Source organism: Uloborus diversus, unplaced genomic scaffold, assembly GCF_026930045.1.
Source record: "Uloborus diversus isolate 005 unplaced genomic scaffold, Udiv.v.3.1 scaffold_817, whole genome shotgun sequence".
Classification (NCBI taxonomy): domain Eukaryota; kingdom Metazoa; phylum Arthropoda; class Arachnida; order Araneae; family Uloboridae; genus Uloborus; species Uloborus diversus.
This window is the reverse complement of record NW_026559030.1, coordinates 57-72,145: the sequence shown is the minus strand read 5'-3', so window position 1 is coordinate 72,145 and position 72,089 is coordinate 57. Positions and strand designations below refer to the sequence as shown.

Below are 72,089 nucleotides of genomic sequence, written 5' to 3'. Positions count from 1 at the left end.
AATTGAGTTATTGAGTCAATTACAACTCCAGAATTAGCATAGTACTGCCTATAGAAGTGCTATTTTTGTAATCAACTGTACTTGAGTGTCATCACCAGAAAAATGAAACTTTTCTCTTAATCGAAAAGTTCTTCTAAGGGGGAAGGAGCTACACCGATGCGATTTCTCCAGATTGTTTGCTGTTGTGATTCAATGTGTGGGGTCGGTCTAGAAATTCTTTTCCAGACCACACTCATCGTGAGAAAAACATGTTACGCGGGTGTTTTATATCTGTCACCAGTATGGGAGCTGGATAAGTATAAGACCACACGTAAATACGGTTCTTGCTCCCCTTTTCTGAGAAATGTTCGAAATTAGATCTTCAGAATAGCTGAATTCTATCCGAAGCTGGACATTTGTTGTGCACATAAACTTTCTCCGTTTGGTGTGATATGATGTCTGTGACACTATAGGGAACATTTTTCAGCCATCTTGTCAACGCGGTTGAAAACCACAGACAGCAGGAGGAAAAGATCTTAACGCATTTTGTCAACACCGTTTGACTGTTGTAAACAGGGGTGCATTCCCCGCCAAACGAATCCCCGTATATAAGAGAAAGTAAATAGGTCAAAAGGGGGAGACACTCGTAGAGCAAAGATGCTGGTGAGTCGCGGAGTGGCTGACGCAGTTCAAAATATCTTTGTAATATTAAATAATCTGTAATTTGTAATATAGCTGTAAATATTGATATGTTGATTAAACGTCTCTAAAAGACCATGCATTCTCTTGTCGTCTTTACACAAGAGGTGGAAACGGTACAATATTCACTATCTGAAGGCAAATCTAATCTTTGCTTTTTTGTTTGATTCCAAGCCTTTTTCTTAATATTTTGATATTTTTATCTTTATCTTTTCCATACCGTGCACCTTCTCGGTTTTAGCTTTGACGGGGGTAAGTTTTTTATCAACTTTGACTTTTTCCAGGTCCTTATTTTATTGATTTTCATGTTATAAAATAAGAAGTACTTACGATACAATAAAATAAGATGAGCTAATAATTGAGGAAAGTCTTTACTTTCCTCAATGAGGAATTTCCCTCCATTTCACTTGAATTCCTGAATAACAAATTAAAACTAATTGCTTACAAATTAGAAAAGCAAATTCAGCGTGTTTATTTTGATCAGAATAATGCATAAACAGGAAGTGCTTAAATGAATATGTCTTGCTTTAGAGTCATTCCATTTCAAATCAGGCAGGCAGGTATGAAAAGTGTCATATGACCATCACCGATTTTTTTGAAAAAAATACAGTAGTTACAACTAAGGTACATATGAACTATCCCAAAAGGATTTTGCAAGAAAATTTTTTTTTTCTTCAGTTACAGCCCATTAAAATTCTGCACAAAATCCGCCATTTTGGAAAAAACCGGCAAAACACTCCATTTGAAATGGACACTATTTCAAAAGTATTTAACCTATTCGAATAATTCTTTTTTCTAAAAATAAATAAGGACCCATATATCCTCTAGACATCGTTTTTGAAAGTTTAGTTAGGTTTTTTGATAAAGAAAAAATTCATTTTTGCCGCCAAAAAACTGCATTTTTACCAATTTTATGATTTTTTTTCTCCATGAAAAAAAGTTTTTTTTACTAAACGGAGATGGCAGTCTAAAGCCCTTATATGATAGTTTCATAACATATTTTATTAGAATCCTTGAGTGCATACAGCCTCGTAAATAAAATGTGAAATTTTGAAAATTTTCAAAAATTAGCGATTTTTGAAGTGATTTTACTCAAAAAACCCATTTTTTTTAAATCTAAAAATTGGCTCATTTGAACCCCAGATAATGCTTAACTAGTGGATAGACACCGCATCCGGTATTTTTTCCCATAAAATGTTTTATGATTTTTTGAAAGTGACCTTATCGCCCATGGCATGCATGTAAAATAAAAATGTCTAATAATTTCAGTCACTGAAAATCTGATTATATTAATGCCTAATAGCTACAAAAACGGTGCACTTTATCAGGAATAACTAAAATTTTACTGACTTTTAATAATATATTAGTAACAAACTGCTTTTGATGATCCAGTCAATTCGTCTTTTTGTAAGACTCTGTGTGTAGTTTATAGATAGAAGAGCCTTTGGTGATTATATTAAAGACTAGCTATGATAATGATGTACTTTATCAGTAACAGTTAAAATCTTTCCTTTTTTTTAAAATAAATATTAGTTTATTTCGTCTCCAAAGCTATGCATTCACCGTTACTTTCATATGCAGCAACAAATCATATTTTTTCTCTTTCAATAGTCATTCTCTTCAACTCAATTACACGACAGGGGAAATCATCAAAGGGAAGAACAATACAATGCATTTAAAACGATTAATTTTAATTTCGTGCTTTGGTTGTCATTGGCGAATGTTGTCACATAATTTTTGGATCCTACCTCGTATGATTACTTTTATACGTAAGAATATTTATACTAAATTCAAACCGTAAAACTCACTTGTAGTTTAAGAATTTAAAAAGCCCACCTGTTTTATGAGAGAAGTAATCAATTGAACATGGTTGTAAGTTGAGGTAACCAAAAAGATCTCACTACCCTAGTGAAAATGAGCAGCTTTTACCGCCTTAAAGGCGGTTTTTGGACAGGCGGCAAAAGACGGTCAATGCCGGCTTTGACCGTCTTTATCTCAGATGGTAACGACCGGCTTTAACCGTCTTAAGACCAAGACGGTTGAGACCGGCTTCAGCCGGCTAAGGCAATGAAAGCCGGCATTGACCAACTGTTACCGCCTGCCCAAAAACCGCCAGCTTACTATACTAATGACAAGGATAAAGCTTATGCAAATAACACAAAAGGTTACAGTTTTAATGCATCTCACAAAACAATTCCTATTTTACCCTGCCTAAGTATATGATTTTTACTATTGTATTTTAAGATTTGAAGAAGATGGATTCAAATGCAAAGCGGTTATATAATCCCAAATATAATAAAAAACAAGGTGGTGCTTAGGGTAATCTCATACAATACTGAGATTACATACAACATTGTGACATTTAGCAACAATAGATTAAAAAGCAACAACTAAATGCAAACAGGACACTTAGCTCCCCCAATTGGGGGAAAATATACTTTAATTTTAAAAAGAATGTAAAAAAAAAATTATATTAAGTTTAAAGAATACAATAAATACAATTTCAAAGCAATCAGATTAATATTACTTTTATACCAATAATGAAAACACTAAAGAGTTTAGCTTGCTGTTGTAAGCCAACAGGAATGTGCAACAGTTATTTCAGGAACTTCTAACAACGGTCGGAAAAATATTAACAAGACAGATTTAGACACTGCTGGTCGGTTGGTCAGTCTTTGAATTTGCCTACAGAGCCGAGCTCTTTTACCCCAAAACTGAAGGAAGTAAATCTTTGTATAACGCACAACGCCGAAGCTACATTGCGTCCCCGTGAACGGGGCAGTAAGTTAGTGAGCATTTCTCACCGGAGGAGGGAGTCAAGCGCCCGAAGGGAGCAGCCAAGCTGCATCAGTACCAAGTCATTCTTAGGGATAGGGGAGCTTTTCTCCCCAGGGTTGCGTACGGAAGTCAGGCAGGAGCGCATCTTCATCTGGGGGCACCAAGGGCAGTCGAGAGTTCTGGCGGGATGAGCCAATCCGCAGTTGGTGCAGAAGGGACCTTTTTCTTTATTGGGGCAGTCTTGCAGTCGGTGAGGGCCGGCGCAGAAGACGCACCTTTCCGTGATGTAGGTGTAGGAGCAGTGCCCCTACCTTTGGCAACGGAAACATTGGAGTGGGCCACGACGGGTATGCAACTTCTCCAGATGGGCGATGAAATCCCCGACTTTCATTCTTTTCGTAAAAAAATGTCCTCTTCTCTGCTTTCGAGTTTCCTGAGATGTACGCAGAAGATGGGGAGAGGGCCTTTCCGGTTGATGAATTGGAGTACGTGAATCACGTCTTGCTGAAGTTGCCAGAATGCAGATTTGATATCCTCCTGGCCAATGTCAGATGGGAGTCCTTTAACTACGACACGGGTTGGAGGGATATAGGCGATGGTTGGGGTGTGGAAGTCGATAGCATGATCTTTAGCGTAGTTCTCCACTTCAACTTGGCCATTTTCGGAAGAGGGGGTAATGATCCTCCTCCCTGATGAAAATCCTCTTCAGGGTTCTTTTTCTTGATTTCCTCGATAACGGTCTTAGGATTGGCAGCGTTGATAAGCACGACCGGTTTTCTTTTCTTTTGGCTAGAGGCGCCGCTCAGCTTTTGGTGAAGGATCTTGTTTTCCTCTTCCAAATGGGCGACCTTCTTGAGCAGGATCTCTGCCTCCTGGTGCTGCTGTAGTAATATTTTCTGGGTTATGCATGTGTCTGAACATGACTCTCTTCAGTAGTACCGCATCTCCTTTGGCGATTTCCTCGTAAGAAACTTTTTATCCTATTTCCTGCAGTTACGAGTTTTTGTTTTAAGTCCTTCAAAAATTGCATATCATGACTTGTTAACAGTCTCACCTATTCCTGACCATGCGATGCCTAAATCCTTGTATGTGGCTTCGAGTGTTGGGTAGTCTTCCATCTCATCGTCGGAGTATGCTGATGTAAACGAGCAATGGCATTGCGAGTCATCATTCTTCGTCATGTCTTGGCTGGAATTACTGCCGGCGTGAAGGGGAAGGGACGCCGCGGTCACGGGGGAACTCCCGTTGGCCCCAAGCAGGGCCTTTTGGTTGTTCTGCCCCTTCGAGATTTTTCGTTTCGCCATCTCAGTAGAGCATGTCTTCCTCAGATCAATCCTGTCCTGAGTGTGTGTGTCGACTTCAAATGAATGGTGAGTAGACACTGCTGAGCACAGACCTTCTTTATGTACAATAGAGCTTGAAAATCCAAGGTAATTGGGGCTCATTCCACCTCGGGTTACCCGGAAAATTCCTTCAAATTAATTTTTTACCCTTTTCTGATGACATAAGGAGTAGCCACTTTTACTTCCTTATAGAAAGAAAAGCAGTATTTTTGTCGTGAAAAATTATCACTGAAATTTCAACATAAATTTTGTTTTTAATTACCTCTAATTGAATTTGGGGTTTTTCCCACAAAGTCTGTATGTATGTATTTACCCGAGCATATTGGTAGGCAACCAAACATATATTTTGACCGAATCCATTTCAATGAGTGTTGTCATAACGCTTGTATCTGTGTGCTTGTGAGCATATATATTTATAGACCGCAAACGTAACTGCACAGCATCAAATGTATCTGCGAACGGCGTGCGTCTATATTATTTAGCTATCATGCCTGTTTCCCATTGTAGAGATATGGGTGTGTAGAGATTGAATAAACACTAAAAAAATAACGATGTTCGATAACGATACAGTGAAAACAAGCCGTTCTGTGACTCACACAAGTTGGAAAGTCAAATCTCCATGCCGGCATGCCATAGACACAACATTCTATTTTTGCGGAAGAAGTAGGAGTAGGTAATTACCTGAAGGAGTACGAATACTCGGGAGAGTGTGGATACATCACCGCAAATCTATAAATTTTAAATTTGTAAGGCTCTTCAACAAAATTGTTTCAAAGAAATGCTAATGATTTTCATGGAAAATAATTAAAATTTAAGTAAGAATATGTTTAAGTTTGAACACAAAATAAAATGTTGCAAAAGTTTTTATTTCTTTCGCCATCTTTTAACTCAAGAAAAACTTAAATGGCATCAGTTTATTTATTAACGAATTTGTTTGTTTACGTTTGCTCTTCATGGTTGCTCGGCTCGTTTGTAGACAACAAGCAGCCCTGTAAAGAGAGCTGTGAAAATCATACTGCACTAATAACATTTAAAAATTAAAACTAAATGTTTTTTTGGTTTACCTTTGTCCTACAATAATTTACATTGTTTTAAAATATAAATAAAAGTGTTCAAATGCTAACAAGCCTCCGTTTGGTCTTGTAGCCCTTCACTGCACTATCATATTTGATGCATAATTTGTTTTCTCAGTATTTTGTCTTTTTCTAAATGCTGTGTTAAATTAGGAACATGAATGCATGCCTAAAAATCATTATTTGAACCACATTAAGTGTAGTTGACATCGATAGTCAGTTAATTCTTCCTGTTGCACATGTTGACACATTTACAAATTTTTTAGCATTTAGAGTCTTATCTCTTTAATGGTTTCATAAACTGCTTATATGATTACATATCATAAACCTCTTCGATGAAATATATTACTTACTTTATAAATGCAGTGAGTGATTTCAATTTCAGGTATCGAAAATGTGATAACATCCCTTCTTTAGAAAATGCTTTAAAAAAAAAATCCTACCCAAAAGAAACTAGACAATCACAATCTGACACTTTTTTGTTTATTTTGGGGAAAAAAAGTAATTTTATTTTTTATCCATTACTTATAATTGGCATCTTATTAGTTTAAATAATGTTTTATTATTATGTTTGCAGAATAGTGAAAAAACAAAGAAGTTATACGAACAAAAATTTTAATCTTATCGCTATCAATATTCTGCACGTATAATATCATAAAAAGTATGCAAGTATGCAATCAAAGTTTAGTTGCCGTGTGCCTTTTGACAAGAATTTCAATATTTTGTCTGATTTGATGGTACCGAATGGAATTTTTTTTTTTTTGTATCATTAACCAAATTAGTATTGCTTGCTTGATCTTTCAAATTGTCATCGGTACTTAACTGTAGATTTTCCTCTTTGGTACAATGTGGCATTGAGCAATGACAGCCTTCACCAATTGGGGTGAAAGTTGATACCGGCTTTGATCAAGGCAGTCAAAGGCTGTAAAGGTGATAGAACCATCTTGCCTGAAGCTAGTACTGCCTTTGACAGTCTTCAAGTTAGGTGGTCAAAGACGGTACCAGCTTCAAGCTGAAGGCAGTACCGGCTAGCAGCAAGACGGCTGAAGGCGGGGGTACCGGCTAGCAGCAAGACGGCTGAAGGCGGGTACCGGCTAGCAGCAAGACGGCTGAAGGCGGTACCGGCTTGCAGCAAGACGGCTGAAGGCGGTACTGGCTTGCAGCAAGACGGCTGAAGGCGGTACCGGCTTGCAGCAAGACGGCTGAAGGCGGGTACCGGCTTTTTTCTAAGGTGGCAGAAGCCGGTCATTTTTACTAGGGTAAAGGTGACTATTATAGCCAGGGATCCAATTTCTAACAAAAGAAGTGCAGGATCCCTATAGTCTTCAGAACTTGTTTTAATGCTTAAGTGGCCTGAATTCGGTCAAAAATACAAAAATTCGAGTAAAACAAATAAGGAAGTATGGGAGCTCAGCTCCCATAACAATTAGGCGCTGATCAACAGAAAAGTATATTTATATAACGAAATACAAAAAGGCGACTTGACTGGGTCATCAGATATTTTGAAAAAAACTGCTGGGTTTTATTCAGAATGGCATAGGAATGATGTGAAAAAAAATTGGACTTCATATTCGAATTCAGTTTTGCGTTATTTTGGTTTTACTACAAAATTTCAAGGTGTACGAACGCTTTTGGGAGCCACTGAATTAGTCATTAATATAATCACCAAAGGCTCTTCTATCTAAAGGCTACACACAGAGTCTTAAAAAAAGACAAATTGACTGGGTCATCAAAAGCGGTTTGATATTGCTATATTATTAAAAGTCAGTAAAATTTTATTTGTTGCTGATAAAGTGCACCATCATTGTAGCTATTAGGCATTAATCCATTAATATGATCAGATTTTCAGTGACTGAAATTATTAGAAATTTTTATTTTACATGCATGCCATGGGCGATAAGGTCACTTTCAAAAAATCATAAAACATTTTATGGGAAAAAATACTGGATGCGGTGTCTATCCACTTGTTAAGCATTATATAGGGTTCAAATGAGCCAATTTTTAGATTTTTAACAAATAGATATTGATCAAATCGTGTGCTTTCATTTTTTGAAAGCTGTAACTTCAAAGAAAAAAAGCTTTTTTTCTTAGTCCAAGTTCTTGAGAGGGGGTGGTTTGGCCCGGGTGACACGTTAATTTCAGAGTTTATAAAAAATAAATACTTTAATTCTGAAAATTTTCCCGAATATATTTTAAATTATATTTCATCAATAAAATTTCTGCAAGAATAGGGCACATATACGTCAGGAGCTAATTTTATACAAAATGCGGCAGTATACAAATTTGTACGAATAACTTTTACTATACCTATATTTCTTCGTTGCTAAATTTTTAATTTAAATTTTATTGGCTGCTTTAGAATTAACCTTAATATGAAGATTTTAAGATTAACTGCAATTATTGAGTGTTGTAATCAAGAAATTATTTACACTTATTTATTCCATACTTTTTAGTGAGAACCAAGCGGGTGGAAGAAGTGAGAAGTAGTCTTAATAAAGAAAAAAAAAACATTATTTCATCGCATCTTTTGGATTTGTGCTTTCTCCCCAGAGCTTAGTTGAATTTGCCGATCACCCTCAAAAGTTTCCACCTGAGCTACGGGCCTCGATTTACTAAATTGCTACGTTCCTTTTACTATTTTACAACTGAGGTCTAACAAAACACTATATTTGTATTTTTATTTGAAAGTGATTACTTGAAAATGTTAGGCAACAAAACCGTTTGCTGACAGTTGCTATTAGTTAATTAAAAAAGCAAGCAAACTGAGGGACGGCTACACAAAGTTCGGTAAGCGCTCGAGCTAGCTGATTGCCATAATGGCAGTTATTTTCTCATTAGTAGCTTTTTCTACATGTTTTGTTGCCTAACATTTCAATTGGTAGTCAGTTTCTAAAAAATGCAAGGAGAATCAGTGAAAATGAAAGAAAAAAAGAAACCTGGAGTCGGAGTCGACATGGTTTATAACGACTCCGACTCCTTTACCCCAAAATCAGTCCGACTCCACAGCCCTGCTTCTAATTAATGAGTACACTTTAAAACTGGAAGATAGATTTTATTTTAAGAAATTATTTGATTTTAAATGTAATTGATAAAATTGTTTGTTTCTTCTGAACGCTCGCCAATTCAAAATGAGATTGCTCAAACGATAGCTTTCCCGATACGAAAATAGTGCTCCATTAGGCTTAAAAATGATTTAAAAAAATTTCTGGTGATTTTACAGCTTTGTTTTTTTTTTTTTTGAAGGAATTAAATCAATTTCAGGGGTTTTTTTTCGCGGGCTTTCGAATGGCGCTTAAATTGAACTGATTGGACAATTATTTCGGGTATAAAGAGCCATTTAATACCATTTTCGGGCACTAAAACTAAAATTCGAGCAGTTCGGTTCTTTTTTGGCTTTCCAAACTTTCGTTACGTTCCTTCTCGGACGGCCAAGTACCTCCCTGCCGAATTTGTTTCAGATCGGACATAAACTGCGGATTTGTATAAAGAACACATATATTCTTTAAGAAATAAATAAATACCTTTGTGCCGAGTAAAACTAATCAGTTTTACTGTTTGTCTTTACGTCTAGAAGTTCACACCTCTGAATTGAAAAAAAGGTTCCTTGAAACCCCGAAACACGTGTATTCTGTAATCTGTTTATTTGTGCTAAAAAACATTGGATGTTTCCTGTTACATATATTCTTTGTTTTATTTATATAGATTGTGCTTTCTTCATCGTACATACACCTATTCTTTATGGATGTTAAGTTCTGTTGGGCAAAAAAACAAACCGTCTTACTGTGATACAGGGTGTTCTGTTTTAACCTGCAAAGCCTCTATTTTCGCAACCGTTAGTCCTAGATGTATATACTTCCAGTTGCAAAAATGTTCAAAATCAGAGGCAGAGTTAAGATCTTGAAAGTTTGAAGTGAGAATAAAAAATGAGTCAAAAAATACAAAATTTAACTTTTTATACAGGCCCTAGATCCCTTAATAATATTTAGAGAAATAATCTCCGTTAAAAACTATTACTGACACAAAAAACTTGACATTTGTGCCACCAAAACTCAAGGATATATTACAGTTCAAAGTTTTAAGGGACCACAGAGAAGACGAGATTGGAACTTATCGCTCATTCAGAAAAATGACAGGTCGTCAAAGTAAGAAAAACAAAGTATTTATATTTTTCATTGCCAATCAAAAATAAATGCTAATGTTATGCCGTGATTCACAAAACCTCGAACAATTTGAAACCACACTTTACACATATAAGTTTCATGTTTCATATCTCGGGGAATACTAGTCATAGTAATGTCAATTTTTTGTGTTTGAATTGTTTTTCAATGGAGATTATTTCCCTAAATATAAGTTAGGGGACCTGGGGCCCGTATAAAAAGTTAAATTTCGTATTTTTTGACTCATTTTTAATTTTACTTCAAATATTCACTGTGGTAATTTTGAATGTTTTTGAACATTTTTGCAATTGGAGTATACATCTAGTACTAACGGTTGCGAAAATAAAGGTCTTGCAGGTTAAAACGGAACACCCTTGTTTAAAGAAAGTATTATGCATCAATACAGCTAAGGTTTTGGGGGGGGGGGGGGACAATTTTACCTTATATGTTCCTCATTTGAGCCTTTCGTGTAGAAGTTTGATTTTCTGAACTTACCCGTTTAGTTTTCATGCAGTTTATGGGTTTTTTTTTTTTTTTGCGTTCTTGGGTTTATAAATTAAAAAAACGGAAAATCGTAGTTTTCGGACCCACTTTGGTAGTCATAATTTAAAGCCATAATCCGTAGAAACTACATTTTTTCGTAGCAGTTGGCAGTTCTGTATATATACATTGAGACGTTTGGAAAGGGCCTCTTGGAATCCTCCCAGAAATCGTTCCAAATTGTAATTACCAAAACATCATTTAAGGATACTTTTTTGTCAAATAAAGAAAAAAAATACTATCCTTCAGAAATTTTTTTAAATGGAAGTCTCAAAAATGCAATTTCAAATTATGTTTGGTGACTTTAGGGAGGAAAGTGAAAGTTAAGGCCCTCTTCTAGGGAGAAACAGTTGCCCCTTTCTGCCCCCTCTGGTTACGATCATGCTTAGTACTGATTTAAAAAAAAAATTTTCATTAGTTTTCTTTCAAAATACTCTAATTGGACCGTACTGTAGGTGGGAGAGCCCTGAATTAGAGAGAAATGCTTGGAGCTTAGGTAAAATTATATGTGCACAGTTTAATTAGCAAAAAAACAAAATCTTTCTATTTATTTCAGTGGGAAGGGAAATTTGCATTTGCTACAAGAGCTTCTTTTTAGACTTAATAGCACGAGCACAGCCTTGCTTGTACAGCTAGTCATTAAATAAAACTCTCCTTTTCCCATATATTTTAGGTAAGTTTTAATGACAATCTCATTATTTCTCTAAGTTGAACCTTCCATTTTGCTGAGAATTTTCAGCTTTTCATAAAGCTATATTTCAATATCTACACTCATTTTACCCATTCTTTTGCTAAACAGTATTGATAATTAGCAATGTCATCTTTTTCCAGAACCATTTTAAAAAGTATTGACATTGATAGTTTGATTTAATTCCCCCTTATAATATGTCTTCTTCCAGGTTTTCAAAGTGCACCCCTCCTCCCCCTCCCTCATAGGCTGTGGGCTTCACATTGGCATACACTGGTCTACATCTGTACTAATATTATAAAGAGAGGGTGGATTTTTGTGTGTTTATATGTTCAAGGCAATCTCCGGAACCACTGAACCTATTTGAAAAATTCCTTCACTATATGAAAGGTGCTTTCTTACTGAGTGACATAGGCAATAATTCGAAAAAATCCGATAAATAGCTCTTTTTTTTATTACAATTTAGGCCCAAATTTCACATAAATTCCCGAACATGGGAGTGAAAACTTGCTTGCACATATTAATATTATATATCTTTGAAAAGGGTAGAATTTTCCGCATTCTAAACAATGTTTCAATGCTCTAACTCAATTACGGCGGGAGTAATTTGCGTTTTTAGCTAGAACTTTTTTAGGCTTAGCTGAAATTTAGGCACTACTTTCTTCACTAAATCTATCAATAAAAAGTGAAGGAATTGTCCCACAGTTTTGTTTTTCACTGCATTGGAAAAAGCGAGATTTTTTACTCCTGATCTCTCTCGACTTTTCGTCGAAAAAATTAGCTTCTATCTTCAAAGGAAAAAAAGTAACAAGCGTTTTTAAATTAAGTTCGGAAAACGTCATTTTGAATCAGGTTGTCAACCATTTTATTTTCGCGTTTCCACGGTTAGGCTTTTTGAATCCATTGTTTCTTTCCTTATTTTGCATTTAATTTCTTAAACTTATTTTATTTTGTGTTTCCATGTTTAGGCTTTTAAAATCCATCTTTCGCATTTTAATTTCTTAAAAGTATTTTAATATCTGTCGTCATTGTTTGGAAGGATAATTTTGCATGGTGTTTTTTTCTTTTATTTAGGCCTGATTGTTGAATATATGTCACTTGACACAATTTTTAATCTCAAGGTAGACCAAGCAAAGACTCGCGCGCTGGGGGGGGGGGGGGGGCAACACAGCTCTTAATATATTTATATAAAGATTTGAAAGCTACTGTTACAAGGTTTGTACTTAATTTCAGAAATAAAATGAAGGAGTTAATTGAGATTTTGAAGGAGTACTAATGGGCTGTCATTAAATGATGTTGCACCTTTTTTCAACATATTTGACCACCTTACCCCTTTGTCACAAAGTGTCACACTTCACCTAACTCTTCCTGTCACATGTCATACTTTTCATAAACATTTTATTGCAATAACTGTTACTTTGTCACCCATTTTCTTTCCCTTGTCAATTTCATGAACTCATCTCCCCCTCAAGGCATAACATCACTTGACACAATCACTTAATATAGTACATCTACTTATGTATTTTTTAATATTTAAACAATAATTAGAAAATCTGACTTTTGCTGTTGAGAGGGTCATGGAAGGAAAAACAATAATGGTAAAACTTGAAAAAATAACAAAGCGACATTTAAGCATGTTTTACATCACTTATAAAATATCACCCAATAATATTCTCATCTTCAACTTTTATGATTTCTCTGATCAATGAATATATATCACATCTTTATGAAAACAAAAATATATACAAAATTACTACATTAAAATCACTCTTATACAACTGCCCTTGTGAGTAAGTTAAGTTGTCAATTGAAGTATTTAAGCTACCGTAATAGAGGAAGGTTATGTAGTCTTGAAAGAAAAAAGGAGTTTTGAAGGAGTTAAAACCAAAATGAAGGAGTATGAAGTGCCCTTCAAAAAAAATTCTTAAATGGAGTATTGGAGGAGTTTTGAAGGAGCGTACGAACCCTGTGTTAATGTGATTTTAGATTTTTTTTTGTTATTTTGGCGAAACATTTATTATTGTCAAAAAAAACTGCTTCACTCGCAAAAGGGCTGGGTTCCGGTAGCGTGGTCGCTTGGCACGTTAGGCGCTGAGCAGTTCAGTCTAGGATTTTTGTTTTAAAGCAACCGTAGATGTAATTCATTGTTTTGGCGATTTGTTTTGAAAGAAAAGAAACTTTTGATTTGTTTTTATCCTAGTGAAATGTGACATTTCTTTTTTTTCTGACACTGATTTTTTAACGTTTTGCGGGATGTTTTTTTTTTGTTAGACGGATGGATTATGATAGCATGGTTGCTGGGCGAGTTTGACGATAAACAATAGAGTTGTGGAATTATTTTTAAATTTGAAAGATATTATTTGATGTCTTTTTTTTTTGTTGTTTATTTGGCAAAATATTTTAAACTGCAGTAAAACCGCTGCAATCGCTAAATAGAGTTTTAAAGCAAATGTAAATCAAATTTAATGATTTGACAAAAAATTTTAAATTCCAAAGAAACTTTAATGGGGTTTTTTTTGAAAAGGTGTGTATGCATTTTATACAAAGAAAAATGATCACTTCACATCAGAGGGGGAGAGGGCGTCAATTGTTTTTATTCAACAGACTTCCATTAAATTTTTAGCACGGGCATTGCTGTATGGGTACTGCTAGTGATAAATGAAAAACCTTTTGAACCAGGGCTTACTTTCTACCAAAAGTGCAGGGGCCCTATAGCTGTGTTAAGAACAAACGCACTTTTTATCAAAATTGAGAAGTCACCAGGCGGTTCTTTGTAATATATTTACGTTTTGTGGTCATTTGCCAATGTGAAATATTTTTTAAAAAGTTCCATCTGAATCTGATACATCTCTATTGTTTCAATTTTAATACATGTACTGCCGAAGCGAGCACTTAAGAGACACAAAAATTTTAAATGGTGATTTCTCATTTTGAACTCGGCTGCGGATACAACTTTAGCACTTAGCATGGCAGTATAGTCCTTATAACTTATTTTTACTCATAAATAGCCTGGATTTTACCTAAACTGTTAAAATTAGCATTGATTGAAAAGAAGTGAAGGAGCTCAGCTCATGTAGAGCTCCCATAATGCAATGAATAACTTTTTGCTTCTTAGAAATGCTCACAGTAAGAAACAAAAAACAACTTGATGGTCTGGTCATCAAAAGGCACTATTACAACAAGACAGGAAAAAAGTATTCTTATTAATTTCTGTGAGGTTTTGAGCAAATTAGTTAAAAGAAATATGGTAGACTCAGTATGTCAATGAAAAACATTTTTAAAAATTACAGTATGAGAAGGATTACAAGCAAAGTATTAAATGTGTTTTTTTATTATTGCTGATTAATTGCACAAACAAAAATAACTTAAAAATTGATCTTGGTTTGCATCTTAACCACGAGCAACATTCATTGAGTTAATTTATACACAGGTTTAAAATATTACTTTTGTAGTAAACTCCTTTGGGAAAAAAAAAGCAAATTCAGCTTTCTGATGTCTAGTTCTAATATGTTCATGAAGGTCGTTCCATTTTGTAAAAACGTTTATTTTCAAAAAGAGAAAACTAAATGAGCAAAGACTCCCCCCCCCCACTTGTAAAACATTTTTATTTAATATTTTGTAAGCATTTTATTATATCAAGAAACAATATATATATATATATATATATATATATATATGTATGTATATATATATATATATTAGGGTGGTCCTTATTTTTGAAGTTGTAGATATTTTACACGACGCCCCCTCAATTTGTTCCATTATACAAATAAATGATCCATGCAAAATTTTAAGTCAATCCATTAATATTAACACGTGCCCCTAGGGCCCCCTTTTTTGAGTTTTAAAGAAAAAAAATGCGAATTTTCTCATTTTTATGTAAAAATATTCCTAGGCTTCATAATTAAAGTAATTTTGAACCTCAATAGATGTTGCTACTTCCAGACCAACCATTCTCTCACTTTCATTCTGTAAAATTTTACATATTACATAGGGTACATGTACACCAATGGCCTTGGGACAGGCATACCGTTATTCGCGCTCGTTTCAAACCAAGCGGCAGGGAAACATTTCTTTCCACCAAGATGGACACAAGGGATTCTAAAGGCCATTAATGAATCGCCTAGGCGTTTAATGAACGATTTTTGACAACAACAAATTGCCTCCTCCAGGCTTTGGGGGTGTTGATTTAGAAAATTTTCTGTGTATGTAATAGGTGTGGCAAATTGGGTCACTAGGTTTCCATGCTATAAATATTAGTAATGACAATTATATTTTAATTCGCTGTTCTTTAGTTATATACTTAAATGTTTATGCATTCTTATAATTTAAATTTTGAAAAATCCTCGATTACCCTACCAAAAAATAAACTCTATTTTCCATATCTATAACATAAATTTAAAAAAATTCCAGATCGGAATAATGAAAAAATCCATACTTTAAACTGTTTTCTATTTCAGTACATAGTCCTTTATTATCATCAAATTCCTCTTGCAATTCAAAAGATTTAGAAACCGAAATGGGTATCTATCCTAACCTGTTGAACCTTTTTTCTATATCTGGTCTACCAAAACGCAAAAAAGCTTTACAACTATTGAGATCTGCTCGCATTTCATCAATGTTAGACAAATGCCACATTAGGGAAAAAGATGCTGCTCATTTATTAACAGCCTATGTAGATGCAGTAAATTTAAATCCAAATAACCTTATGATCAATCGTACATCCCTTAAGAGAGCAAGAGAAAATCTTCGAGAGGTAAAATCAGATTTCATGAATTTAAATTTAGATTTTTTAGTTATTCACTGAGATACAAAGCTACATCCAGATGTAACTGGAAAAAAACGCCGATAGGCTTCCCATGATAGCTTCAGGTTCCAATGTTGAACAGCTACTCAGAATTTCTGAGATATTTCTTCAGTTGTATATGATATCTTAGATGATTGTTCTTTATTGCTAACTGTTCAAGCTGTAGTGTTTTATACAGCGGCTTACAATACCGGCCGTATAAATTGTTCATGTAATTTTTTAGAGCAAAAGTTGAACGACGATATATTGCATTTGTATTGCTATTATTATGCACTTGAAATCGTAATGCAGAGTGTCTTTAAAGAAGTTCTTGCCTTTCTTAGTTCTAGACTCAATATTCCATTATTTAAGCGCTTCAAAATTCAAAAATTACACATAACACATAAATTCTAAAAGAAGAATTTGATGACATATTATTGTTCATTGAAAGCGGAATTAAGAAATATTACAGAGAGTTCTCATAACGTGTAATAATATTTCTTGGTGAAGTCCTCCCTCCTATGTTTTCGGCAACCTGGAGCTTATCCCTGACCCAGAGGGGTGGCAAAAGGAATTTCTTGTTCGAAAATTTATATATTTAGGAAGCAATTTAAATTGACACTACATGAAGAGATTTCACGTAAATGCTGTTTTACAGTTAAATGTTGTATGAAAATATAGTTTTTCGCAGCAACCCATTCTAGGCCTTTTAAATTAATATAAAGTCTATTATCTAAAAAACCTGCAGCGTACAAAATGGTGACAAACATGCAGCAGAAGCAATGATTGAAAAATTCATCACTTATGATACTTAGGGGATGAACTAGTAGCTTTGTCCGTATTGGATGAAGGAATTAACTTTGAAGATAGGAAAAGACTACTTCAAAACATGCTTGCTGAATTGGAAGACGTATCTGATGACTGTATAAAACATTTCAAATAACAGTAGATGATTTGGAATACTTTCTTAGTAAAGATCTTCCTCTTTATAGAATCAATTACAAGTCAATAAAACTGTTTGATAAGTTACAAACACCGAAAGATGTTTTCCTATTTGATCCTGATTCATGGCAAAATGAAGGAAGCTATTTAAAGGGAAGAGATATCGTTAAAATGCTGAAATTTGTGAATGATACAACTGAAAGAGGAGCACAATTAATCGAAGAATTTCACAATCAATTTACCAAATATGAGTCACAAAAGCAATTTAGTATTTTACAGACTATCTCCAAGACTATCGGGAAAAAAAATGCACACGATTGATATACATTGAGAAAAGCGTACGATTAAGGTAAAGTTTCTAAAGCAATATTTCATTCTTATTCAATGTAAAATCTTTAGACGATATGAAGTAATTAAAAAGATTAATTTTAGTGCTACCTCGCTGTAAAAATATTTTGCAAACATAGGAGAAACGATGTACGGGGTCTGAAGTAAAAACCCGAAGATTTGTGCGAAAATTATCAAAAGTGTTATAAGTTCAACCTCCTAGGGGCACGTGTTATTATTGACCGATCGAGTTCAAATTTTGCACCGATTACTTTTTATTATAGTGTCACAAAACTAGAGGGCGTCACTTGTTGAATTCTGAAAAAAAAAAATTCCCATATAAATAAGGACCACCCTAATATATATATATATATATATATATATATATATATATATATATATATATATACATTGCATTTAATATTAAAAAAGAAAATTTGAAGTTTCAGAAAAACTTTTTAAATGCTCAAAGCTTAATTTTGTTCATAATCATGTATAGTAAAATGAAATATGTATGATATCACATTTTCACACAAATTATTCAAAGTTTAGGAAGTAAAATGTTGAGTATTTGTAAAAATGATTTAGAAGAAGATATGGGTGATGCAAAAATGCATACTGTTTGTTGTAATGGCAAATAAAAATGGATGTAAGATATATTTATGATGGTTAGTGTAATGAATATATATATATCGAAGCTCATTAAAGTGTTTCGATAACTTTTGATCAAACAATTTAATATACACTTCTTTAGATACAACATAAGCATTTTTGAATGTTTACACAAAACAAGCTTAAAAGCGCAACATTATATTCCAACTCTCTGAGTAACTATACGTAGTTATCTAATCAACTTAATTCCTTACCAAAAATTTTGCAATTTATTTATAGCTTAGTAAATTTTAAAAGTTTATTTCTAAGAATTTCTTAACTATTCAAAAGCATATTTCAATGAAAAAAAGCAAAATAACTTTTCCATTATGTTTACATCTTTCAAAGATTTACTTATTAAACGCTTAAACGAATATTGCAACATATATAAATAACAATTAAAATTTTGCATTGACATTTGCAACAAAATATTTAAAAAAAGGGGGAGGGGAAATACTGATCAGTAAAAGGGAATTAAAACAAGTTTTGACAGGTTTTATGGATAATTACATCAACACTATCAAAGAAAACCACATTTTATTAAATATTTTTCGTGTCATGCCATACACCTATTGAAACATGGCTTACATAATGTACAAGAAACATTTATTAATAAAAGAATATGCATAAAAGATGAGCGATGAGACAATCTGTCATTCGACTTTCCGTCAAATGTTAACATATGATGTTTGCCAACAAATATTTTGTGAAAATGTCAGCTAGTTGGCCAAAAAACAAAAAATTTACAAAAAAATAATTTTCAACAAATCTTTGCTCTTTTTCTTGCAATAGCATCTTCAACTGCTTTCAGTTGTTTTAAAAGTTCGTCTCTACGAGAGCTGGCGGATTTTTTAGGAGTTGTGGGAGTTGCTGCCACTTTAGCACTTGCCACAGGTGAAGGAGAAAGGGGTCTTTTTGTGCCAGATTGGGTTGGTGTATCGATTTTTGAAGATTCATCTGAAATGCAGAAACATTATCGAGATAAGATTACAGAATAAACAGAAATTGGACCAAACAAGAATGTTTAATTGATAACTGAGGATAATTCCATGCAACAGACTAACCATTACAGCGGGGAAATGGCCGTGTTTGTTTAAAAAAATCTTTGTTATAGGTTAGAAATTTATTTTACTTCAACAATATTTTTTTTTTTTTCAAAATAAAAAAAAATAATAATAATGCAACTGGAGTCACCAGAGATAATTTTTTTAATTTTTAAAAAAGTTGTCAAATAAGTTAAAATTAGAACAAAAATTATTATTATTTATTAATTTTTACATATGAGGCAGTGAGAAATAAAGGGATGTAAGAGGACATTTCCAAGTTTTGAGTAAAACGTGTTTAAAGATAACATCCTCAGTAGGCTTTCATTGAATTTTTTTTCTAAGTCATGCTGTATAGTAGCAGCTACCAGGGCTACTAGTACCATCCCTTGCCCCAAGACAGAGGAGAGGTTCACTTGCCATGTGTACTGGTTATCTCTAAATTTTTAATTTTGCCACTTACATCCCTTTGCTTCTCACTGCCTCATATGACTACTCCTCTTAAAAATTTATTTTACAAAGAAAAAACAAGAAAGACTTAAAAGTTAGCAAAATATTGAGCTTCCATATTTTTTGGAACCATTGATTTTAAATATAGCGTACACACAAGAAGCTACTCACTTTTTAGTAAATATTGCTTTGGGTGAAAATATGGAAATAATCAAAAGACTAATTGACAGGGTTTTCACTCCAAAATGAAAAACATACACACACACAAAAGCACCCTAACCTCATGACAAATTTTGCATAAGACTTTCATACTTGTATCTCTAGCATTTACACATGTTTTCTGGAGATCTTAGTAACAAATAGGCAAATACATGCCATTATATATTTTAGAAACAATTAAAGAAATAAAATAGAGAAATTAGTATTAGAGCATAAACACATGAAGAGCACAATTGATAAATTTATACTTAATGCATAAAAACAGGTAAAAAATGGCTGAAAATCAAAGCATGAACTAAGAGGGTAGTTCTTTCTAATAATTTAAAATATTACAGTCAGTTCTGAAAAAAAGAAAAGAGAAAAAAAAAATAAACAAAAAAGGAAAGGAAACAGAAAACAGAAGGAGAGAGTACCTTACTTAATGAACAAGAAATATCAATTTTAAAGACAAACAAAAATCAAAACTTTAATACAGATTGGTAGTTTTTCTTCATAATTATAAAACTTTCAAATTTCCGCAAAAATAAATAAACAATGGACTTTTAGATGAAACAAGAGAAAAGAGATGATTGAGATAGAGAGGGGGAAGGGGACCTATTTTGTAAGGACTTGCAGGAGGAAAAAAATTCAAATACAAAAATGAGGATGAGCAACAGGTTCTGGTACCAGTTAAGCAGATATTAGTACATTTTAATTTTCAAATAAATAGTAAAACACCATGTAAAAAAAAGTCAAAATTTTAGTTCAAAATTAAGCATTCCTTACTATGACAGGTAATTAAAATGAACCCATTTCAAGAATCTGTGGGAAACCCGATTAGTAAACAAACTTACATGTATATCTTCTACAAGGAAAGATGAATGTATTTTGATATTTATTTTGCATCTCAGCTTATTCAGCAGAGATGCACACATTGATATTGAATTTTTATTTTTTTTTAAAGACCAATTAAGAGGGAACACACCAAAAAGGATAGAAGTACCCTTGTGTTTGCAATTTTTTTTACTATTTATTGCTAAAAGATGAGTTGTATGAGAAAAATGGGTAATATACTTACTTTTAATGCTTTCAATTTCTTTCTTCGGAAAATTCATTAGTTTAGCTGGTGGTGGCTGTAATAAAAGCAAATTTTTAATGAAAAATTAAAATAAAGATAAGATCATATGAAAACAAGTTAATCTCATAACAAATTGCATTTACACAGTATAAAATAGCAACAGTACGGTGCTATTAAAATTTTTTATCTTCTCGGTGAACAAATATTTCTGCCATTCATTTTAATAATAATAAGTTAAATCAGAGATGCCCATGAGTGTATGTGAATGTGGGCATGAGGCAGACTGTATCATTGAAAGTTTTCTAGAAGTTATTTTAAAAGAATTTTAGTCCCTTGAATAGAGGGTCCCATTTCTTTCTTAGGGGGAGGGGAGAGGTAGTGTTGCTCTTGGAGGGATGGGTAACCCTAGATAAAGTTTTTGCATTCTAAGATCTGCATTAGAGAACAGCCATCAGCCAAATCAGTGAATACATATTCCAGCAATTTTTTCTACTAATAATAGCTAAAACGGGGGGGGGGGGGAGGGGGGCATGGTACAGACTATACCATTGAATACTTTCGAGTAGTTGTTTTAAAAGGAATTTACTCCCTTTTTCGGAAGTTACATTACTTGGTGGGGGGGGGGGGGGGATGATAAATAAAATAACCTAATAATAAATGTATGAACATACTTACATTCATACATGTACGCATGTATAAAAATAATTATCTTAAACATATGGTAAAATTATTCATACTCTATAAAAAACACCATAAATAAAATATATATAAGCTGGCAAGAGAAACAAACCTTATTTAGTAGAGTTAATTTAATTTGCTGCTTGTGTAATCCTTTAACAGGTTCTTTTTTGTCCATAGATGGCAGAAGGTGATGAATACTAGGCACACCAGTCATTTCTGGCGCAGTTGATTCTGGTGCTGGCGCAGAATTCATTTCACGTTCATTCGTGCTAAGGGAATTGTTCGCCTTGTCATGTCGAGCATACCTCTGGATTTCTTCATAAAGACTGTTTGTTCCACCTTTTGAATCACTTTTCTCTGTTGAAGGCTTGTCACCTACAAAATAAACAAGTACATTGTAAGTCCTAAATGACAAAGTTTGAATGTTTTCATGCTTCTAAACTCTTTCTTAAACCCTTTCGCCATCCTCGTTTGTCTGCGAAAATGTATAAATAACGCCCTAGATGCGCTACGGATGACAAAGAGGTTAAAAAAAGAGAAAAGGAACACAAAAGTAAGCTGGGCTAAAACCCCTAAAATGAATGGTGGGCTTGTCGTTATAACTTTTGCAGGAGATATAGTTCATGAATCTCTAACAAGCTAACACTCAAACTTTTACAAAAAGCTAACTATCTTATAAAACATCCGGCTAGAGCAATACCTTCCTCCATTTTCTTTTGCGCACTAAAAATAGAAAATTCTTTTCAGAGCTTAACGTGAAGGACAAAGAGGTTTAATAGCGCTTGCAGGAAATATGAGTGAAAACGGATAATCCCTTTCACTTCTGTTGTAATTCACCTTTTCGCCTTAGGTTTTCTTGACGTTGAACATGCCTTTGCATTTCTTCATAAAGACTTGTTGTACCACGTTTCGAATCACTTTTCTCTACTGAAAGTTTATCACCTACGAAATAAAAAAAGGACAATGTAAATTCTTAATCTTTGCAACAGAGCATAAATGTTTTTAAGGTTCTAAACAGTTTTTTAAAGAAAGAGAAAAATAGTTAGAAAAGGGAATATAGCACTGTGAGAATGTGAGCACTGGGACTAATACTCAAAAATTTTTTCAGACAATATATATATAAATTTATACATACATATATGTATTAGGGCTGAACTGGTGCCAAAATGCACCATAACATCCTTCTGGTACTAAATATTTGGAAAAACTAATTCTCATTTCATACAGAATTGGTCCCAACTCGGGATTCAATAATTAATCTCTGTTATGTGTTTTAGTACTATAAAACTTATGAATTTATCTCTGATTTGTATGTATGTGCATGCATATATATGTGAAGTAAAGCATCACTCATACCTCTCTCCTTTATATGTTATCATTTATACATCTTTTAAACACAGTCTCAATTCAATCACGACCAATATATTTTGCATGTACAATGCAAATTTCAGCTTTAAGTCATTCTTATACTTTCTAAAATTTCCAAAATAGCTTAGTAAACAGATAATACACCACACTGAGATGGAACAAATCTCAGCTTAAAAAATAGTGGTAAAACTGTGCATACAGCAAAAGTTTTCATTCTGGGACAAAAGTCCTCCATATCTCAGTTAATCATTTTCAAGTTCAGAACCATACATCAGAGAGCAATTTTAGCAAAGATACCTAGAACAGTCTTCCATTGACCTGAACCCTTGCTTGCTTTCTGCATGCACAAAAAAGCTCCACCTTCTGATGCACATATGGCATGGACATAATTCTAATGGCAATTAAACAGACGCAGTATGTGTGGTCTTACTTAATACATCCAGTCATGCCAATATAGACAATGCTTTGCAGCTGGCTGCACACTTAATCATTGCACCTTCTAGGCTGGTTCTAAACCAACAGACATCAAGGTGATGATAGGAGCTTTTCCCAATAGCTTTCTTACAGGACAAAAACAAGTTATTGGCCTCAGCCAAAAAAAAAATGTTTCTTCTGGGTTCACTTGGAGTTGAAATACACCCTTGGGTATTTTATCTCATCACAGAATATAACAGTCTGCTCAAAAAATCAATGTCCCACACCTGATTGCTTTCTTAAAATTAAAAGCAATCATTGTGGTTTCAGGAGACTTTATAGAAACACTTTAACTGACACTACCTTTCCATCACACTCCAAGACAAAATGGAGGAGACAATGTCAAAAATTTTTTCTCTGGCCACAATGGTGACATCATCAGCATAACTGATGTAAAAAAAGCCAGAAGAATTGATTTTTCTAAAGCAGTAAATCAATGACTAGACATCAAAGGATAGGTGAGAGAACAATACCATGTGGATATCCAGCATTAGGGTGAATAATAAACTTTTAATCACAACAAGAAACATTTACATACATAAAACATACAACATGAAACATTAAAAAACATAAAAGGTAGCAGTTTTAAATTAGTGAACAATTCTGCCAATGTTTCTTTTCACAAGGGTCCTCATAACAGTGGTTTGAGTGACTCAATCAAATCTTTCCCTCTCAATATCAAGAAAAATTGCCAAAGCTATTTCCTTCTCTTTTTTAAAGACTTTCCTTAAAATAAAAGGAGAATCTAAACAGGGAAATATCAGCAGATTTGTCAGACTGATAGACATGCTGAGATAAAAGACACCTTCAATACAATCTCCTTAGTATGCCTATCAAGATAGCTTTCAGCATTTAAAAATAAAAAAATCTGATACCAATATTACATGACTTTCTAAAACACCTATTAAACAATCAAAATTTTTTAACAACTCAATGTTTGCATGCACTCATGTACATGGGAGATTCATAATAGATGTTTTTGACAATATCTAACATGAGATCTCTGAGCAACACGCCAAACTGACACTCGATTTCACATCTTGTTTTTTGGTGGCAAAGAGATTACAAAAGACTTGGTGGCCAAGTGGTTGCCAATTTAGGACACTATTGTAATTTGCATTGAAATTTACACTGATTTGGCACAAAAAAAAAAAAAAAAACCTAAGGAAGATGCACAATTAGACCTTACACAAACTTTATGCATCAAAATTTCGACCTTTTAGTTTTTGCAGGGACGAGAGATATGCACATATACACACATATGTAACTATAGAAGTCATGATAAAATGCAGAATAATTAATTAACACTCCTTTGGGGCTGAGTAAAAAGGACATTTAGGTCAAAATTTTAGTGAAAATATTTTTGCTTTTGTATACCTTACAAGAAAGTAAAAAAGGGCAGTAAATTCTTAATATTTTAACTAAGAATGAAGGTTTTTAAGGTTCTAAACCCTTTTTTTCAAAGAAAGAGAAATGATTAGAGAAAGAACAGAGCTGAACCTTAAAAACATAAACACTAGGTCTTCCATTTCAGCTTTATTCAGAAACATATATACAATTGATTCTCCACTTAACAAACTTTGAATTCATCAATACTCACGATTTAACAAACATTTCCCTAGAACTGAAAAATTCCTTATTGAAACAATGAATTTCTGATCCTCTATCAGGAGCTAATAATAGAAAAAAAAAACCCTTTTCATAAAATTCATGGGGATATCCAGAACGCCCAAATAGCTTCTTCTGGAAATCAAAGGGGAAGAGATAATCCCTTTCACTAATATACTAATTTCACCTTTCCGCTTTAGACTTTCTTGCTGTGGAACATGCTTTTGCATTTCTTCATAAAGACTTGTCGTACCACGTTTCGAATCACTTTTCTCTATTGAAGGTTTATCACCTACGAAATAAGAAAACAAAATGTAAATTCTAATTTTCTTTACTGGCATGTGAATGTTTTCAAGGTAATTAACACTTTTTTGAAAAGAAAATAATTACAGAAATGACTACAGATGAACCTTGAAAACATGAACACAAGACTGTCATTGCGCCCTTATTCAGGAAGATATACAAATGTACAGTTGATGCTCTATTTTACAAACTTTTAGTCAAAGAACACTCAAAGTATAAAAAACATCTTCCTAAACCCTTAGAACCAACTGCTGGAGATATTTTTCCATTCTTTTTTAGGAACTAATACTATAAAAAAAAACTTGACAAAATGATCTAAAAAGTGGAAGTAGCAACTGGACTTCTGAGAGAAAACAATTCCTTTCATTAAAATTGTAACTTCCACTTTTCGTCTTATTTTTTATTGAAAAACAAAACAGCAATGAAATGTATGCAACTCACATAAAATGAAATGATACCTTTCAAATTATTATAATAAGAAAAGTAAATAATTTTTAAACTCATAATATTTGAATAAAGGTAAAAAAGTGTTTTCAATTGCCGTATACACTAGCTTTGTTGTGGCAGGTATTCAATTTATTCAGTGCAAAATCATTATTTTTAATGTAGCTATAGCTTACCTTAGAAATATGCATATCATACATAGTGCTCTGCTTTTTTTAATTTTTTGATTTGCCAACTCTTAATCTTAAATGGCCTCAAAGTTTAAAAACGAGGGTCTAATGTACATGCATTGGAGGGTAAAATGGAATACCATTTACATTTCTATAAATTACTTAACTGATTTTAGGAAAAGAATACAAGAAATCATCACAAGTATAGTACATGCTATAACTAACTGCAATGAACTGTCAATAGCAAAAAAAAAAAAAAGTCGTAAGCACTTTTTAAAAAAGTTAAAATGGGAGCTAACATGAAATAGTTTTCTGTAATATGGAACAGGCTGTTCAAACCATTGAAAAACCTCAAATGCTCCATTTCTTTCACTGTTTTGAAGTTCCTGGTCCTTTGTCCTTTTCTCCCAGGGCCTCTAAATTTTTTTTATATGAGAAGTAGGTTGTTATAGAGTAAGATCCAATTTTCCTGCCTCTTTTTGACGTTTACTCTTTGAGAGAGTGGTGAATAAGTAGGACAAAATTTTATGACTTTGACATATTGGGGACAACCACATCAGGACACTTGAAAGAACAGGGTTACCTTGAAGATTAGTGTGCCTTTCAGAAATTGAAACTTTAAAGCTTCAGGCTACAGGGATCCCCGTACAGACCACAGTGGTTTAACCGGTTGGATAGGGTCCTAAAGACAGCTCCGATATTTTGATCCAGACCAGAAGCCGAGCAATTCCTGGTCTGTCACCCCTACAGGTATTGATTCATTTGGAGCGTTTTGTGACCACAACATAGTTATCGTGCCTCAGTCACCATTAACAAACACGTCTTTGATTGGCTGGAATTGAGCCCGGGATTCTTCGATTACGAGTCCAACACTCTACCGATTAGGCCACCACTGCCAAAAACCTTTTAACTGATGGACAAAACAATGTCAGAGAAATAAACAACAATGTCTTTGGTGTATACTATGATAAACATCACTGATCAAGTGACACAAAATGTGTACTGGTAGATTTAAATGTCTGAAAACTTGTTGGTAGAAATTCTTGAAAAGCAGAATAACAAATGCTTAACTCTCACTGCACTGTATCAAGAGAGTTCTTTTTGAATAGTTCGTAATATTCTTACAAAATAGCAGCTCTAAACAGAGCCAAAACTATGGTATTTCACATTTCCTGAGTATTCCATAATACCCTCCCCTTATCTATATATGTATACCCAGTTTAACTTTTTTTATACAGATACCATTTTAATGACATATCATTTATAACACAAATCATTAGCTAGTCCTCTCAAGATTTTTATTGAAAACCACATTAAATCACCTAACTTTTTAAGTCATCCAAATTTAAACGGCAACCTCTGTTTCTCTTCTTTTTCACACAATTCTCAGTTTGAGTTTTAAGGTTTTGAGTATAATTCAATGAACTTAATATTAAAAATATATACATAAAAATCACAATTGCTCGAAAAGTGTTAGAAATAAGCTGTCAATAGACATATTTTGCAACAGAATCGTTCATTTTAATGTCCCAATTACCAAATCTAAGTGCAAAATTTGATGTTTAACTAAAATTTTGCTTGAATCAATTTTTTTCTTTTCTAATAGGTTGAAACCTCTAAATTATGCAAATGAATCATAAAAAAGTAGAAGAAATTGAATAGACAGGAGATGTTAGAATGGACAAAGAACACGGCGAGTGGAGAAAAAGGCAATCCAAATATATGATGCACTGATGAACTAGAAAGAGTCCTCCTTGCTATTAAAATGAAAAATTGAAAAACACTAGCAAGACGAAGGCTGCCTGAAAAAGGTTTCTTAAGAAAGCCAAGGTCCATCCTGGACTGTTGAGCCACTGCGGGAAAAATGGAAAGGGAGAGGGGAAAAAAGGTTTATTTAGTTTTGAGCTAATAAAATAAAAACTATCTTGCTTAATCTTAGTATTATTGTTCTTAATTCCCTTTTTATAGTCTCATGTACATTCAATTCTGTAACTGTATTTGAATTTCGACTTCTAGATAATTATGCAAGTGTCATCATGAAGCCTAATTACATATATTTCTACAACAAAACATGAGAATTTTAAATTGAGACTTACTTCTTCTGAGAATAGACGGATGAGCATTACGAATTCCTATTGATTCAGAAGCTGAAGATGAATGTGAGACACTACTCGAAGCAGAAGACACACTATCCATACTTAAACTTCGAGAATATGAACGCGATCTTGAAACAGAAGGAGTCCTAGATAAAGACCTTGAAGAGCTTGATCTGGAAAATTGCGAAAGCAGACAGGTTTCAACTTAAGCATTAAATTTAATTTTTTATTATTATTTAGCTTCTAAAATTAACAGGATGAATTGTTGCATTAAAAGTTAACTATTTACAGCCTGCAACCTTGTAATACTGAATAAGTAGCTGCTGTACAACAATTGTGTACATCTTTATGTGGGTTGAGATTAAAATTTTAAGTTTTCTCCAAACATTATCAGTGGAGAGAATCCCAATTCTTTGGAAGGCCTTTAATAGGGGATTTGAGAAACTTTAGCAGGTATTCTTTCATCTTGCCCAGAATTTTAGGCACTATGTGAGCATAACCTAATAACACTTAATATCAACAGAGTTTGTAGTGGCACCCAAAAAATCAGAACACAATATTACAAAAATATCAGGAAACTTTTAATCTGTGCAATGTAAATATATATTAATGATAATATTGGGCTCCATATTATTTCCATGTATCAATGTAAAGTACATGTATGGCTTGGTACACTTTACTTGGCATCAGATGTTTTTATTCATTCATTTTTGTGACCTCTTAGAGTTTGGGACAGAAAGTGAAACAAGAAGGTACTAAGATGATAAATTGCTGGAACAAGTGTGCCAATCTTTTTTGCTGGGCAGTGGCGCCGACTCCATGGGGCTTGAGGGGGCCCGAGTCCCCTCAAAATTTTTAGCTATTAAAATTATTAGCTATTTAATGCTTTCTAAACTTAAATTTGCCTTAGTATTTTTTATTTTCCTTGTTTGAAGATAGTTACCTAGTAAAATACATTCCGTAATAAGTTAAAACAAGTAATTATTACGGTAAAAAGCAGGTTAACTGAAAACGAGTGGTTTGGATAATGATACTCTTATGGTGCTGCGAGCACTTAGAATTTGTCTCAGTGTGCAAACCTGCGGATCAAGTCTGTCCAATTAACAACGGGGCAGAAGCAGGGTTGGCAAAAACCCGGGTTTTTTTTAAAAAAGCCCATGGACCCAGGGTTTTTTAAAATAAAACCCAACTAAAGCTGGGTTTTTTAAAAGAAATGTGGGTTTTTTTGTCTTTTTTTAGGAGAAAGGTGGGGTACTCGTAGCATATTGTAGCATAAGTGTACGGACAAAGTACAAAAATTGTCTTGATAAAAAAAGCTGGAAAATTCAGCGTTTTCTGGAGAAAGGTATAAAAGACGACAAAATTCAAGAATGGTGAAGTTTCAGATTTTTTTAGTTTCCATGATTACCAACAGTTAAGGCAAAGTTACTTCTTGAGTGATAAAATCTATTGTTTATTTGTTCGTTTTTAATTTCAACATTTTTTTTTTTTGTATTTTACTTTATTGTATTTCATTTTGTTATGCAAAACTACTGTAGAACCTCAAGTAGTTTAAATCTCTTTTTACTGAATTCCAGCTTAATCAAGACATTTCTTTGAATTTTATGTTGCCTGTTTTTCTATTTCTGTGTACGGAGTAAGAAATATTAAACTTTTTCGTGAGATAATGAAAATACTGTACATCCTATTCCGTTTTCTGTCCGACCATTTGTAAAACCTGTTAATTTCTAAAAAATATACCTTGTTTATTCGAGTTTTGTGACGTGTTGGTTTGCAGAAAATAATTCACATGACAGCCTTTTAGCTAAAGTAATATCCTTTGTACAATCTGCAAACATTGAGAAAATCTGACGTGACAGGACTTAGTCAAGATAATTTGAGTTCCTTATTGACCAGTTGAAGGAATAAAGTTAAATATATTTATTTAAAATCTTTGAAGCATTTTTTAATGCCCTTAAGAGTTAAGAAATACTATTAAAGTTCAAAATTCATTTTTTATGTCCATTGCCTATTGTGAAGAAGAAATAAAAAAGTTTAAATTGTAAAAGTATTTAAATTACTTTTTAAAAAAAAGTTCTCAGAAAATTTTAAAAAACCCAAAAGTGGGCTAAATAATGGGTTTTTTTAAATGGGTTTTTTCAAAAAAACCCATTGGGTCCAACCCAATTGGGTCCAATCCGGCCAACCCTGGGCAGAAGCGATTGAACAACTTCGCTATTCTTCATAAACACCGAGATATTTTGGATGAATTGGATATTTGACCAGTCGTCGACTTCAAATTCAGTAATCTAGTCAGGCGGTCAACATTTGCACCTTTCTAAAGACAGCCCTAATATTGGTATTTAGAGCAATTTTAAAAATCTCTGTAAAATAGAGAACAGAATGTTAGATTTAAAATTTCGAAATATTAGTACTATTTTATTACCGTATTACTATAATGCTGCATTAGTTATTGTGAAATACTTAAATATTTTTAGGGTCTAAGACTCTTTAAAAACCGGCTATTTACAGACTATATTAATTTTATTAACTAATACTAAACAAAAATTAACTTTGGGACATTATTTTTATTTAATGAACTCTGAGCTTTATTCAAAGCAAGTTTAAATTAGCTATTTCACTTATTAATCAAAATGCGACAGCAATATTTTATGATTTATTTTTTAATGATCGTTTAAGATTTATTTAAATATAATTTCATTCTTTTTATAGATATATATTCAGTTCTATAATAGTCTAAAAACAAAATTATTGTACTATAAATTATAACTTTTTACGAAAATGCCGTACAAGTGTTTTTTTTTTCTTTTCCGTTTTTCAAAGCCAAAACGTGTCTAGTTAGCGAGTGTAGAGTTTTCGGGATTCTTATGTTGATAATATATTGCTCTCTAAAATGCTTAAAAACTGTAAAACTTACTTTTTCCATCTCCAATTAAGAAAATTTCCTGGGGTTACACCTGCGGTATGTCCTCCACCCAACCAATATTTTTTGTGGGTAGGCGCCACTGGGATGCAAGTCACGTGCCCTACTTTATATGAATGCCTAGCCAGGGCACTGCACGACGACTTCCCGAAAATAGAACTGTAAAAATGTTGCTCACTGAAGACAAGTGACATGATCTGACTGAATCAGAAAATTTGTGTACCAATTCTTAGATTAACTTTGAAAATGCCATGCCACGTATTGTTTGTTTGTATAAATCAGAAAATATGTAAATTGGCATTTTCGAGGTTCAAAAATCTGAACTTTTTTTTTGGAATAAGGGGGGGGGGGGGTTCTGTGTGATTACATACCCCATGGATCACCGGTGACGTTTAGCCCCTCCATTAATTTTTGCAAGTCGGCGCCCCTGTTGCTGGGTGTAAGTACCCAACTAGTGAACATTCCAGTATATGTTTATGGGTTGTATGTTGTCCTTTTTAAGAGCAATAACTTACACACGAATGCTCTAGGAACATAAAAACATGTTCATAATTTTTGCCATATGATGCCAATATTTTTATTATGAAATGCAATAGAACATAGCAACTAAAACTCAGCTATTTCATGCAACTTTCTTTTTATAGCCATTTGATAGCTGGAATTTAAAAGCATTTTCAAAACAAATATCCAAAATTAAAAACAAATATAGTAACAAATCATTCAACTTATTAGCTAACATTAAAGCTTAGAATAAATGCATGAATGAAAAGCAATGTTATTTAAAACCAAATCTTATTAAGAAAATGAAGAAACATTATTTAGGCTAAGCACATCATTTAAGAAAATGAAAGATTAGAAAAGAAAAGCAATTTTTAAAGCAAAGAACAATGCTGTATTTAAAAGCGAAAAACAAATGTGTAAAAAGCAGAAATCACACACACAGTCAATATCTTTTGTCAACATACATGACATGGTATTTTCTATACTTTTTAATTCCCCCTCTCCCCCCTAAAAATATCACATCAATTTTTCCATTCAACTTATTTTCTTTTTCTTCTAACATTTTGATCCGGAAAGGCTTAGTTAAGACAGGAAAGTTTCAGGTTGTGCAATAATCTGAAAGGGCACATTTTCTCTATGCTTGCTCCCCCCCCCCGGGCAATTCTTTTCTTGCATTCCCCCTCCCCTTTCCCAAAAATTCAAATCTGCAAATTGCAAGTAGCAAAATTGCAAATATTGCTGCTTGTACATTTTTTATGCTTTTATTCTGGAAAACAAAACTAGCCAATTTTTAATTCTCAACAACAAAATCTATTTTTTGTATGATATTTATCACCGAAAACAGAAACCACATACAGTCAACTCTCGATAACTCGAAGTTCCAAGAGACCGGTTAAAATATTCGAGCTATGAAAAGTTTCCACAAGAGTTTTAAGAGTTTGGGATCCGATGAAAACTTTGAGATAAAGGAACATTTGAGTTATAAACTTCAAGTTATCGAGATTCGACTATCACATACATCGTATAAAATAGCACAATTATCAGGGTTCGTACGGGTCATGGAAATCCTGGAAAGTCATGGGAAAAAAAAAGGAAATTTCAGACCTGGAAAAGTCATGGAAAATTGAAATTTTCAGTCTAAGTCATGGAAATTTATTTTCAGTCATTTAAAAATGTTCTGGGAAAAAGTAACAGTAGCTAAAAAGAGCATTAGAAATCTTGAGTGACTTAGTATTGCACCATAAAAGCTATTTAAACTGGAAATTTGAACGATCTCAAAAAACACTGCATCCAAGTTTGTTTCCATCACTCCTAAATCTTTATTTTAAAATTTATCAGAGTTTATATCAATTTGTTGAAGGTTTTGGACAATCTTTTGTCATGCGTTAGAATACAGAAATAGGGGAATTCTAATGCTCAAAAACAGTAGTGCCCAATATATGGCCCACAAAACTAACCCATGCAACCCACTGGTTTGTTCAGTGTCATTATTCAAACATGCCCTGGAATTTCTGAACCTATTAATTTATATGCATTTGAAAATGTACAAAAAAGTAAACAAGTACATTTAAATCAAAAGATGTTTTAACTATGAAATGTTTTTTTTTAAATAAATATCTGGTTTAGAAACATGAATTTACTAAAGAATGATTTTGTTTTAAAGAACCAAAAAATTGTCAAGTTGACACTAAAAGGCAACTTTTTAAGTAAATTTACTGAAACGTAGTAATGATTTGTTCAACTTTTTCCCCAATCATTATCATTCTGCCTGTTTATAAAAAAATAGTTGACATTTAAGCACTGTAGTTTTACTTAACTTAAACTTATATGATGAAAATAGGTAAGAATTATTCAGTTTTTTAGGTGTACACAGATATTTTTTCAATCAGGTAGTGGCATTCACATAGAAGCTAATGCTCATTTCCAAAAAAATTAAAAAAAAAAAAATTGATAAATTTGATATTAAATAGTACTATTTGCTTCATACAACACAGGGTTCATACTCTATTTGGATGAAAATATTCCATGACTTTTCCAAGAATTTTTCATGACTTTGTTACACAAAGAGAATAGCACTATTTAATCTCAAACTTGGTAATATTTGGAAATGAGCATTAGCAAAACGTCTATATGAGTGCCACAGTCTCATTGAAGCAGTTTTACTCATAATGGAAAAAAATATAAGTGCACACTTAAAAAACTAAACTATTCTTATTTGGCTTCATCATATAAATTTAAGTAAAGTAAAAATGCAGTGAAGCGAATATAATGATGCTTAAATGTGATATTTTTTTAAAAACAGGCAGAATGATATTGAATGGGACAAAGGTTGAATGAGTAATCGCTAAGTTTTAATAAATTTGCTTCAAAAGTTACCTTTTAGTGTCAACAGTGCCTTTAATCATCCACGTAACTTGACAGTATTTTGCTTCTTTAAAGTAAAGCCACATAGTTTAGTTCTTTATGTTTCTAAACCAGATTTTTTTTGAAAAACCATTCAGTAATGAATCAATCTTCTGACTCAAAAGTATATTTGTTTTGTTTACAAATTTGCATATTTTCAAATGCATATAAATTAATAGGTTCAGAAATTTCAGAACACGTTTAATTCCCGACATTAAATGTAGCAGTGGGTCGCATGGATTAGTTTTGCGTGCCATATGTCGGACACTACTGTTTTAGAGCATTAGAATTCCTCTTTTTCTGTCTTCTATCGCCTGATTTAAGATCTTTATTTTCTAAAACATTCAACAAATTAAGATAAACTCTGATAAATTTAATAATAAAGTCTTTACGAGTGATGGAATCGAACTTGCATGCAATTGAAATGCTTTTTTTTTTTTGAGTGGGTGTGGCAAAACTAAGAACGTGAAATTTTACTACTACAGAATATGAAACATAAGAAGTGTTGAAAATAACAGAAAATTCAAAATAAGTGATGTCCAGGCAGTAAAATCACATCGAAAAAAATGGCAGGCGGCTGCGACAGAAGTGGATGCAATGAGATTACAAAATTCAGATTTGATTTTTGTATTGTTCAATTTCCCACTTTTAATAGCTTTTATGTGCTATACTATTAAATCACTCAAGATTTCTAATGCTCCTTTAGCTACTGTTCCTTTCTCTTTGTCCAAGACATTTTTCCATGACTTGAAATAAATTTCCATGACTTTCAATGAAAATTTCAATTTTCCATGACTTTTCCAGGTCTGAAATTCTGTTATTTTTTTTCCATGATTTTCCAGGATTTCCATGACCCGTACGAACCCTGGCAACAAGGTCATGAAAATTTTCATGAAGTCCTGGAAAAGTCATGGAATTTTTTCACCCAAATAGAGTATGAACCCTGAATTATTTACAAAAATATCAATAAATAATTAGTTCCTAATGTTCACGTTAACATTTACAAAATCCAAAAGTGCTTCTTTAAAACTATATTTAGTTTCTCTTTTGGTGAAAATTGCATTTTTTAAAAACCATTTTAATGAATGAAAAATTACTCTAAATGGAGACTAATCAGTTTTAAACATTTTTGCAATACATTTTTAATTCTTAAACTAATCAGATCAAATAAAGATCTTGCATAACATTACTTAGAAATACGAAATCTTAGAATTGTTTGGTGCCAAATATGTTCATCAATATTGTAAAAAAAAAAAGAATATACTTGTGCATAAGCTAAATATTTCCAGAACGATTTAACAAAGTAAAAATAAAAGCCACTTAAAAGCTGAACATTTTCCTACCCCCCCCCCCCACCCCATAAAAAAAGGATACAAATAAATACTTAACCACTTTGATACAATTTAAAATAGTCTAACTGACAATTAAAATTAAATAACTGTAAAATAGCAACTGCAGTTAACTTCTGATCATCCATGGGTTTCTTATTCATGGTCTTCCACTTTCAAAAAAAAAAAAAAAAATTCTGCAATGATGTAGATATTTCTATATTCTTTCTTCCTCTTTCCTCTCAGTGACATCAAACCTTTTAAAATCACCAAAATCTGACAATTTGAATCCTGATTTTTGGATCGCCACTACTGGTTGAAATCTGATTCTTAGATCTACTTGTATGTATTGATTTTTAGATCTATACTACTTACACATGTAAACGAGTAACCAGACCAGTTTTGTAAGAAAAAATTTCCCTCCCTTATATTTTTTGGAGTAACCTAGCTTCATCTATTTCGATTAATCTGCTTGCACCATTTGCTCATGTATGCATGTAATCTGTTTTCAGCTTTTTTATAATTATTAACTACACTGCTATCATTTTTAGCAATAGTTTAAATATATGCAAGTTTTATTGAGGTTTTTTTTTTTTTTAAAAGCTATGTATAAAACTGTTTGTTTTTTACCTATTTTGTGGTTCATTTGCGATATTCACTTATCCACGGTTACCTACCACCCTATTCCGCGGATAATAGGGAGTTGATTGCGCATAAAAAGTGCAAGAACTGCCGAATTCATGAACTTTTCGCATAGTTCATCATTGAAGTAGGCACAAAATTTTATAATAAGAAATGTAATAAAGTTATTAAAACATTTAAAATCAAAATTCTATTGATATTAATTTGATATAGAAACAACAATACAACCGCCCCCTTTCATACAATATAAAAATTGCACCTTTTTAATCATTCAGAACATGTGTTTACTGAATTTCATGCTTCTTCATTTTATAATGTTTGTTTCAGAACAAAAAAAAAAAAAAGTAGGAAAATGATCTCAATTTTTTTCCCTCCTGAATTAGGAGTTGACTCATAAGTGAGTATATACAGAATAAGTGTTTTGGTTTTATTTCTCAGCAAACTTTATCAAGTAAAATCTTTCTTATCTTAAATTTTCAAGATGTAACTCAGAAAAAAGCATCAATTACAAAGTAATTTTCCCAAAGTAGAACTTTGTATAATGAAAAATCCTCAACTTACTGTGTTTCATTATTAACACTTTGTTACACATAAAAATCTCTTCGGCATATGCTAGTGGCTACCCATTTTTGAACAAACTACAATATTTAAGTCATTTCCTCTTTAGGTGCTGTTGTTAAATTATTATTGTTCACAAAAACAATGGCCCTTTTAAGCAATAAACTACATATTAAACAATTATAGTTTATAATACATTTAAACATATAGTACTCTATGAAATATTTTCTTCTCTGAAGAGGGACCAAATAAAATTTACATAACTTTCTAGATTCACTACTAAGTAGTGCCTTTATTCTCTTTTCAGCACAAATTCTGAAATTTTTTCTTTCTACTAGCTAAAACACCAACTGTTATAGGCATAACAGATGGTGTGCGAAATCAAGAGAACTCATGAGTCATCTATAACAGACGCTACGAGAAAAATGAAAAAACTAATGAGGGGTATGCAATGTGTTTAGAATTAGAAGCTTTCCGATACATACACATACACAGAAAAACTCATCCCTAAATCAAGACATTAAACTTGAAACATTTCACGTCTAAGCTTTAGCACACTCCCCCTACAATACAATGCAAAGTTTTGGACAGACAGAAAGGGAAAGCAGAGAAATTCCACCAGCATTTGTTTTTGGCAGTGAAGCAATGAGACCCAAGCCCTTGAGCGTCATATAGACCAATTACCTGAGACGGGATCGTGATCGACTTGAATGACTTCGTATATAACTTGCATATCTTGAGTTTCTATACAAAGGCATTTTTCAGTTAAACATAATACCAATCTGAGCATAAAATCATAAAACTTGAGTTCCAGTATCATAATATTTTAAACTGCAAGGCGCATTGAACTTACCTAGGGCCTGACTTCTTTTTAACAGTGCTAAATCTGTTGGAACCTCCTTTGGGGGAGAGATTTTCAGCTGGGGGTGAAACCTTCCTTTTTTGTAAAACAGATGGGCTGGAAAAAAGGTGGAAGAACAGTTCAATTAGAGTAGTAAAATTTGTGCATTATCAGCATTATAGTTAATCTTTATGTGATGATTAGTTTTCCAAATTAAAAACTGGACTCCCCCCCCCCCTTTTATAAGACATCTTAATTTTCCTGTAGCAATGAATTAGAAATATTCTTCTTCTTCGGCAGAAACTACAAATATGTCCGTTATCTTGAAAGACAGCATAACAATTTGATGTTTCAGAAACGTTCCAAGATGCACAAATGCTTTTCAGATATGCTTAATTAAATATAATCTATCCACGCACTTTGAATTTTTAAAGATATGCTGAAGCAATTCACATAATTTTTAATGTAGCTATTTTAAAAATCTGCCTCACTGAAAAGTTCAGTTAACTTTGCTTATCAAAAATTATTACAAAAAAGAAAAATTTCTTGACTTCCAGTTTTTAGTCAGAATTTGTTTATTTCATAGTGATGAGCAATAAATTTACATTGAGTTCATACTCAAACTTTAAAAAGAAAAAGGGCATTAAACCTCAAATTTGGCAAAATGTATTTTTTCTTAAGTTAAGTAAAGTTTGAAGGACATATGTGGCAGTGAGAAGCAAAGGCATGTAAGTGGATGCTTTTAAGTTTCAAGTTAATTGTACTTAAAGTTCAGATTCATAGGCTTTCATTGACATTTTTTTCTAAATCTGCTGTATAGCAGTGCTTATCATGACCACTAGTACTTTCCTTTGGATCAAACCAAAAGGGAGTTTCTCCTATCATTTGTACTAGTTATCTAGAAATTTAAATTTTTTTTTCTCACATCCCTTTGGTTCTCACTGTCAGTGGTATAGATGGGATTTCTTTTTTTAGGGGGGGGGGGGTCTATTATACGTAAAGTTTTTAAAAATAGGAAAATCCCTTAACAGATGTTCTTAAATCCTAGTTTGCTTAAAATTCTCTAATAAAGCAATAGTTCTAGTTTTGAAAATATTTTTATCCCAACCCACTTTCTGGAGAAGGACTCAGACCATGCTTTGACAAAGAAGTTACTTCTTACCAGGAAATAGTTAGCGCATTTGCATTTTGTCGTAACATCAATTTTTTGTGTAGTAATTTTTTTTTTTTGGGGGGGGGGGGGGGGTTACAAAACGGGAAGGGGGGGGGGCTGTATGTTCTCAAGTTTTTTTCTTAACATTACACAAGGAGTAGGAAATCAAAAATTTATTCTTTTGGAAAAATTAAGCCGGTAAAGCATAAAATGTTTTTAGTCGCCGTTGTAAAAAAAAAAGGGATTGATCTGGTTTTTATACCAAATGACCATCAAAGTAATTTTTTTCATGGCAAATTTATGATATCTTGAGTGATTTCAGTACATTAAAACTTGGATAATCAATGCTTTGCTCATTTAGTGGGGTGATATCAAGATTCTTAAAATCTTGCACTTGACAAAAACATACTAAAAATCCCCATATTTGTTCTAAAACGCTTCCTCATTTATAGAATTACTGAATTCCAATGCTAATTTCCTTGAACATAACATTTTATAAAATCAAATAAATGGAAAGGCATTAGTGGGTTTAATTCAGCTCTAAATACTGGTTTTCCTTATATGATTATTAAAAGAAAATCTACAGCTTTAACTTACCTCCTGGAGCTCCGAGAACTTGATGAGCTACGTGAATAACTATATGAAGATCTAGACGACCTGTCAGAATATGAGTAACTTGAAACTGATGAATATGAGCCAGACCTAGAGCGAGTTTGTCTACCCCCAGTTTTGGGTGTCTTTGATCTGAAAAAAAGATGAGTTCGTGAAGATGAATTTCTAATGAGCATTAATTTAAATAGATATTAGGGACATTTTTTGCATAGCAATAATGCTTAGCCACAAATTTTTCAAAAATAAATAAGTTCTTTATTAGGTTATTATTCAAACTGTTACTCTCCTACAGGCTCAGCATGGGGCTTCTTCCTTCGTTAGTAAATATACAAGCCCTCTAACAAAGCTGAACTTAATAAATGCCAAATTAATAATAATAATATTAAATGAATAAATAATTTATTTATTTATTATTTAAAATTCCCATAGCAGGAGCAAAGAGATTGTATTTTTCATAAAAATAAGCAGAACATTTAAACAAAATCATATCAGAATTGCATTTTATTAAGGCTATGATGATCAATGTTAACAATCATTGACATAATTCAGAGAAGTTTGGATTAAATTAAAAATGTTAAATAAAAAATTTAACTAAATTTAAGAGTTAAAAATGGTCCAAAAACTTGGAGTCAAAATGCCCTTCACAAAACTTATAAAAACATTCAGTAGAAAAATTAACAACATGCACAATTTTTTCAAAAGTACAGACAAATTATCAATATCAAAAAGTATTTATACAATTTTAATAAAATACTCCTTGATACTTATATGGCATTATAACTGCGGCAGTAATAAAAAAATTCCTATGAATTTTTAATTGTTAATGTATTTTCGAAATTAACAATCAGTTCATTGTGGTGAATTATCATTTCTTCATTACATTTTAAATTATCATTTTTATCAGTTCCATTCTTCAAACTTTCCAAAATTACGGATTATAATTTTTTACTGTGCTCGACACAAAAGGGTTTGTAGCAACTTAAGTCATTTTAGTCAAATTATTTTAAAAAGCAGAAGAAAATCATACACAAGCAAAAAATAAGGAGAAAGCCTAAAAGAGATGAACACTGCTGTGAAAAGCAGATTCAGCAAGTATGCTAATAATTATGATATCATTGCAATCAGGAGGGGGGGGGGTGATCGCTAAACATTAAAACTAAAACTTTGCCGACTCTTTAGATTTCAACAATGTGTACCTCCTCCAAGGATCAACCCAATCATCAGCTCTAGTTCTATTGCCACTGTGTTGAACTTCAAATAGGCGATCATCTCTCCATCGTTCTTTATTTCTCCCATGCTTCGAGAACCTAAAGCAAAAGAAATTTGATGAAGACAATTCAGCTTCTAGAATGAACTATTTTTGAATAGTTACAATAAATTTGATAAATATAGAACGTAACAGCAAAGGCTCACACGTTCTAATTTTCAATCACGTTCTAATTTCAGTATTTCATGACTAACAAAATTGAAAATAATTTAATTAGATAAACACATACTTATCTCTTTCTCTGTCAACTGAAACTCTTCTCCCTCTGGACCTTTCTCTGCGCTGATCCTAAGATGAAGAATAAAAAATCATAAAAATATCACAGACAAATAAAATATATTTGTAAGAAAGATGATTTAAAATAAAAGTTAATAGTCATGCCATAAAACTAAGTAAACAGCAGCATAACAGTACTCAGGAAATTCAATGATTTATTTTGCCACGAAATAAATAAAATGATGGATTGCAAATGAAAAAAAAAAGAGAGGGGGACAGTTTTATCCAGATTTTTTTTTTCTTGATTCAGAAATTTTTGTGAAACATTTCAAATTAACATTTTCTTTTAGCCAAATATAATTGACTTTGTAATATTTTAATATTTTTTTTCTTTTGCTATTCTGACTTATGTCCAAAAAAAAAAAAAAGAGCAACCTTAATTTTAGTTTGGAAAACTGCTATGTCACCTACAATGTGTTCAATTATATTAAAAAGATGAAAAAAATCATTACACAACTTGTAAAGATATTGCTAAGTAAGTAACTAGTCAACAAAAACAAATTAAATAATGCTCTATGGCAGTAAATTTCATGTTAAACAGAAGGTCTCTCTTTCAAGTCAGATTTTTCCTGGGGGAAGAGGGAGCAATTGGTGCAAAATATACACTTAAGCTTGATTGACTTTCTATTGTGCACAATTTGAGAAATTAATAGAAAAAGAACTAACCTGAAACATGTGCTAAAAGACGGCAGCACAGTTACAATACTCTTAAAACTACATAAGCACACACATTTTTTCCACTTAATATGAAAAAGGGATAAAAACTATTTGATATGCTATGAAAAAGCAACATGCATACAACGTTTGTATTAATCACTTAAAAATTCTTATTTCATGACTTTAATTTTGTTTTAAGCGCAGCAATAAGTTTTTAATTTAAAAGTAGATTTTTGTAAAAGTGCTAATTTTTTTAAATTATTTTTGTGACAGCGCCAATTAAAAAAATTATTTTTGAGCAAGGAGCAGATTTTACTGGCAGGACTTTTGTGAAGGTGAAAAAAAAGAATGAAAGCTTTTTACAATTGTTTCTTTATTATGTACTGAAGAACTTTGAAACAAGAGTCTGTAATGTACGTCTGAATCAGATTCCAATGGCCAAACATTTTCAAATTTCTTTTGTTTCTATTCATGACACTGAATAATTGACGAATTATAATATTAAATATCAATATCTAAACATACTCCAATGTCATCTCTAGTCCACCTTATTTCAAAATTTTCATATCTGCCTCCCCTCCAATGTTCTCTAGCTGTTCTGTCTTCATTGTCAAATGGATCACTTTCATCATATCTAAATTAACAGTAAAGAATCAAAATAGTTTCTTTCACAATAAGTTTGTCACACAATTATAAAAGATCTAAAACATTTAAATAACACTAATAAATAATAATAATTCAATTAAAATGTCTGTCAATATAATTAAAATATGTGTCTTTTCAGTAAGTTATTACCCTATATCCAGGGCTAAGGCAGAAATACATGAAATACACTGCCAGTTCAGTCATTCCAACCAAGGACTGCAGTTTTGTGCTTATTGCACTCATCAGCCCGGAATAGGAAGTGACTGAGCTGGAGGTAGAAAACCTCTTAAGGAAGAGAAGACTGCCAAACAAACTGGCAGCTAATATAGAATTAGCACTGACCAGACGAGTGGCCGAGGCAATGGTTCGGTTAACTTGAAGATTGAAGGCAAGGCATGTATTTTTTCAGTAAGTTGGAATGACTGAGTTGTGGTGTATTTCATGTATGTAAGTGTCTGTTTGTGTATCTATGTGTGTCTGCAACACTGAACTGTCAATGCGTCCCAGGTTGCTACATGTACCGTTGGGTACAGGTTATCCAGAGAAAGCCATTCTTTCCTGTCTCAACTCTTTAAACCTTAAAGTCCTGGAAATATAAATGGGAAAACCATACCATGAAAATCCTTAAGTGTATTTCTAGTGGCACCAAATTTAGCAACTTTTATCAGGCTTAGTCGCAATATTTGGATTTTAATTAAAACAATGCAATTTTTTTTTAAATCCTATTTTTTAAAATCTTATTTCGACATACAACAATGAAGAAACAGAGAAAAAAAAACGTAGCAAATTGTTAGAGAATTAATTTGAAAACAGAAGTTATTCTCCATTTTTACGGTTGAGATGGCCTTTCTTGCAATAAGGAAGCTGTTGAGTCAGAACTTCGTTGTCTGGCAGGTTCTCCGTGTGGTGACCAGAGCAGAATAGTCTTAACGTAGTGCATGCATGTCGTAAAAGGTGACTAAAATGGATAACCAATCTAAGGTATGAGGCACCGTGTTGATGGATGGATGAATGGCATCTGGGTTGTATGATGTCTAAACGGCCCTTTCGAGGAACCGGGCGAAACCTCATTGTAATTTGCCTTACACTCGTACAGGTGGTTGTGCGGGTGTTGACTTTTTACCACCACCCAGTTCCCAGCTCCTTCGCAGTTGGATACTGGCTTGAAGGAGAGAACGAGCAACCTTGCTGCTGGAGGAGGTGAGGGTGCAGGTCTGCAACCCACGGTGTGGTGAGGGGGCATTCCTGCAACCTACCGACACTGCAGTAGGGGGTCAAGGGGTACTCATTTATGCACAAAACTGCAACCTATGCTGGCAGGAGAGGGGAGGCTGTTACAGAAGGCAAAAGCCACTGGGCTAGCCATTCCTGAGGAGGTAGGAGAAAACAAACGTCATCGGTCGGAGGTTTGAACTCTTTCCCCTGCACAAACTGCTGCATCTTTAAGAGTAAGGACTGGACAACCACAGTCTTATGCTCAAGCAGTGTGTATGTTTAAGATGATTGTTGTGAGAGAAATCTTCCCATCCGATAAGGTTATCTTGCGATGACATTGAACATATTCAGCTTGTCTTTCTAAGGAGGACAAACCTGATTCTCTCTCAGGATCAAGTGCCAGAAATGCAATAGGCTTCTGAACAAAAATAGCATTAAGAAGGCTTTTGCTCTTTTTACTGGACTTTACACCTTGTGGCGGCACCTTGAAATAATGGGTGTCAGTAATGATTCAATTTGCAGAGGTTACGTCTTTAAGGAGGAAACTATTACTCACACTCTGTGTGATTGTAAAGTGTTTTCTGATTATAGGTTTGAACACCTTGGTCATCATTTGCTTGAATCATGCATGATTTAGGACATTCCTATTAGGAGTTTGCTAAATTCTGCTTCAGCTACTGGTCTGTTTTAAGACTTCTGTTTGGGGACTAGTACAATAGACCTCTGGTTGCAGCGCTTGGTTCGGCCGAACCCCCCTTTCATTTATTTCATTTCATTGTCTTTCAGGGAACAAAAAAAAAAAAAAAATCATTATCAAGTTAAATTACACTATTGTTTGGAGCTAAGAGATTAGCTCATTCACAGGGGTTTCTGGTCATACAGCCCTGTGTTAGCTCATTTTATTGTTTTCTACTTTTCCTAATGTGTGCCCACAACTTTAAATCACTCTGTATGTCCTGAAAAATTCCCCTTTTTTTAATACCGAAAAAGCATGATTTTTTCAAATTTTAAAATTTGAACAGTCAATAAAAATGTGGCTTGGTGACAAGAGTAAAACTAAATGCTTAAATACTAGGCCACAAAAAAAAAAAAAAAAAAAAAAAGCCATCCCACAAACAAAAATTTTCTCTTGTTACCATATTCAACTGCACAAAAGGAGTTGGAACAAGCACAAAGGCTTATAACAAATAAGTTATTAGCAACAAGTTGTGAAACAAAAAGTAGCAGGAATTTTTGAATTGAATATTGAATAAGAGAAATACTGAAACCATTACTCACTTATATGAATGCATATCATTTTGCCTTTTGTATGGCTTGTCAAAGTATTCGTTTTCTTTGTCATAATCAGGAGAATTTTTCTCATTGATATCTATACTCAAATTAAGTCGTTTATCTTCAAAATCAGGCTCTTCTTCCTTTCTTTTATTTGCTTTTTTCACCAACTAAAATTTAAGAGCCGTCATTCAAAACTTCCACTAATTTTGAACATAGAAAATCATATTACTCAACAGTGAAAGATAAATATGGATCTTTATTTCAAACTTTAAAAAAAAAGAGAGAGAGAGAAGAAAACCACAAATATTTACAGATAGAAATTCCTCATTTCCAGTATTCCAAGTTTAATACTTAGCTTCCAGAATTAATTTTACAAAGTTGTTTTAACATTTTATTATCATATTTTTTAAATGTACAACAATACTCAAAATATACTTACCCATCAACTTTTTTATGATCCATGATTGAGTTAACACAAACAAAAGCTAAATTACACCATCAGGAAAACATTTTGTTTACCTAACAGGGTATGTTTCAGTTTGCTTTAAAGGGTCAATGCGGCGAAATACAAGAGTAGCTAACAATAAATACTCATTCTTACAGTAAATTATAAGGGTCCTTCATAAATATTAGGGGTCTGTCCACTGTTCAGACAGGGTCCTGATTCTTTAAAACAGGGAAAATCTATTCATAATTATGTGAATCTGAAATTAGTATTACAACTATACTCTACAGTTGATTATTCTATGTTCCAAAAAATTATAGTTTTGCATTAATTTTTCAATTTTTTTATTCACACTAAATATTGTACGAATAAATCTGAGCACAAAAACCAAACCGTAATACATAAAGCAATTTTAAAAAAAGCAATAAAAAAAGCACTTTTAAAATTAAACGATAATACTGCTAAAATTTTGTTAATTATTAACAAAAAAAGGGGGGGGGGAGATGACTATATTTTTGTGGAAATTGGGTGATCTTATCTTTCTTTTTTTGGATATACACCACAATAAGCACAGTTTTTTTGTATCACACATATAGAAAAAAAACTGGCTTTCATAAATAAAGGTCAAATCCAAGTGGGTAACATGCAAAACTGTATGCTGCTATTGTCCTCTTTCAGGAGAAGGAACTTCGTCCCGCGTTCTCAAACGCAGAGTTCCATTTTATGCAGAAGGGGGGGGGGGATTGGTAAACAATCCACTCGCTTCTAAATGAGACAACCAGACAACCTTAACCTGGGTGTGCATTTTAATGTGCAAAAAAGTCTTAGTGGCTTTTGCATCACTTGCTTCACTTGTCTGTTGTCAATTGAGTTATTCTTCCACTTTAAAAACTAATGCTTTTACAACTAAATGCTATGATCCGAATATACCCTATGCTGAAAACAACGAAATAGAATCATCGGATGCCACACAACGAAAGAGGATTCAAGTGCCTTCTCATGGAAAGCAGACAATACCTAATTCTTGAGAATGTCTGAAGTTCACAAAAAGTACCTGAACTGCATCTACGTAACTCAGAACTAATGTTGTTAAAATTTAAACACATTAAAAAAATAAATTTAAAAAGTAAATTAAATTTTTAAAAAAGGCAGAAACAAGATAAACTACAAAAATAGAATGAACAAAAGATAAGGTGTTTACTTCTTTTGCCTGTCTTAGACCCCTTTCCCAAGCAGTTTCCACAGGACTAGGTTCTACAGGTGGAGGCATGGGTGGAGGAGGTCCTGGCATAAAATCTGGTGCAGGGCGCTAGAAATGCAAAGAATCACTATTTTGAAAACTAATTAGAAATTATAAAAGCTTTATTAAAGAAGCAGGTATAATTCTTTTATAGATTTTAACTGATGACCTCAGACACAAAAAGCTTTATTTCTTCAAAATTATTACTTAGTATGTTCAATTACTTAAAAGTACTTCAATTCATTGCAATAACGTTTAAATGTCTTTTTACTTTTAAAAATGATTACTGCTAAGATTAAATAATAACTTGTGTGAGGTTAAAACTTTTCATAACTGACATTTTTACTTATTTAATTCTTTATTCTACGGTCCAATGATTTTTAATCAATTGTGACTATTATGCTGTAGATACTAAATCTTAATAAAAAAGAACAAAATAAATCTGTTCATAACATTTGAATTAAAAGCTCAACAATTTCAGAAATTCGGTCTATATTTCCGAACAAAGTTTTCCACGAATTTTAATAGAAATTTTATTTACTCTGTAACAAAATGTAATGAATAGCTGAAATAGAAAAAAAAATGATCAAAAAACAGATGCAGAAAGTATACGTTCCTCTACTTGCACACAAAAAGTTGACTTATGAAATCTTAAACCATAGCTGTAACAGGGCAGCATTTTTTAAACTCAATTGCTACTGGTTTTTCATGTTGTGCATTATTTTTTTTTAATAGCAGGGACAATATGAAACATTTTGAGCAAAAATGCAACCTAATTTTATTCCACATTTTGTTAGAAATGTGCATTCTATAAAAAAAAAAAAACGATTTTTTGTTTTTTATTACACATAACATCAATGCATAGCATCCCAAAATGCAGACTCATTGGCTCAGTTGGTTGGAGCAGTGTGCTAATAATGCTTAGGTTGTGAGTTCGAATCTCTATGAGCAGAAAAATATCATTTCAACAACTCATTTTTTTAGTAGAAGTTTGATCAAAATTTCCATGAATATATAATCTTGACTCATTGGGGGTAAGATTTCTTGTGTTATTGCATTAAAACCATTAAAAAAAAAACTTTTTTTAGAAGGTAAATTGCCATATTCTCAAAGCCATAACTTGCATAATACATCAAACTTTCAAAAATAGGATACCATTTAATTGCTTTTGTCTTTCTTTGTCACTTCTAAAAGCTCATCTTCCAGTGAGATTTGAATTGCATGAGTTTAATACCATAAAACTTCTGGAAAGAGCTCCAGAATCAATCACAAGAAAATGTCTCCAGTGAACCAAGTTTGCTTAATAGCATGCCAAAATACAGTTGATTGTACGTTATCTGCAAGTCTCAGGAGTTCGGATTTTGAAAGAGGGGAAAATTTTACTTATTTACAATGCTAAATTTGCGTAAAACAAAATAAAGATGTCAAATTTTAAACTGCATGTAATCAAATTTGCGTTAAAGAAACTTGTATAAAATGAGGGTCTACCGTAGTTTTTGCAAATGTTTCTATTTTCAAAATTATTTTTGCGAAAATATTTTTAAATATTAGTTTTGTGAAGGTACCAAAAAAGGTTAGTAAAATCAGCCTGCATAGGATCCTGCTTACATACTAAAAACTAGTTCATTCAGAGGAAAATACTGTAAATAAGTTATAACAATAAACAAAAGTGAAATCTAAAATTTACTCCATTTAGTGCAAAAAAGAATTGCAATTTGCAATAGAAAAATTTGTTTTGCTGCAGTAGCTGACAGAAACTATACTATTAACTAAACCTTCAGTTATAAAGAGAGCAGTAATAATTTTTCCCCAAATAATCAGAATTTCTCATGTGTTTATAGTTTTAATGTATGTTAACTAATCCCATTATTTACAGGTAAAAACATTGTTGCAGCAAGAAGCTGACTTTGAATAAAAATAGTCTTTAATAAGAAAATATAGGGAAAAAAGTTATTACTTACATTGCCAGATCGTTGGGGAACTATTTGAATATTTGGTGAAACATTTGAAGCAACATATGGTGGATACCTTGCTGGTGGACCAAACATATTGTAGTTTCCTCTTTCACTCACACTTAAATGCAAAAAACGACAACTGCTACCCCAAGTACATTGGCCTCGATTGAAAAATCGACAGACAGCTGCTTGACGAGTTTGCTGCTTTGGAGCCGGTGTAACATCTTTCACTTCCCCTTCTTCAAGATCATCATCCTACAGATTTTTTAAAAAATGATCATTTTGCAGTAAATCCTTGATTATCTGTAAGTAATTGCGACTGCTACTTTTTGCCACCTCTACAACATTCATAAATACACAAATGTGTAGTGATAAATTAAATATCTAATAAATACAAGAATTAACTTCCAATTTAATCTTAAGTTATTTCCCAGTGTCAGATGACTTTTCAGAAGTAAATAACAAAGTAGAAAATCAAGGGCATCTTGAAATTTTTCCAATGGATTAACAGATTTTACAATAATCATTCAGGAAGTTAACTTAAAATATTTTAGGAACATATAAGAAATTATTACCCTGTTTAAAAAAAAATGTTTTTTTTATGAAATACAGTACAACTTCAATTATCCAGTTTCCAACTATACAAATTGCTGATTATCCAAATTGCTTTCATAATTTGAACAAAAGAATTAAGGCAATTTCACTCGCAGCGATACCCAAAATAATGATTCTGTCGATGCACAACCTTCCCTCAGTGAAGCTAGTCAAACACTTTCTGTAACTGAGGTATTCAGCAAGCAATGATTTTCATTTATAGTATGGAATGTACATAGTCCATACTTTACCAATGTACAACATTTGTAAGTATGCTTCTCATGAAAAATGTTACCTTTTTATTTGATTAGTTAAAACCTTTTTTTCTTCTTTATAAAAATAGTTTTTTTTTCTCTCACTTTCAACTTACATACAGTAATTGGTTAAAATAGTAGACCTCTTTTTCGGAAAAATCCAATTACCCAAATGGGGTTCCGTCCCAATTGATTCCGATAACTGGAGTTTTACTGTAATATCAATAATTATTGAATATTTTTAATTATTAGAGATAATTCTCAAAATCATGAATCATTCAATCTATATATTTAAGGAAAATTATATTCAAAATTTGAAGAGCTCAGTACAATTTAAGATACATTAATAGATTAAAAGTAATAGTAAACAAAATTTTATAGTAAGAAAAAAAATAAAATTTTATTTTTAAAAACAAGTATGCTTTTCTTTTTATATACAATACATATTAGAATTTTTTTAAGCAAAACCGTCAGTGTTACAATTGGATCCAAAAAATCGGAACATCATAAAATCAATAGTGAAACGTCGAAAAATAGATTTCAAGAAATAAAATACATACATCTGTAATTTCACCATCATCTTCACCTTCTTCTATTGATTCATCCAACTAGAAATAATGGGGGAGAAATGAGTTTTCTACAGTTCATTGAATTTATACATATATTTATCGTCGCCTCAGAGCAACCGTAAGATATCTTAGTGTTATTTTCGGGATTACATGTCTTACTGTTGCTCTGAGGAGACGATATATACACATTTCATGGCTGTTACTTTTTCGCTAATTATTATTTTTATTTATTTATTTTTTATTTTATTTATTTATTTATTTTTATTTATTTTTTTATTTTATTTATTTATTTATTTTTATTATTATTATTTTTCTTTTTTTTGTTTAGGATAAAATTTTTGGATGGATAGAAAATTTCAAGGGTGGAAAACTTTGTTGCTGACACAAAAGTAGAATTTTAAACTTTGGTAATAGACAATATTAGAGCTCTGAATTAGTACATTTTGGCACAATATTTTCACCAAAGAAAAATGAAGTTTGAACAAGAAAGTGAAAAAAGGCTGATTAAAGGCAAAAATCAGAGCATTTTTGTCAAAAACCTATTTTTGCAACAAGGCTTAGAAACTGGAATGAGTAGTAATAAATTAGAACTCGCTTGGCAACTCTGTTTCTATAAGTATAACCAGTCAACCCGTGCGGAACTCTGCACTGTGCTTCAAATCATTTCATAAGGCATTTCGCTCTGTAAAAATTTCAAAGAAAGAACGTTATGAAGAAGAACCGAAAAAAGTAAACGGAAAAAAGTAAGCCCACAAGAGAAGGCATTTAATTTGAAGACAACAGTAACAAAACCTCGTTAAATACAACGCTGTGATGATCTGATCATCGCTCACCTTTTGGTTGTACGTACTTTCAATGCAAACATAAACATCATAAAAAGTGTGACTGAGTGACTCGTGAAAAAGCTGTAGTTTTGCATGTGAAAAAACAGGTTGTAGCAAATACAGTCTTGCCCATGTGAGCATCTGACGGAAAACAAAGAAAAATTAAAAAGAGATTTATTAGCACGGATTCGAATTGTCGACATTCAGATTAACAGAACGACACTCCAACAAACCAAGCAATTGTGGCTTCCTTTTTGAATGCTATTCATTGGAAGAATGCGCAATAAAAACAGCAAAAAAGCTTTTTTCCGAAAAAAAAAAAAAAGATCATGTGTCTATGTTTTGTCATTAGCCAGTATGATAAGATTTAAAATTATTTGTAAAACATGGAATTTGATTAAAGAATGAGGAAGATCTCATGTAGCGAGTGAAACAAACATCCTAGAGAAGTAATAAATTCGATTGGAAATAAGTGTTTTTATTTTTGAATATTGAACAATTGCCCATAGCAGGCTGCTTCAGCTGTTACGGTTTAAATGCCAACACATGTTTTTTTTTAATCGAACACTTAAAATTCAAAACCAGTTGAACTGAGTCCGTTTTTTCAGTGTAATTTTTCGAACATAGACAAAGGAGTAGAAAATGATTTCTTATTAATGAAGTAGATAATAATTTTAATGTTTTATATCATATTCGAATAAATAATTGAAGGTTAACTGGGTGAATCTCATAGTTTTAATTTGGCGTAGTATTTTTTCATTTGTACAAAAGGTCGAACACTGCTATTAGAATAATCTACATTTCAGCATACAATGAAAATATTTTTCTGCACAAAAAGGATTCCCTTGAGGTAAATCTTATACTTTTTTTATGCTTACATAATGCTTAGTGGTCTGGACAGAGTCAAAGCTTTAAAAAAAAGGAAGAACACCCTTCGATTAACAGTCAACTTATCTGAATGATAACTGTAGCCTGCATAAAGGAGTCGAAACACCAAGTAGCATTCCCACTGCATTTATTTTATTACCTGTATTATCTGTTGTATGTTATGAATACATGTAATGCGTAATATTAATGTAAATTTGCTCTTATGTCGGACAGCCTAAGCTTGTCCGAAGTTCAGATAGTTTATAGCCGAATGCTCTACCGAAAAAACTTATCAATTTAACCGAATAACTTATTCCAGTGCTTTTAAGCTTTATTAAAATTAAAAAAAAAAAAAACACACCCAGGTTAGTTTCATTTTTTTCTTGTCGAAAGCGACTTAAAAAATTGGAAAATTGTATTAGAACTTTGTTTAAAAAAAAAATTGCATAAGAACTACAGGCTGCATCAAGGTTTTGCAACAGCAAGGGGCATTTCCGTAAAATTGATTTTTAGACCGTAAGTCTTTTTTTCGTCATTAGCCGGCCTGATAAGTTTTAAAATGAGGAGGGAATTTTTTCAGGAGATAAGAATGATCTTGCATACTGACAGAAAAATAATTCACAGAAATAATATATAAGATATTAAAGAGAAGTGTTTTTATTTTTGAAATTTTTTTCAATTTGTTATCGCAGGCTGCTTGAACCATTATGGCTTAAATGGCAGTACGTGTTCATCATTTAACAGCATGGTTAAAATACAAAATAACTTGAACTAAGTTCTTTTTTAAGCGTAGCTTTTCGAATGTAGTAAAAATGATAGGCTATTTGGTTTTTTTTGCAAAAAGAAGAAAAAATATATATTTTACCTTTCAAATTGAGGAAGTAATATTTTTTATTTGTACAAAGAGTCAAAAACTCATTAGAAGAATCTATATTTCAATATACGATTTATTATTTTTTTCTGAACAAAAAGTAATTCCATTGTAGTCTGAAATCTTAAACCTGATACTTATATTTTAGCTTACATTATGCTTTAATTTTCTTACCAGAGCCAAAGCTTTAAAAAAAAATAAAAAAGCGTTACGATTAAGAATCAATTTAGCGCCATGTAGCATCAAGTTTTCATAAAAGCAAGGAGCGTTTCCATCTCATCTATTCTCTCATGTTTGTTACTCATTGTTATTAAGTGTTCATGTAACGCGCGATATTTCTCTAAGTTTTTGATGCAGATTGTCCGGACATGGGCCCGAACACTCATTCTCCTGGTTACCAGTCGAACGCTCTGCCGATCAAGCTATTCAGCTCTGTCGGTCACAGTGCAAGTTAAAGTTATTATTTAACTGAAAACCTCTTTCTGGTTCTTTAAAACAGGTTTTTTTTTTTTTGACAGAAAAAACAATTTTTAGACCGTGGGGTCTATTTTTGGTCAGTAGCCTGCACAATAACCCTTAAAATAAGGTGTAAATCAAAGAAATCGATCACGAATTGAGGAAGCTCTCGAGTAGAAATGAAAAACAGGCTACAGAAATAATATATAAGGATTCTAACATTTTGCAGTATTAATTAAAGATGGAAAGCTCTCTTGATAAAATTGTTAGAAATACATAGCTTCATTTCAATAACAGTAAATTACTGTCACATAAAAAAGCAAAATTTAATTAATAATATATGTAAATTTATTTAAATTATGTGGAAGGTATTTCTTTTAGGGAGCATAATATAATACATAAATTGAAGCACTGGATAAAGTAGGTAACTAAAAATTGTTTCAATATTTGCTTTAGTGGAATGCTGAAAGATTCTTAAACTCTTCTTTTAGAACATATTTTAATTACCTTTTCCTTTTTCGTTTCCTCGCCTTCTTCTGCATTTTCAGTTGATGGTTCTTCTGCATCATCAGCTTGTGAATCTAATTTATCTTTAACTTCTGCATTCTCCAACTTAAAAGAAAAACACACACATAAAAATTTGTTCAGACAGGCACAGAGATAATACCAATAATAAAATGAATAAAATAAACTGAAAATAACCAGAATAAAGATATTTTTTTATCAGGAAAATCAGAAGAATACGAAGTCTGCACTCACTCTTAACTTAAAAAAAGAATGCCATCCACAGGGATTCATGCTACTCAATACATTATGCATAAAATCTTGATAGAAATATTTATAAAAAATAGATGCTAATCAATTGAAGGAAATACATTTCTAAAACACTAAAATGGAATTATTTGAGTGCTTATAACTGTCTAGAGAAGTGCAACAACTGATTGCGAGGCAATACTATTTTATAATGAAACAGCTGTGTTGCCATTATTCCTCATTCTCAGGAGGAAGCTGCACGTACAGCAATCAATCAGACCTTGTACAGTTTACGGCTCACAAGAGCAGCTATCATAGCAATGCATGATAACATAGCATCTCATGTGCCACTTTTTTTTCTCCTCAAACGTAATGTACTAACGAAATTCTTAATTATTATAAGGTGGGAAACTAGTTCAGATCGGTCTAAAAATCCTTTTTTTAATGTCATAAAATGTTAGTAAAACTATTTAAGAGTGTTGGCAAAATTTTCTGATGCTATGAGCACTTAATGTGACTGTAAAGATTCTAAATCGTTCACAGCATTTTTTTTCCCTCTCAAACCCGTTTTTTTTTTTGAAGCAACTTTTTTTCAACTAGTGTGCATTCTAGCTCAAAGAGTTTTTGACCAATTGTTCTGAAAATTTGTCTAAATATTCTTTGTTCAATGATACTTTATATGAACTCTCTTATTAATAATATCTCTTTGATGATATTATTAGTAAAAATATTTTTTTAATACAAGTGTGAAAAAATGGTAGAAAAACTTAACTGTGTAATCCCCCCCCCCCCCAAACGCCTCAAAAAAGGTGCAATTTTCAATTTTGTTGATCTCAATTAGGTTCATATTCTAGGGAAATATGTTGTTTACGTGAAAGAAAAATTGTAATGATTACAGGCAAAAATTGTGGCTTCGATAATGCACACCAGCAACAAGCTCTGATGGCGATCATCCATAGACAGCAGCTTCTAGCTCCTCTAATTCTAGAGGAAATGACTTCAAAAAATTACAAGGTGTACTTACAAAAATGAATAAAATATCCTACAAGTTCAAAAAAATTCTGATTATTTCTTTCCTGATAAAAAAAATTACAAAAAAACATTAAAATTTTAGGCCTTCCAAACTGGTTTCCTCTCTTAAACTATGCCTCAATTAATTTCCTAGTAACTGTCTTAGTTGTAATCCATGAACAGAAGACAAAAATACTATAACTAAATTATGGGATGTTTATTTAAGTTATTTAACACTGATCTAATATTATTTATACAAAATAAGCAGCTAGCGTTAACTCACTTATTACAGTATGAAAGTTAATCTCAAAATGAAGAACAAAACTTTATCAATCCTGAAATATCTTGATAATTTATTGAAATCTTTGGCAAAAGAAAAGATTTATTGCTACACATTTATTTCCAATGAAGTTTCTCATAAATATTTGAGCTTTTTTTTTTTTTTTTTCCCAGTTTTACGACCAAGCGAAGCTGGAACTAGCAGAATATCAGCAAAACAAATCTAGTATAAAATATGTTGCTTATATTCTCCTCAAAAATACAGCAACAAATGTCTAAAAAAGACTCAAAAATGCTACTACAATAAACAAGAAACTATTTACCAATACATTTTAGCCTCTTTAGGTTAACAAAGCTATTTCTAACTTATTCAATGAGGGATAACATCATGAATATCTTTGGGTAATGTGGGTGACAAATCAATCATTTTTTTTTTTCTCCCTCCAAGAGTAGAGAAAAAAGGATCATTATTTTCACTGATAACTTTTACTGTTAGTGTACCCCTGAGGCTTTTGAGGGGGGAGTTGCATATATATATATATATATATATATATATATATATATATTACATTTATTTATTTATTTATTTTATTGATTTTTCAATAAGCTTTCCTTGACCATTCGAAGTTTTAGCAAAATTTCTTCACAAAAGCAATTTTTTCTTTCTTCAGAAAGGTAATGTTTTACACAAGCCTGGTCTAGAAATGGAATTCCCTCAGTTTCCCTTATCTACAAGGATTTTATTTGATCATAAAACTGAATTTTCTCAGCTTTTACTAATTTTTTCAAAGGAAACGTTAAAAAGCTTTTTAATATTCGGAAAAAAATATTAAAAAGTACTTGGCTATTGAAAAATGCTCTAGCAAAAAAGATTTTCAACTGCAAAATTTCTATTTAAAAGTGCTCTTTTAATTGAATTTAAATACCCTTTTATCTGGAAGCTCCCTACCCCTGTTATGGTCTAGAAGAAACACTTAACTGTGAAATGTTCTGTTTGATTTTCTTTCATTTTTTACCAAGATTCAAATTTACATTCATTAAAATGGAAGATACTGATGGGTTGAATGAGCTGGTTGATACAGGTTGATGAAGTTTTTCTTTCTCTAACATTGCTATAAATAAAATGTCTATTTTTTTTTTTTATAGCTTATAATTCAGAAAATTGTCAGATCGAGCAGCCTCTGATCCCCTATATCTTCTGAAAAATGTGCTTAAAACTAGGGTGAATCTACCAATAACAAGATTTAATTAAATGTGTTGTCTTTGTAACAAAAGATATACAAGTAATACTTTTCATTTCGTTTATTCACAAAAGATTTATTTGAACATTAAGGACTTCAAAATTGTTATCAAATATAAAAGAAGGGGAGGGGGGAGTTAAGCTTTTAAAATCCCATGCTAATCTTGAAAGTAGGAAGAACACTACTTCTATAAGGTTGCGGGATTTGGAATAGTTTGCCAGAAATTTTTGTTACTTGCAACAAAGTATATAACTTGATGAGGGCCCTTGATCTTTATTTAGGGATAGATAAATTGACTAAGACCAGCCTAGCCAAATAAAAAAGCCTGCTGCTAATCACCACTTTTGTATTGTATTTGGGGTGAACATGGGGGAAAAGTAACCTCTTGCAATTCTTCAAAAATGTTGAAAACCAGAGATTATCCCTTTTTTTAAAGTCTCAACATTTTATATTTTTTAAAGATAATATCCCTTACTTCCGAGTTTTCAAGGCTATCTTTTCTTTTATCCTCATTATTTACTTCATCTTCAAAGTCTAATTCACCTTCCATTGCAGTAAAAGGCTTTCCTTCTTGAGGTGTGGGGCTACGTACTTGAGCATGTTCTTCAGGAATTTCTTTAAATGCAAAGAAATTGATTCAAATGCAAAAAATTGATTCAAATAAAACGTTTAGACATTTACAAAATAAATCAAAGTTCTAGGGTACAATTTTTGAAATAATTTCTAGTTTTAAAATTACTGCATTGCATCATTGGTTCACAACATTACATTAATATTTGGTCAATTTCTGCAGCAACAGAAAGACAGTTGGTAGAAGAGACTGACATAATTTAAGTAGTGCACATTAAGTTGTTTAACTTGTTGTTCAATCAAAAGACTAAAGATAGTATCATGGCCATTTATTAAAATTACATAGAGTTAAAAAATATTACATTGTCTTTTAACCATATATAAGAGAAATAAACCCAAATTTAAAACAAAAATGATAGAATAATTCATTCATTGCAAGAAAAATTCCATAAAAAATTCATAAATCAATATGATTGGAATATTTAAAAGTTCTTTTATAAATTAAAGTAAGACAACTATTGTGTCTCAGATCACAATTAAATCAAGTTCAAATTATGAGGAGAAAGCTTTCAAACATAATAATAACAAAAAAAAAAAAACTTTGCCACAGGGTCCGTTGTGGGAAAATAGGGCATTGGCTCTCATATGATCATACCAGATAAACAAAAATTCACTCAATTATTTATATCACAAACAACTTACAGCAAATATTAGTCAACATCAATGTTAGAAATAAGAATTAAAATTGAGGCATTACACTGACATCTAGAATAAGTTCCTAAGCAGAAAAACATACAATCTAGGCAGTGTTGCCAGATTGGGGGAAATTTCTCCATTTTGGGGAAATCTGGTGCTCTCTGGGGAAATTTTGGGGAAATGGGTTTTGAGGGGAATTCTTTGGGGAAAAATATTTTCCTTGGGGAAAACCTGGGGGAAAAAAACCCTCGGGGGAAAAAAGATTTTTTTCCGTATTTAAATTCGCGTCAAGAAGTAGTGGGAACATTGTATCAAACAGCGTTGGGTTAGCTTTGCTCAACTTCATGGAATTCGCATTTCACATTATGTGGAATATTATGCTACGGAATTCGCATTAATAGTTCTGCGTGAGTAACTAGTTGATACGTTAAACAGGTAAAAATAAGTGTGATGAAGAGTGTTCTTGGATAAATACATACAAAAATCATAGTTAAAATGTACATACAGAAGCAGAGTAGAAAATGCGAGCAGAAAAAAAAATATTTGGCTATTTCTTATCTCTCGGTCAGGCGCTTGTATTTATGACTAGTGGTACCCACACGGCTTTTCCCGTAGTAGAAAATTAAAAGGTCTTTTGGTCCCCCTGTATGTTTACAAATAATGCATGATGAATTTCTCGCCAATTGGTTTGCCCACGTAACTATTCCACGTTGAGATAACTTGGTAATTTACTCGTCCATCTTATGATAATTTTGCTCAGGAAAATGTTTTTAAAATTGGAATAGAAAAAGAACAAAATCGAATTTTTGAAAAATCACTTAAAGGTGCACACTCCTATGCTACAAACTAATTCTTTGCCAAATTTCATGAAAATCAGCCAAACGGTCTAGGCGCTATGGGCGTCACATAGATCCAGACAGAGAGATATCCAGACAGAGAGACTTTCAGCTTTATTATTAGTAAAGATAAAGAAAGATAAAGAAGACAAAAAAAAAAGCGAAAATGGGAAGAAAAAAAAAAGTTGGGGAATTTGATAAGAAAATTTGGCTATTTGGGGGAAAAAAAATTTTTTGAAGAGACAAAAATAAAAGAGGAAGTCAATTCATTTTATGAAAATATTAGTAAGAAAAATTTTTTGAATTTGGAGAATTTTGATAGAAAACATCGCTTTTTGGGGAAAAGTTGGAAGGGAATTGGGGAAATCTGGATTTAACTATCTGGCAACACTGAATCTAGTTGCTGGTTTTAATGATTTAATACATACACATCAGAATGTAAAAAAAATCTTTTGGCAGCGTATTATACAAAGGAAACAATGTACAGAAGAAAATTATTTTTTACAAACACAAAATTGATTCTATTTTAAAATTTCATTTGAAAATACAGTTGAACGGTTGGTACAAAATCATTGCTAAAACAAACATTTTGTTAATTAAGTTTGGATTACTATTTAAATATGTTAAAAATATCACGCATACTATGAAGATTTAAAACCAAAGTTGTGGTTAGCACAAATAAAACTTCTGACCTCAAAAAATAGGTCAAAAAGTTTTATTTGTGCTGACTTAGTTGTATTTGTGCCTAAGTCTAAATTTTAACAATTCAAATAAAATGGCATAAGTATAAATGTACATATTTTGTTGAAATATATTACAAAGCTTTAATATTTTATTAAATTTTCACATGCATTTGCCAAATAATCTCTAGAACAGTTTTCGTTTTCCGATTTCCTTTTATTGTGCACTTTTTATTAATAGGAATTATATCACTCATTTTCAAAGCATCAAAACAGAGGACGCTTTTGTAATGGAATTTTTTTTTACCCATATTTGAAAACTTTGCATGGGATAACTTTCAGTTTAATGTTAATTTTGCAAACTGACAATAATCAATTTACCACTTAATATAAAATTTTTGTTAACTAATTTTAACTACAGTAGGTCCTCGTTTTATGCGGGGGTTACGTTCCGCGAAAATGTCGCATAAATCAAAACCGCGTAAATTGAGACCTAATACTAGTGTTGAAATAGGGGTTTGCAGGGGTCTGTCCAGGATTTTACACAAAGTCCGTTTTTTTGTGAAAAATCAAATAATTTTGTGAAAAATGAATTAATTTTGTGAAAAAAAATCAAATTATTTTGGGAAAAAGCACAGAAAAACTTAAAAAGCAGAATTTTGTTTAAAACTTATAAAATTCCGTGAATTTAACAAAAATAAAAAGAGATTTTTTTTTGTTTACCTCTTAACAAAGGGTGCTAATCTTCAAAAATTCGAAAAACTGGATTCCAACAGCGGATGCAAAGAGATCGCTATTCTCAATGTGAAGGCATCAAAAGTATAAAAACGGCTTGCAAAAGAAATATTTTTGATAAAAATTTTTTAAAATTGCATTTTAGAGTCCTATGATAAACATTTCATTAATATCTGTGGACACAGTTGAAGCAAAAAAAAAAAGGAACTTCGCTTTAAAAACTTGAAATGAGAGTTCTAACAAAAACAAAGAGACTTTTCAACTATTTGCATCCTAATAAAGCGAAGTTAGCTTAAAAAAAGAACAAAATATGATTCTCATATCGGATGCTAAAAGATTGCATTTTTCAAACTGTAGAGATCTAAAGAAAAAAAACTATAATTAAAAGAGTTTATTTAAAGTTAATCATCCTTGTTAGCATCGAAAAATCAAACCCATATAATTTTCTTCCAAAATAACAGTTAAACATCGCACAGCAACATAAAAACGCAAATATTGACAAGCTGGTAAAATGTTGAGAATATTTTCTAATCAAGTCATTATAAAGCTTCAACGCCAGACGCTAAGTGGTGATAATTTTGAAGTTGGTAACCCTATCTGAAGCGATCATATTTTTTCCCCAACCTTACTATCCCTTTGCAATTGTAAGTTCATTTTGCAGATATATATTATTATTATTGTTTATTAAATCATGAGTGGGGGGGGAGAAAAGTGCTTACCAACGCCTTTTCAGCTTTCGTTATTTTGCTTTCAGATTTGCTCTTTCAAAAACAATTTGTGAAAGATCCGATCTTGTTTATCAGAATTTTGTGAGGGGTCCGTTTTGGTTGATCGGTATTTTGTGAAAGGTCCGTTTTGGTTGTTCGGGATTTTGTGAAAGGTCCGTTTTGGTTGATCGGATTTTTGTGAAGAGTCCGTTAACGGACCCAAATATCCTCTGGCCAGACCCCTGGTTTGGTTCCGTAAATATTAAAATACTTCATTCTAGTGATGACTAATTGTATAATAAGTTTAATGTGTCCTTATATTGACTTTTATACACAACATGTGTAAAAAAACATAAATTAATTTCGTGTTCTGTTTATAAAGAGGAGCTGGCTATGATAGTCCTTTGGCAGTCATTAAGACTTTTTCTCTGTAATTCTTTGCAGAGCATTAACGCATCCATGATCACTTGCATCATTTCCATGATAGAATCTTCCTTCACTTACAAATCAGAAATATCATTTCTATTGTATAGGAATGGCTCAAAATTTTCAATGTGAACGTTTTTGGCTGTGCGTCACCGATGTCAGTGTATCTCGTTTGTTTCGGCCTCCTTTGTCACTCCTAAAAGCTCTTCTTCCAGTGAGTTCTGAACTATGCAAGTTTAATAACTTTACTTCTGGAAATTGCTTTAGAACCAATCGTATAAAATGTCTCCAGTGCCCAAGCTCGATTATTAGCACGCCAGAATGCAGTTGATTACGCGTAATCTGCAGTCTTTAGGATTTTGAGAGAGGGAAATTTTTTTATCTGTTTGCATTGTAAGCCGTATCCGCATAAAACCGAAACACATCCGCGTAAAATAAAATAAAGGTGTCAAATCTTAAACTGCGTATAATCGAAACCTCATAAAATAATCCCGCATAAAACGAGGGTCTACTGACACTGTAATGACTATTAATTTCAATTATTTAGTTGATTTTAGTTACTTATCATATTTTATCATCAGTTTTAATTGGATTTATTTTATCTTGTGTAATTATCAGATACTAATTCCGCATTAGCATGCCTCCTCTTTTGAAGTTCGTGCAACCTTGGCCCCCCCCCCCTTTAACAAAGTTCTAGCTACGTGCCTAATCCCTGTGTGGTGACCGAAATGCCCCAAAGGTGACCCTGTGCTAACTAAGAGGCAATAACAGTCCCAATGTATCCTAATGCATGTCATAAGAGGCGACTAAAATGGGGTTGTGTGAAGGGTTAACAGCCCTACCCTGTTAAAAAAAAACGGAGCCAAATCAGACCCCTACCTTTGGGTGCTCATGGTCTTTGATCTCCAGGGGCAAAACCATGTTTCCTTTTGTAATGAGCTTCCCAAATTCTGACATGCCACAAGTGTCAAGGATTAGAAGTCTCAGGCTGTGTATTGCACTGATATAACAATGCAAAAATCTAATGTTTGAAGCACCAAAACTGATATTTTACAGAAAATACTGCAATTGGTTGTGTTGTACATGTAGATTGTAAGTTTATTTTCAACTTGCATAATGCTTTTAGCTCTTTCCTTCATTTCCTTAATTTAAGACATAGATCATTGATCTTAGTTAAACATTTGTGTCAAGATTTAAAAAAAAAATAAACATGAATGATTTTAAAATATATTTGTAAGTCTTACCATTCTCAGGACTGTCAATGTATTCACCTATGCTACTATTTCCATCATCGTCTTCTTTGGTTTCAGAGTTATCGGCTTCTACAGAGGTTTCAGCATTGGGGTTTTCTATTACAGACATGATGAAAACTTCTTTGGAAAAAAAAAGGGAAAAAATAAATACAATGAATGATAAAATTATTTAAAATTAAATAAACCTATAAAAAGACAAAAGGCATAGAAAGAAAATTTCTGAAAATATTTATTTCTAGCAAAACACATGAATGAAATCATACAGACATCCCAAATCAAGGATTCTTTTTAACACTAAGTATAACTATGTCATTGCTCACACTTGTAACTGTTTACACTTGTCACATTGAGTTCTCTATTCTCATATAACGGAATTTATTCTCAGACTATATATTCGGCAGACTATTGAAATATCTGGTGAAAATATTTAACTATAGCCAGGGCTAAAGCAGAAATGTATTGTATTTTTATTTCATGCCAATTAAAAAATAAGAAATGCTTATTTATTCTATATCTAAAACATGAAAAATCGCTTAACACAAAATGCTGTAATGGTCTGAACTGTATTTTATTCTATTTAATACAAATCTTTTAACATGAAAAAATATTTTGGTCCTCTTAGTTTTGTGTTAAACGTTTTTCACTAAAATTATTCATTTCAAAAGTAAATAAAGCAAAAGACCAATTTAGTTTATGTACATTTAAAAGTATGTATAAATTGATAATTTCTTTCCTGATAAATGATTTGACAACTGATAATCATCCTAGCATATTATTTTCCAAATAAAGAATCTTGTACAACTCCTAATATTCCAGCAGCATAATTTAGTAAACTTTGATTACAACTCCATTAATTTAAGTAGATAGATTTTAAACAATATTAAATATTTTTTCAATCCTATTTTAAAATAGGTACTCTCCCAAAAATCAAGTGAGAAAATCAGCAGCTTCACAAAACTAATTTTGAAAATCAAACAGTCACAAAAACATTAAAAATTTGAAATGTCCCAAAAATCTGAATTTTAAAACAAAAATTTGTTTCTGTGTTAAAAAAAAAATCACTCATAAAATAAAAGGCTAAGCTGATTTATTTGAACACTAAGGGACCGTCCCGAACTTGTTCGGGTTAAAAAAATTGTCTTAAATAAATGTTCTGCAATTTTTTTGTTTAAAAATATCATAGTATACATGATACATATTATCATGGTATACTTGCATATATGCTTTCTGTTTCATTTTCATGAGGTTTTGAAAGAAATTGATTCACTACATTTCCTAATCAAGAGAGATCAACTTTTACTCCCCCCCCCCCCTCCCATGAACAATATAATCTTTCCATACGTAACATTGTACGTTTGACCTTCAGTTTTGATGATGGTGATGGCATAAGAAATTTTCATTGGAAATTGCAATTACTTATATTAGAAATGAAAATGTGTAAGTACCATGGGATTTTGCGAAATATTCCTGGCTGACCTGCTGGTGATCCGGTAAGAATAATACGGTAAATCATATTAGTCAATATTGATTTTACTCGGGGTCCAATTCCATTGCATAAATATGACAAATTAAAGTCTCGCAACGAAATTATTGGAATACCGCCTTTAATTTTAATAGAATGAATAGGGCTCTAAGGGCTTAAAAGCAGGGTTGGCTGAATGGGACCCAATCGGGTTGGACCCAATGGTTTTTTTTTTTTTTTTGAAAAAACCCATTATTTAGCCCACTTTTGGGTTTTTTAAAATTTTCTGAGAAGTTTTAAAAAAATTAATTAATTTAAATACTTTTACAATTTAAACTTCTTTTTTATTTGTTCTTCTCCACAGACAATGAACATAAAAAATGAATTTTGAACTGTAATAGTATTTGTTAACTCTTAACGGCATTAAAAAAATACTTCAAAGATTTTAAATAAATGTATTTAACTTTTTTCTTTAACTGGTCAATAAATAACTCAAATTATCTTGACCAAGTCCTGTCACGTTTGATTTTCTCAATGTTTGTAGATTGTACAGAGGAACTAATCTAAGTTAAAAGGCTTTCATGTGAATTATTTTCTGCTAATCAACATGTCACAAATCTCGAATAAACACAAGGTATTTTTTTTAGAAATAAACAGATTTTTCAAACGGTCAACAGAAAACAACAGGTACAGTATTTTCATTATCTTACGTAAAAGTTTAATATTTCTTACTCTGTACACAGAAATAGAAAAACAGGCAACATAAAATTCAAAGAAATGTCTTGATTAAGCTAGAATTCAGTAAAAAGGGATTTAAACTACTTGAGATTCTACAGTAGTTTTGCATAACAAAATGAAATACAATAAAGTAAAATGCAAAAAAAAATGCAGTAATTAAAAACGAACAATTGATTTTATCACTCGAGAAGTAACTTTGCCTTAACTGTTGATAATAATGAAAATTAAAAAATCTGAAACTTCGCCATTCTTGGGTTTTTTGGTCTTTTATACTTTTCTTCGGAAAATGCTGAATTCAACTAGTTTTCCCGCTTTTTTTTACTCGAAGACAATTTTTGCACTTTTTCCATATACTTACGCTACAATATGTTACAAGTACCCCACATTTTCCCTAAAAAAAGACAAAAAAAAAACCCACATATCTTTTAAAAAACCCAACTTTAGTTGGGTTTTATTTAAAAAACCCAAAAAACCCTGGGTCCATGGGCTTTTTTAAAAAAACCCGGGTTTTTGCCAACCCTGCTTAAAAGTATTCTTGAGATACAGAGATCGTACGAAGTTCCTAAAAGGAGGCAACTTTAAACATAATATTATCTATCTGCACTGCTTTAATTCAAAAATTAATTTTCTCGAAGCGAATCTCAGTTATAATTCATTTGAATAAATTTTGATGCATCAACATTCTGCGACTCTAAATGTTTGGCGATGTCCAAGGCTAATAAAATGCTATGTATCTTATCCTCTGCAGCCCCAAATACATGTATAGGTTATGGCGGTTCTTGCGCCATCATGGTTATGTTTTTACTAGTTTCTATTCCTTAACATTCAGTTTATGCAGAACCTTCAACTATTTTATCATTGCAAGTGCGAGATAAACAGTGCTTGTGTTTACGTATATACAGGGGTAGAAGTGACTGACTTGTCACATATAGGACATTTTCCACAAAAAATATAGGACAAATATAGGACACATTATATGAATAATTTTGCTATGAAAAAAGAAATACATATCATATATTATTTAGTTATTCTTATCAATGATTTCGTTTAAAAAAAAATTTAAAACAAAATTATAATTTACATCTGAAATGACTTTCCTGTAGTTGAAAGAAATGTTTTTGAAAAAACAGTGTACTTTACAGACTAAAAAACTAAACAAAATTTGAACAAAGATAAATTTTTTTTTTTTCCCACTCATGACCCAAGTACTAATTCCAGCGCTCTTTGATTTTATATCTAAACTGAACCCTTTACCACTTGTATTAAGAACAAACAGAGCTTAAGGAGGATCCTTCTGACGTTTTTTCAGTTTTCTTTATGCTTAAATGTTTTAGCATGCAGCCTCAATTGCGAAAATCCACTATTGCTTATGGGCGCTGAACAGTTGCAAAATGGCAAAAAGCGGTAAAATCATCTTTTCCTTCAGTGCACCATGCACCACAATTTGTACAATTGATGTCTTCCTGATTCAACCACTTCACACGAAATTTTGTTGAGCGATGCAATTTCGCCATTATAATGCTACTTATTACCACAAACTACGTTTTAACATCATAAGGAACTAACATTCCATGATCCCAAAATCCCCCCCCCCCCCAAAAAAAAAAAAAGATTGCAAAAAGAAGATTAGAACATTTTGATTAGAAAATGCACTGAACACAAAATATACCAACGAAAACCATGATGGAAAACAAAACAAATGGCTGTTGCCCCCCTCCCCCCAAACGTAAAATTCTAAAACCAACTTCAGATTTAGTTCACTAAACTCCACCCACTATAGAGTGACGTCACATTGCTGTAGCCAATGAGTGAAGATGCCTGTTGTAGGATTTAGTCAGTTGAGTTTTTTAATTTGAAATTCGTTTGGGCACATATTTTCAACGAAAAATCCAATGTCAGAAAGTTTATTTACTGTTCCTTTTAAAAGATAAATTGGGTAAAAAACGGGAATATAGAAAATATAGGACATTTTTTAAAAATATAGGAAATATAAGACATTTTTGAAAAATATAAGAAATATAGGACGATTTTGATGCTTTTTTTGAAAATATAGGAAATATAGGATATATAGGACTACTTTGACCCCTGTATATATACAGCAGAGCAGTGGGAAACATAAACTGGTAGCAATGACAAACTATTGGTTTAAAAAATTAGTATGAGTACATATATACATAATTTATAGCCTATGTCACTCAGTAAGAATGCACCTTTCACATAGTGAAAGATTTTTTCAAATAGCTGCAAGGGTTCCGGAGATTACCTCGAACATATAAACACACAAAAATCCAAACTCTCTTAATAATATTAGTACAAACTGAACAAATAACTTAAATAACAACTTTTTAACATTTGTAACATTTTAGGATTATTCGGTAGTGTTCAAAAAACGTTTTTATTTTATCAGTGGTGTTAGAAAGGGGATGGTGTCCAGTTCCAGAAATCCTAGCTAAAAGTTCAAAACTAATTGGTTCCTCCTGCAAAATTAAAACTTTCGATGATGAAAATTACGTTTTTCTCATCTGTTTAAAAGGTGTTTTACATCATCTAATCAATTATATACATATCTACAAAATTTAAATCAAACTATGACTGCTTCTATTTTTATGTTCAAGTTGCACTTCTTGAACTAAATAAATGCTGGCAAAAAGAATTAAAAAATTGAAGGTTGAACTGTTTCAATTTTGTAATCCTTCTTATTCATTTTTTTTTTTTTTTTTTTTTTGATGCAGCAAAATAGCGACCTAAATTTTAAAAGTAGTTTGCAGTTGCTAGATTTAAAAAAAATACTTGAAGTTAACTAAAAAAATATAGTTTTATCGACCATTGGCTAAGAGCCACTGAGAAATTCTAAGTCATATCTCACGTTAAAAGTTAATCGTCCACGAAAAATATTGGACCCCAAGATTTATCTTGTCTTTTAGGATCTGTCATCAGTATCCATGGTCCAGTACCATGCTGTCCACAGCTTACTCGTGGGCCGTGGCCCATGGGCTTTATACATAAAGGGCTTCATAAAAACCGGGCTGCGGAGTCAAGGGAAAAATGAGACTCTCACTCCGGAAATTTCAGAATCGACTCCAACTCTTTTACAAAAAATCAGCTTGATTGTGCAAGCACTGGCAAAATTGTGGACTTTGCATTACAAGGGTGGACATTCGGGATGTCCTGAGGACATCACAATCATTTACATCATCAATTGTCACCCGCAGCAGGGGCGGACGGGTTGACGAGCGAAACAAAAAGGGGGCAGAGCCCCCTGATTACTAAAGAGTTAACCTATTTATTTTAGAGTAGACATTGGGTTCAATATATTCGATGCTGATATTAAATGCAAATGAACTTGGCAAGGTTTTATACAATTTACTTTTCTAATTGAAATTGCTAGAACAGCAATTCACAACCGCGCTTTTTTGCCAATCATTAAATTACATATAAATGATACACAAACATAAACATAAAATACATTAAAAAGTGACGCAAAAGTTTTCATGATTTAAATTGTTGAAAAAGGCTTGAACAAATTAACTTAATAACTTCACTTGAAACAGTCCCTGTGTACCGTTCTATGACCCCTTTAACTCTCGAAAACTCTCCATAATTCATCCCAAAATTGGAAAAACCTCTAAATCCCCCCCCCCCCTCCTCATGATCCCACTTTGTCCGTAATTGGGTCCCGCAGCTTTCTTAAAAGTCAAATAGCAGCCTAGAAAGGTAATGTTAAAATTACCTGCATTTTTAAACTCTTGCACCAAAAAATATCACAAACAATTCTAATTTGCAAGAAATTACTAAAAACATTAAAAAATTTAGGAATACTCAAGGATTTCAAATTGAAATTTCATGTCACAAAGCAAAATTTTTAAGTGATTACAAAATCACTGAACATGAATGTTCAGATTGCTACCGATCAGTAAATCACCACCTACGTGAAAGTAGGGAGCAGGATTGATAACTATTTTCTTGAAGTAGAGTTCAAACAGAAATGTCAAAGTTGTACACAAACAGTCAAAGAACTCGTGTGATAAAAAACAACAAATGTATTATGAATTTTTAAAAGTTGAAAAACTCTAAATGTATACATTTAAAAAGTACAAAAAAAAAAACACAAAATAGGAAGTACGCTTTCAGAAAAGAATAATTAGAAAACTACCATCAAATTTAAATACACATTTCCGTCATTGTGCTTAATATAACTGCACTTTCAAGAAAGTTCAAGATCTTCCATTTATAATACTGTATGGTTTTAAAGAAAACCACAGAAAAAGTCAAGAGTTTTAGATAGCGAATATGAGTTCCAAATTGGTAAAAGTATGGAGGCTTTAATGATACTAAGCCTATGTTATTTACTTCACAGAATAAATTTCACTCTAAAAATCTGACTATAAATTAAACTATTCGCACATTTCATACCGGATTTCCAAATTATTACTTTTGAATATGGAACAAACAAACGAAAACACAGTAAAAAATTATTTTTAACCTTTGCTTACACCGAGTTCAAACGTTTCAGCACAACACAAGCTTTTTTCAGTTACGGTTTCAGGGGTGTAAAAAATATTAGCTTTCTTTTTACGTTGCGTTTGACAAACTCAACTGGTCAACCGGTGACTAACCGGTGTAAACCACAGCGTTCTATGATCAATCGGTTACCGTTTAAGCTGTTGATTGGAGCAAGTGATCATTAACTGTTAAGTGATCAACCAACCGATAGCTACCGATCAAGGTTGTCGAACGTAACCTCACCAGTCTACCGGTAAGTAACCGGTTGCTAACCGCAGCGTTCTTGAGAGCTACCGGTTAACTGGTTGTTTCCGATGTCGTTTTATGAGCCTAACCGGTTGATCTACAGTCGACCGCAACTCTAGCTGGTTGGTTGGTTGATGGAACCACGTGGCATTTTTCACCTAAGTGTTATTCGTCTGCATCATATCTGCGTAAGTAACCGGTGATCAACCGAAAGCGTTCGATGAAGCATTGGTTCGTGAACAATCGGTTAGTAACCGCTGACGTCATTGCTGTCATGTGGTTACCCAGCTGGTCGCTACCGGTCGTTTTCGTCCAACGTACCAACGTAAGGCATATTGACCGTTCCCAAGCGGTAATTCTGTAATCCACGCTACGGCTTGGTTTTTTTCCATGCTCGATAGATGGCGCCACTACTTTTTCATCATATTTTTTTGCGCTCTTTTCAAAAATGTCTTGCGTCTTATGAAGTTTTAACCATGGATAGCTTACCATCCGGCTTTACTTATTCAAATATTAATATTACAAACGATCAGAACGAAAATTTAACTTTCAGAGTAAAAGAAATCACTGATGAAAATGCTGCAAATGTAAGTTTTAATCTTGTTTTCTTAATTTAATCGCGGATAATCCCGAAAATTTTTTTATTAAAGGGACAGAACAGCCGATTTAAATTATTGGAATTTAAAAAAAAAATGTGACAATTCATGTGCCTAAAGGTTTAAATTTGTAACTAATAATTTAATCAACGGTCTAATTGATACAACTATATCAATTATATAACATTATTATATGCAGTATTCGGGGGGGGGGGGGGGGTACATATATATAGTGTGAAATGTAAGTCGGAACAGCTCTTTTACAAAAGTACTCCAATAGGCTTTCTAGTTTTTTTATTTATTTATTTTTTTTTTTTTGCAAAACACAGACACACACACACATATATATATATATATATATATATGTATATATACATATATACATATATATATATATATATATATATATATATATATATATATATATATATATATATATATATATGTAAGACCCGCCGCTCGGTTCTTATTACGAATCTTGTTGCAGGTGAGTTGGTTGGTTGGTGCCGTGATAATCCACCACGTAGGAAGAGGACAAAGCTACATTCACAAATCACATCTTTATTTTTACATGGAATATAACAGCAGGAACTTCTCTTCTAACTAACTTGTTTAGTTGTGCCACGATTTTTATATAGGGAATATCATTAAAAGATTACAGAAAATTATCCCTTGATCATGTGATCTCCCGTGATCTGTATAGGAGGAGCAGATTGCAATAACGAAATATTATTGGCTTTGCACCGCAGACAGAGGCTGGCTTAAGTCTGGAGGGAAAAAAAATGTCTGGTAGGTACTTTAAGGGGAATCTCATCTGAGCCCAGAACATAACCATATATGGTCTGAGAAGCATTTAAGTGTGTAATAAATAATATCTGTGACTCATATGAGCTGACATATAAGTGAACAGAGCTTAATATGGAAAAGGCCTAGCAAAGGATTTTTCATATTACATCCCCCCTCCCCCAAAGAATATGACAGGATTGAATAGGGGGGAAAAATGACGACGGGAAATTATCTGCAACCCTTTGCTGGGATCAAATATTTTTAAAATAGGTTTACAAATTAATGAATTTTTCAAAACTTCAAACGCTTCTGGCACTCATCTGTCCATTGCCAAGTTGTGTCCTTTTTCAGCAAACGATTTAATGGATTTCTAATAGTCGCATACTTGTTTATAAATTTGTGATACACATTTATTGACCCCAAAAATCTTTGAAGAGATTTGACATTGGTTGGTGGTTGCAATTTTTTAATAGCTTCAATATTACTATTATCTGGGGGTAACAATTCCATTACAAATTTCATAACTTAAAAATTCAATTTTTGTCTGTAAAAAAGAGCATTTAGAAGCTTTTAGCTTAATGTTTTCTGTCCTGCACGTTTCAAAGATTTGTTTAAGGTGATTTAAATGTTCTGTAAGAGTCTCGGAAAAAATAATTATGTCATCAAAATAGTTAGTTGCAAATTTAATTTTTTGTTTTGTCAGAATTCGGCGCAGAGTTCTCTGGAAAATACTTCCGGAATTTTTCCAACCAAACGGTAATTTATTCCACTCATATAGGCCACTGTTAGTGACAAATGCAAGCTTTTCTGTATCTTGGGGATGTATGGGTATAGGCCAATATCTCGACGCCATGTCTAATTTTGAGAAATATCGGCTTTTTCCTAATTTATCTATGAGTGTTTCTATTAACGGCAATGGTTCTGCACCTGATTTTGTAATTTGGTTCAATTTCCTGTAGTCTATGCATAATCGACATTTTTATTTTCGTCTTTTTTAAAAACTAGGGTAACAGGTGCACTATAAGGACTTGAGCTCTCTTTTATTATTTTTGCTTTTAACAATTCTCGAATTTGATTGTCAATTTCTTCCTGTTGTTTAGGGGACGTTTTATATGCCCTTAATGTCACCGGTAAGTCGGATGTTAACCTTACCCGTTGTGGTTCAATTCTAATAGTTCCAACATCATACTTATTTATCGAAAATATATCGTCATAATTTTGAAGCATTTCCTTCAGATCCGCATTTTCTCCGTTTTCCGATTTCCCGTTGATTGACTGACGTGAGCGTAGGCCTCCACCCCCGCAATCCAACACGGAAACCTTAGAAAAATGAAGAGAATCATTTTTTTCGCTTCTCCAAATTTTCTTTTCTTCTCCTTCTTGATTACTGGTGCTATTAATTGCCTTTTTTATGCTATTTTCAGTTCGATTTTCCTCAAAACATTTTTTCTTTTTAGTTTTGTTAACTTTTTTTCTACGCTTACTTTTCTTTAATTTAGTATTTTCATTTCCAGGATCATTATTTTCACCGTCCTTAACCTTGATTTCAGGCAAAATATGCAAAGACAAATCATTTAGCGCGGACTCAGAAAAAGTGATCAGTTTTTTCCGATCCTGCATAACGACCCGTCTCATACAGTCAATGACTAAATGAAATCGAATGCAACTCTTTAAACCTAATATGGCATATGGTAAATCGGTGTCTAGAATAAAAAATTCCACCGGTCTAACGATATTACCAACTTTAAGGTGGAGCGTACATGTTCGGTTAAGTGTCAGAATTCCCTGGGTTTGCTTAACATTCACGATTGTTTTTTCTTCAATCGAGACATTTAATGTTTTTGCAATCACACTAGGAATAATGTTTAAGGTTGATCCTGTATCTAAATTTAAACATATCTTTTGCAAAAAACTCGAGTTTCTTTTATTTTTAGTGATCAGTTTTTTCCGATTCTGACTTCATTATATAATTTATTTTCATTATATAATTTCTTTTCACTTTTGCAGATTATTTCGCCTTCTATATACCCGGGCACTAGTAATTGTCATGCTTCATTTGAATTTTCCTCTCCTTCCCTAAATTGTTTATCCTTATTCGGGGACTCTAGTAATGGTTCAACCGTCGAGGTATTTGGTTTATTTATGCAGGTTTGTCCCCAATGATATGCGTTAATAATTCCTCGTCGTGCACAGAATTTACAAGGATTAGGAGGTAGCACCAGTGTATAATGTGTTGTTTGTTTTTTATGAACGTTCTTTTCCTTATTTTGGTTTAAAACACCACGTTTGTCCTGTGGTTGACTAAAATTATTTCGTGGAAAATT

At 32.4% G+C, this 72,089-nt stretch overlaps 1 protein-coding gene across 1 annotated transcript; it reads right to left on the bottom strand.

Moving 5' to 3' along the window:
- Positions 1–17,899: 17,899 nt before the first annotated feature.
- Positions 17,900–68,159, bottom strand: LOC129233936 (zinc finger CCCH domain-containing protein 18-like). The gene is made up of 19 exons (XM_054867854.1): positions 68,118–68,159; positions 61,426–61,554; positions 56,007–56,146; positions 52,755–52,859; positions 49,221–49,268; positions 47,819–48,067; positions 45,819–45,926; positions 44,176–44,339; positions 41,563–41,671; positions 40,334–40,392; positions 40,034–40,144; positions 38,823–38,969; positions 37,085–37,189; positions 27,877–28,049; positions 25,051–25,155; positions 22,251–22,355; positions 21,523–21,788; positions 20,733–20,787; positions 17,900–18,920 (listed from the first exon to the last, which is right to left on the bottom strand). The coding sequence occupies exons 2-19, from the start codon at positions 61,541–61,543 to the stop codon at positions 18,724–18,726; spliced, it is 2,364 nt and encodes a 787-aa protein (XP_054723829.1). The 5' UTR covers positions 61,544–61,554; positions 68,118–68,159; the 3' UTR covers positions 17,900–18,723.
- Positions 68,160–72,089: the final 3,930 nt, after the last annotated feature.

Bases quoted from the DNA above. Each gene is read 5' to 3' on its own strand.
- LOC129233936 (XM_054867854.1), bottom strand. From the start codon at position 61,543: ATGTCTGTAATAGAAAACCCCAATGCTGAAACCTCTGTAGAAGCCGAT. The intron at 45,927-47,818 runs GTAAGTAATAAC...TTGCATTTCTAG, and splicing joins TTCCCCAACGATCTGGCAAT to CGCCCTGCACCAGATTTTAT. The intron at 40,393-41,562 runs GTATGTTTAGAT...TCTTCATCTTAG, and splicing joins GGACTAGAGATGACATTGGA to GATCAGCGCAGAGAAAGGTC.